Consider the following 70,990-nt stretch of genomic DNA (forward strand, 5'->3'; position numbering starts at 1 on the left):
CCTTTAGGAGCGAACCCTGAGCACAGAGTCTTGAAGAAGGCCTAAGCACAGCCAAGCATGTCACCCAAAACCAAAATATAAATTTTTAAAATTTAATAATAATAACAAACTGTGAGAATCTGCCTACTGGACAGAATTTGCCAAATGGGGTAGGGGTGCAGATGAGAAGGAACCTAGGAGAGTGGGAATACTGGTGCTCTGGTAATAGGTGTGGTACAATGACATTGTATCCCTAAAACATTCATATGATTAAAAATCACAATAGTATATAAAGCATGAGGTTTTAAAGAAGAGCTGCCTAAAACGCTAATTTGAGAATGATTTGAAATTCCTAGGATGATATACACAAAAGGCACGGAAGATTTTATTTTAAAATATGTAGCAGGGGCTGGAGTGATAGCACAGAGGGTAGGGCATTTGCCTTGCACGCAGCCAACCTGGGTTCAATTCTCAGCATCCCATATGGTTCCCAAGCACCGCCAGGAGTAATTCCTGAGTGCAGAGCCAGGAGTAACCCCTGAGCATTGCTGGGCATGACCCAAAAAAAGCAAAAAAAAAAAAAAGATAAATAAAATAAAATATGTCGCAGGCTACAAAGTCAGTACATAAGTCTGTTACACCTTTTTTTTTTTTTTTTACTCTTTGGGTCACACCTGGCGATGCACAGGGATTATTCCTGGCTCTGCACTCTGGAATTAACTACCCGTGTCCCCAGTATGTTACACTTTTGTCTGCAAACAGTGAAGTAGGAGAACAAGGGGGAAATTTTTTCCCATTTGTACTTGTACCTGGGACTGGAGTGATAGCACAGCGGGTAGAGCGTTTGCCTTGCATGCGGCCAACCTGGGTTCAATTCTGGGTTTGATTCCTCCAACCCTCTCGGAGAGCCCGGCAAGCTACCGAGAGTATCCTACCTGCACAGCAGAGCCTGGAAAGCTACCTGTGGTGTATTTGATACACCAAAAACAGTAACAAGAAGTCTCACAATGCAGACGGTTCTGGTGCCCACTCAAGCAAATCGATGAGCAACGGGATAACAATGATACAGTGATACAGTGTCGTTGTGCCACCCAAAAATCAATTATCTAAGAATTATCAGGAAAATGCAAATCAAAATGACAACGAGATATTGCCTTACACCAGTGATAATGGCTTATATTTAAATGACCAGGGACACAAAACACTGGTGGGTATGTGGAGAAAAAGGAACTGTCATTCACTGTTGGTGGGAATGTAAAGAAGTTTGTCTTCTATTAAAAATAGTATGGAGGGGCTGGAGCAATAGCACAGCGGGTAGGGCGTTTGCCTTGCACGCGGCCGACCCGGGTTCAATTCCCAGCATCCCATATGGTCCCCTGAGCACCGCCAGGAGTAATTCCTGAGTGCAGAGCCAGGAGTAACCCCTGTGCATCGCCAGGTGTGACCCAAAAAGCAAAAAAAAAAAAAATAGTATGGAGACTTTCCAAGATGTGATATAAGCAGCCACACATGTGCAGCTCCTCCACTGCTGAACGCCCCTGATCCCAGAGGCCATCTAACTACTCTCGGCACCAGCAGCTTCTTGCAGAAATGCCTCCAGTCTGTGAACTAAGCCACAGCCCCATGCCGCCCCAGGAGAGGAAAGGTTTTTATCTCTCAGCTTTTCCTTTCCGGGGGCGTGGCATGGCGACCGCCATCTTATAAGGCCCACTAAATAGAGGTATGAGCTTGCAATGATGCAATTTTTGGCAGAAATTTCCCTGGACTTAGTTACTAAAATACAGAAATCCAAAACCACGCAGCCACTATATCTCTTCATTCACAGCAAGGGAAAATAAATTATCAAATGCTGCCTTTTCAGCAGGTTCAATTTTGGGGGGAAAATTCCAAATAATAATAGTGAGTTTTATGTTGAAATATTGAATGTAATCAAAGTAAAGAGAAAGTAAAATGAAAATTATCAGCTACACAGGCAGGGGGTGGGGATGGGGTGGGAGATATACTGGGGTTCTTGGTGGTGGAACATGGGCACTAGTGAAGGGATGGGTGTTTGAGCATTGTATCACTGAGACTTAAGCCTAAAATCTTTGTAACTTTTCACATGGCGATTCAATAAAAAATTTTAAAATATAGTATGGAGACTTTCCAAAAAATGAAAATAGAAGTTACAGAAATTTCCTATCATTAGATTCAGCAATTCTACTTCTTTGTATCCACCCCAAGAACAAAAAAAAACACATTAATTTGAAAAAGATATATATACACCCATGTTCATTGCATCCATATACAATAACTAAGATCTGTTGTAACTCCAAATAGTGCTATTTACAATAGCCAAGATCTATTATGCCCCAAACTTGAAGCAACCTAAGTATCATAAGACAGATAAGTGGATAAAGAAATTGTAGAATATATATAAACATAGGAATATTACTCAGTTATAAGATGAAATTCTAACTTTTGCCATAACATGGGTGAAATTTAAGGAAGTGACAATAAACAAACTCAGTCAGAAAGACAAATATCAAATGATCTCACTCATGTGTAGTACATAAAGAAATAAGGCAAGAGAATAAAAGGTTTCTATCAAAAATAAACCCAACAATAGAACTGAGGGGCTGGAGCGATAGCACATGAGGTAGGGCGTTTGCCTTGCACGCGGCCAACCCAGGTTCGATTCCCAGCATCCCATATCCCCTGAGCACTGCCAGGAGTAATCCCTGAGTGCAAAGCCAGGAGTAACCCCTGTGCATCTCCAGGTGTGACCCAAAAATCCAAAAACAAAAACAATAGATCTGAGATTACCAAGCAGGGTGGAGAGGGATGGAGAGGGATGAGGATGACTAGAAGTGTCATAAGGACAGTGAGAGAGGTTTGGGGCACCTCAGTGGTGGCTGGGGTACAGTAATGCTATATGCAAAGAAAAGAACGAGAAGAAACAGAAAACATAAGCATGAACACTACTGCAAACCATGCTGCCTCAATAATAGTGAAATAAAATGGATGTTGTCCAGAAGGATCCTGTGCTCAAACCAAGTGAGAAATCATGCTCTGTGGCAGATTAGCCGTGTCAAGAACATGGAATAAGAAAGAGAGCATACAACATATCTTCACTCTTCATGCCCTACAACAGTCCTGAGCTATGCTTCACTTCCCATTAAGCATAGTTTCATACAATCACACATGAAAACAAACATTCCTTAGTTTTCTTACTTGATTGTATGTCTTTGCCCGTCTTCATTAAGCTCATGCCTAGTTGCTACCCCCTAGGGCCCTTTCTCTGAGCGTTACTCCTTATAGTTGCGTCCAAATAAGATTAAGAACTCTCTGCTGTACTTGTTTGTTTGATTGTTTGTTTGTTTGTGGGGTCCATACCCCGCTGTGCTCAGGACTTAATCCGGGCTCTGCACTTAGGACCACTCCTAGCAATATTCAAGGGACAATAAGGGGTGCCAGGTATCAAAACCCAGGTTGGCCACATGCCAGGTAAATGCCTTACCCACTCTATCCTTCTGACCGATGCACTTTACATTTTATTTAAAAATAATTTTTTTAGTTTTCTCTTTACACTGTCTTGATGGGCTGGAGCACAGCGGTTGGGCATTCGCCTTTCACGTGGCCGACCCGAGTTCGATTCCTCTGCCCCTCTTGGAGATCCTGGCAAGCTACCGAGAGTATCAAGCCCGCACGGCAGAGCCTAGCAAGCTACCTGTGCGTATTGGATATGCCAAAAACAGTAACAATAAGTATCTCCATGAGAGACGTTACTGGTGCCCGCTCGAACAAATCGATGAGCAACGGGATGACACTGACAGTGACTGTCTTTATAATTATGATGAACATCACTAGTGTTATATATTATCCAAACAAAAACATTTTTTAGAAGGCAGTAAATTTTATGTTAAATGATTGAAAATTTTCATTTCCTTAGCCAAGTTACAGTTCTTATTCAGTTTGGGGAAAATGATGGTAAGCTTGGATTTATAATACAAAATCACATCTTATATTTAAATATAAACCAGACAGTAAATTAACAGATGAGTAATTTAAAAGACATATCAACAGATGAGTAATTTAAATATAAAACCAGAACAGTAAATTAACAGATGAGTAATTTAAAGACATATCAACAGATGAGTAATTAAAAGACATTTATATGTTGGCTATACTGATAAATCTTTTTATCTATTGTCAGAGTCAAATTAAACATTTCTTTCTGTTTTAGTAGAAATAGCTTTTTTTATTCTTCTCTGGACATTTAGAAGTAAAATATTAACAATTACAAATTATTTTAGGTAAGATTTTTAAGTTAGTCTCCTTTTTCTTTCTAAATTTCCCCTTACTAATAGAAGATTTATAATAGAAATAATTATTATTTTGATATGAGCAGATATTTTTCTGGATTTTCTACAAATAATGTACATTGATTTTAATTTATAATTTATTTTTTCATGTATTTTACAATGCTTTCTTCCCTAATGAAGGGTTCTGAAAATACATAAATTCAATAGTTAAACACTGTATTTTCAAGGAAGTCTTTAAAAATAATAATAATGGTAATGCAACACTATTCACAATAACCAGAATCTGGAAACAACCCAAAGGCCCCAAGAGAGATGACTGATTAAAGAAACTATAGTACATGTACACAGTGGAATACTATGAAGCCACAAGGGAAAAATGAAATCACAAAATTTGCTTATAAATGAATGGGCATGGAGAGTAGCATGCTGAGTGACATGAGTCAGAAGGAGAGGGAAAGACATAGGATTACTTCACTCATTTGTGGGATTAAAAAAAAAAACATAGTATTTTATATCCAAGGACAGAAAAAACAGAGACCAGGAGGACTGGCCCATTTTTGGAAGTTTGTCACAAGTATGGGAGGGAGATTGCAGGGGAGGGTGGTGGAGGGCATTTAGGATAGAGTAGGAGCTACCATGACAATAATAGTTGGAAATGATCACTGGACAAGAACTGAGAGCTGAAAATAGAGAAAGGGATATGCATGATAATTTTTCAGCATCTACATTGCAAAGCAAACCATAATCCCAAAAGAAAAGAGAGGAGGAGGAAGAGGAAGAGGAGGAGGAGGTGGTGGAAGAAAGAAGAAGAAGAAGAAGAAGAAGAAGAAGAAGAAGAAGAAGAAGAAGAAGAAGAAGAAGAAGAAGAAGAAGAAGAAGAAGAAGAAGAAGAAGAAGAAGAAGAAGAAGAAGAAGAAGAAGGAGGAGGAGGAGGAGGAGGAGGAGGAGGAGGAGGAGGAGGAGGAGGAGGAGGAGGAGGAGGAGGAGGAGAAAAGTGCCTTCCATGGGGGCAGGGCGGGAGGAAAACTGGGGACAATGGTGATGGGAAATGTACACTGGTGGAGGGAAGGGTATTGGAACATTGTATGAATGAAACCCTGCCATGAATAACTTTGTAACTGTATATCTTACAGTTAATCAATTATTTAATTAATTTTTAAAACTTGAGTCTAATTTTTTAATACTGCGGTCCACTGTACTTTTAACATCAGTTTATCCTCGCAGTTGAGCTCAATTTGCTGACTCAGGTGCTACACAAGAATAATTTCTAGAGAGAAGTTCTTGGTGGATGGACTAAGAAGACTAGCTACAAAATTTATTGGTAATAATGCTCTGGAGGGAAAAGGAAAACAAAAAAGAGCAGAGCTGAATATATGGAGAATAAGAAGACAGAAAATTAGGGAGAATATCCAGCAGGGATGGAGAGATAGTACGGAGGGTAAGGCACTTTCCTGGCACGTGGCTGACATCAGTTCAAACCCGGCACCGCATCTGGTCCCTGGAACCATGCCAGGAGTGAACCCTGGATGCAGGTCCAGGAGTAAGCCCTGAGAACCACACAGTATAGCCCCTGAAAAAAAGAAAAAAGAAAAGAAAAGAAATATCCAACCTATATAGATGGTGGTGAAGGAATATTGGTTCCTAGTGATAGTTGTGGTATAGAAACCTGATGTTTGAAGAGGCATGAAATAGTACTCTAATGCATATATAGTTATGTAAAGTAATCTCAATTTGAAAGAAAAAAAAAGAACAATCAACACAAACAATTAAGAGACTCTCCCCTTTAAAAATACTAATGGCGACAGGCGGGGTGGGGGGCTGGGCGATTGGGGGGGTGGGCGGGAGGTACACTGTGATTCTTGGTGGTGGAATATGTGCACTGGTGAAGGGGACGCATTGTATAACTGAGACTTAAACCTGAAAGCTTTGTAACTTTCCACATGGTGATTCAATTTTTAAAAAATTAAATTAAATTAATTTTTTTTAAAAGGTACTAATGGCGGGGCTGGAGCAGTAGCACAGCGGGGAGGGAATTTGTCTTGCATATGGCCGACCCAGATTCAATTCCCAGCATCCCATATGGGCCCCCGAGCACCGCCAGGAGTAATTCCTGAGTGCAGAGCCAGGAGTAACCCTGTGCATCACCGGGTGTGGCCAAAAAAACAAAAAGGATTAATAATAATAGTAATAAATAAAATAAAAGTACTAATGGAAGGTAAACTACTAAATATTGTGATTGAAGCACTAGCCAGACAGTCACGAATCACGAATCACGAAATCTCGTTAATCACCGATTTCTCGGGTGGGTTCAGTAACCTCTCATTTCATCCTTTCCCTGAGATCTTAGAAGTCTATCTCGACTCGGCCCGCCCAATGATGTCACACTGGGGGCTCTTTCAGGGTCAGGGGAATGAGATCCAGCTTGTTACTGGATTTAGCAGATGAATACACCATGGGGAGCTTGCAAGGCTGTCCCATGTCAGGAGGAACTCTCAGAAGATTGTCAGTTTCTCCCAGAGGGAGAAGTAGCCAGACAGTATGGCGAGAAAAAGGCACAAGTATTGGAAAGGAAATTATTTTTGTTTTAAAGATAACTAGCAATACACAGACATAAGGAATCTGGAAAAGATAATCTCTAAAACCAGCATGTAAATGTATCAAGATTTTTATATATTTCAAGGTTAGCAAGGTGTACAGACTCCAGGCTAGCTCTGCAAGCCATGTTCTCCCTTGAATAAGTGTCTCGCATGAAATCTTTGTTTCCTTGCTTGCCTCGTTCCACCCTTAGAAAAGCCCAAGTTCTCTCTTGAACACACATTTCTCCCTTTCTCTCCCCTCACATCTTACTACATAAATTTCAACAATAACTTTTATGCGAAGAAAAAATTTACAGATTCCACAAATCAATTCTATTTCTAACCAAAGAAACAAAAAAATAAAATACAAAAAAATCAAGCCATGCTTATTCATTTTCCTTAATAGTGTCATTTGGTGGATATGTATTCTTTAAAAAAAAAAAAAGATAAGTGACTGGAGAGATAGTATAGCGGGTAGGGCATTTGCCTTGCATGCGGTCAACTGGGTTCAATCCCCAGCATCCCCTATGGTCCCGTGAGCACTGCCAGGAATGATTCCTGAGTGTAGAACCAGGAGTAACCCTTGAGCATCGCTAGTGTGACACCCCCCCAAAAAAAAAGTTAACTAGTTTTATTTGAAGAAATTTACTTAGAGATGGGTCTCATTCCCCTGACCCTGAAAGAGCCTCCAATGCGGCACCATTGTAAAGGACGAGTAAAGAGAGTCTTCTAAAATCTCAGGGCTAGGATGAATGTGTGAGAGGCAGATTCTTCAGTATGATCATAGTAAAGGGGGGATGTGAGAAGCTGCTAACTCGCCTCTTCTTATTCTGGCCATAAAGTTTGTAGGAGACAACTCAGGCCAGGAAGGATATACGGCTTAACTGAGCTAATTGGTTAACAGTACCACTTGGTGGGAAGCAGCTCTGGCCATGAAGGATGCATGACTGAGCTAACGGACTAAAGGTACTAACTGGTGTTTACACAGACACGGAGCTGGAAAGTCAGGAGTCCACGCACCCGTGTCTTGTATCCTGTGTCTAACTGACAAGTGTCTAACTGATAAGATGCTTTCATGATGTATGGGAATGCCTTGCTTTCTTGATGTATGGGAATTGGAAATGACTCCCTAATTGGGAATGTTTTCTTGATATACTATTCCTGTATGCTTTTGCTCATTCATGAAATGTTTGAAGTTATTTCTGCCTTTGGAAATGTTTATCTCTGTGCCTAGTCCTGCAGCCCGTGTGCCCAGGATGGCTGTATAAACCCTCTGCTGTAAGCCCTCGGGGTCGAGCTCTGACCTCCTGCTTCAGCAGGACAGCTCGGCCCCAGCTAGCTGGAATAATTAATTAATAATTAATTAATGATGATTAATAATCTCGGTGTGTGTTTTGCAGTCCCACTGGACTCTTTGTCTCTCTGAATACTGAGGGTGATCTCGGTCCTGACAGAATGGAGACATTATTGAGACCGCTCGAGAAAATCGACGATCAACGGGATGATGATTACTTAGAGAAATGTGGAGGGGTGAAAAACTGAAAAATATATGTACGTGTTCAAGAGAGAGCACGGGTTGTTCCAGCAGCAGCAGGCTGGAGCTGAAAGTATACATCTCAGCCGGAGACATGGCAAGGAGCCCAGCCTGCCTTTACATGCAAACTTATGCAGAAAAGTTTTTCTGGGTGTCGTCACAGGAAAAAACACTGGACTGTTGGTGGTGCTGCATTCATTTCCTTATCACAACCTTTTTGATTCTCTTGAAATTTCTTTTCTCTGGGTGGTGCCAGTTTCTGCACCTGGACCATAGCTCATTTTCCCATCTTCAAAGAACTATTTGCATCTCAAAGGAATGTGACCTCATGCCTCTGGGCTACTCCAGGGCTAAGCAATTTCCTCTTAGTTTTATTATTTCCCACCCAAAACAGAAAAAAAAAAAAACATTACCAGGGCCCTTCCATTTTAGTGCTGCCCATGCACAAATATTTGTGATTAATGCTTTCAATTGGCTGGAGTAATAGCACATCGGGTAGGGCGTTTGCTTTGCAAGCGGCCGATCCGGGTTCAATTCCTCTACCCCTCTCGGAAAGCCCGCAAGCTACCAGGAGCATCCCGCACGGCAGAGCCTGACAAGATACCCATGGCATATTTGATATGCCAGAAACAGTAACAAGAAGTCTCACAATAGAGACATTACTGGTGCCCGCTCAAGCAAATCGATGAGCAGATGAGCAACGGGATGACAGTGACAGTGTTACAGTGAATGCTTTCAATAATCTGATTAAGACCTGACCCTTATACAAAGCTGTATTGACTTATTCGTGCTTCTATCATCAATCTACCTGGTCTTGTAGCATCTACATAGTATAAATTGAAAGCAAAGTTGCATTTCCTCAACATGAGTAAATAACTACACTTGGCCCAATGCTGTGTATTCCAATTATTATCCCTTTAACACTATCACCTTTATCGCAGCTAAAAATTTCCATCTACGTATGGAAAAATAATACAAGTTAAATTACACTTTTTAAAAAATCTATTGAGCTCTCTCCACTGCTGCACGAGCACGACCCCGGAGGCCAACTGAACTACTTGGGACACGAGCAGCTCGTAAAAATGCCTCCAGACTGTGAACTGAGGCACTGCCCCATGCAGCGCCAGCGGGCAAGGGTTTCTCTCTCTCAGCACTTCCTTCCTGGACACAGCATGGCGATTGCTGCTTTTCGAGCACAAAATGGAGGCACCAGTCCGGCTGAGGTGGGACACACTCGAGATCCCACTGGTACCCCCACCCCGCCCTCTGCCAGTATTTAAGCGCAGCAGCCACACGTGTGCGGCCTCTCAGCTGCTGCACAAGCACGACCCTGGAGGCCAACTGAACTACTTTGGACACGAGCAGCTCTCAAAAATGCCTCCAGACTGTGAACTGAGCCACTGCCCCATGCGGCAACAGTGGGAAAGGGTTTCTCTCTTCAGGCTTTTCCATCTTATGAGCACCACAAAAGGGAAGTAAAAGCTTGCAGTGATGCAATTTCTGGCAGAATTTTCCCTGGACTTTATACAGAAATCCAAAATCTAATATCTCTTAATTGTCAGCAATGTGAAACGGTTCCTTTTTAGAAGGTCTGACTTTGGGGGGAAACTCCAAACAATAACAGTGAGTTTTTTGTTGAAATATTGAAGGTAATCAAAGTAGCAGCCATAGTTCAGCCCTTTTGGAAAACAATATAGACGATTCTCAAAAAATTAGAGGTTGAGCTCCCATTTGACCCAGCAATACCACTCCTGGGAATATATCCCAGAAAAGCCAAAAAGTATAGTCGAAATGACATCTGCACTTATATGTTCATCGCAGCACTGTTTACAATAGCCAGAATCTGGAAAAAACCCGAGTGCCCTAGAACAGATGACTGGTTGAAGAAACTCTGGTACATCTATACAATGGAATACTATGCAGCTGTTAGAAAGAATGAGGTCATGATGTTTGCATATAAGTGGATCAGCATGGAAAGTATTATGCTAAGTGAAATGAGTCAGAAAGAGAGAGACAGACATAGAAAGATTGCACTCATCTGTGGAATATAGAATAATAGACTATAAGACTAACACCCAAGAATAGTAGAAATAAGTACCAGGAGGCTGTCTCCATGGCTTGGAGGCTGGTCTCTCATTCTGGGCAACTCAGAGAAGGGAACACCAAGTAAAATGTGGTTGGAGGTCATGTGGGGGAAAGATGATGCGGGCTGAATATAGACTAGAGACTAAACACAATGGCCACTCAACACCTTTATTGCAAACCACAACACCTAATCAGAGAGAGCGAACAAAAGGGAATACCCTGCCATAGTGGCAGTGTGGGGTGGGGAGAGACAGGACTGGGGAGGGGGGGAGGGATGTTGGGTTTACTGGTGGTGGAGAATGGGCACTGGTGAAGGGATGGGTTATCAAACTTTGTAAGGGAGAAACATGAGCACAAAAAGGTATAAATCTGTAACTGTTAAAAAATAAATAAATAAAAAATAAATAAATAAATAAATGAAATAAAATAAAAAAGTAGCAGCCATTTCTCTAGACTGTGAACTAAGCCATAGCCCCACACCGGCTGAGGAGAGGAAATATCCTTCTTTCTCAGTTCTTTTCCCTTTTGGGGGAGAAACGTGGCATGGCGTCCACCATAGTATGAGGTCTATTAAGCAGGCATGAACTTGGTGGTGCGGGAAGGGGGAAAAAAAAGAAAAAAATTATGTACTTGGAACAGCGGGACACTTGGGCAGTCTCGGGCCGGGGCCGATACCAGCGCACGCTCCGCCTAGATTCAACCTGGGTGGCCACACTTTTGTGCAGTCGCTTTGCTGCTGATCAACCAGAATCTGGAGGCCAACTAGACTACTTTTGGTTCCAGAAACTGCTTGCAGCCATGTCTCTAGACTGTGAACTAAGCCATAGCCCCACACCAGCTGAGGACAGGAAATATCCTTCTTTCTCATTTTTTTTTCCCTTGTCGGGCAGCGTGGCGTCAGCCATATTATGAGGACTATTAAGCAGGCATGAACTTGGTGGCGCGGGAAGGAGGGGAAAAATAAAGAGTTATGTACTTGGAACAGCGGGACTTCATATCTCTTCATTCTCAGCAATGGAAAACTAATTATCAAATGCTTCCTTGGCAGTAGGGCTGTGTTTTTTGGTGGGAAACTCCAACAACAATAGTGAGTTTTGTATTGAAATATGGAATGTAATCAAGGTAAAGAGAAAATGAAGTGAAATTTATAAACTACGCAGGCAGGGGTGGGGGGGTGAGGGGTGGGAGGTATACTGGGGATTTTGATGGTGGAATATGGGCACTGGTGAAGGGATGGGTGTTTGAGTATTGTATAACTGAGACATAAGACATAAGACTTTGCAACTTTCCACATGGTGATTCAATTAAAAAGAATCTATTGATAATACTATTGCTCTAAAGAATGTTAATAAAATTATGCTATGTTAAGTGAAATGAGTCAGAAAGAGAGGGACTGACAGAGAAAGATTACACTCATTTGTGGAATATAAAGTATCACAATGAGAGACTAACAGCCAAGATTTTTAGAGATAAGTACTGGGAGGATTACTACACAGCTTAGAAGCCAGACTCATACTGGGGGGAAAGGCAGCTCAGTTAGAGAAGGGATCACCAAGTAAATGGTGCTAACAGGATCTGCTCTAGATGAGAGACACACCCTGAAAGTAGACTATAGACCAAACATGATGGCCACTTAATACCTCTATTGCAAACCACAACACCCAAAAGGAGAGAGAGAGCAAAAGGGAATGCCCTGCCACAGAGGCGGGGTGGGGGGAAGGAGGACTGGGTGGGAATGGTAGGAGGGATGCTGGGACCACTGGTGGTGGAAAATGGCACTGGTGGAGGGATGGATACTCAACCATTGTATGACCGAAATGCAAGCATGGAAATTTGTAAGTCTGTACCTGTACCTCACGGTGATTCACTAATAAAAATAAATTAATTGAATAAAATTATGCTATATATGTACGCTAACTACCATTTTAAAGTGTTAAGAAACGGGGCTGGAGCAATAGCACAGCGGGTAGGGCGTTTGCCTTGCTGACCCGGGTTCGATTCCCAGCATCCCATATGGTCCCCTGAGCACCGCCAGGGGTAATTCCTGAGTGCAGAGCCAGGAATAACCCCTGTGCATCGCTGGGTGTGACCCAAAAAGAAAAAAAAAGTTAAGAAACCCTAAAGACCTAAATAAAGAACTCCCATGTTCCTGAGTTGGAAGTCTCATTATTAAGTTAAAATTAAGTTAAAACCAAGCAAAATCTATAAAACAGTTTTTAAAAATAGATTTCTGAGTTTGCAAGGAAACAAAATTTCTTGAATGAGGGGAAAAAGTTAGCCATAGGGTAAAAAGTGGTTAAGTTGAACTTGATCAAAATGGTTTAAATTATGTTCTTCAAAATTATCTTAAGATGAAAGGACAAACCACAAACTAGGAGGAAATATTTACAATTCCTATAACTTTAAAGATAAGATCTTTTTAATTTCCATAAAAAGTAACCCAAAGATTAAACAAAGAAATATATCAACAAAGAAAATATGCAAATAACCAACAATCCTCATTATCAGTAGTCAAGGCAATTAGAATTAAAGCTACAGTGAGATATCATTTAATATCCAGGAGGAGAATGGCCAGAATTTAAGTCTTTTAACAACCAAGTATTTTCAAAGATGTGGAATGATCTGAACATTCAAGCATTGCTAATGAGAGTAAGATGGTGCAACCATTTTAGAAAAATAGTTAGTACTTTCTCCTATAAAATTAAATATACACTTCCCACATGATTCATAAATTTTACTACATATATATGCCCAAGAGAAATAAAGGCATTTATCTATAAACGATAGATAAATGCCTTTTGTATCAAATGTACATAAGCTATATTTATAATAACCCACATCAGATACCATCCAAATGTTCATCAACAAGGTAAGGAATAAACAAATTGCTCCCTACATAATGGAACATTCCCCTGGATTTCTAAAAAATATATTACTGATAAGCAGAACAAGATGACTAACCATACGAGACATTACTCAGTAAAGAAAACAAAAGGAAAAAGAGTAATTATGATAAGATGACATTTATTTGAAGTTCAAGAAATCAAACTTAAACAAGCTAAACTAATTTATGGTGCTAGAATTTAGTCATTATTCTGGACGTAAAAAGTTCATTGTATCCTTAAGATATGTGGAGGTCTTATCAGTTTTATTTTTGCTTTTGGGACCACACCAGCAGTGCTAGGGCTGACTCCTGGTTCTCTGCACTCTGGAGTGGCTTCTGATGGGACTTGTGGGACAATATGGGGTGCAGGGATTGAACCTGAGTTGGCCACATGCAATGCAAAAGCCCTACTCCTTTGTACTAGGTCTCTGGTCCCAATATTTGTCTTTTGAATGTTTGTAACTATGCCTCAGATATGCACTTCAACATAATCTTCAAACCACCTCATTAAAATAATCTTTAAAGGGTCTTTGCTAGATGCTGTAGGGATAGAATATAGCAGGTAAACTGTGGCTGACTTGGTTTTGATCTCCAGTATCCCATATCACCAGTCCTTTGACCCCCACAAAGAGTGATCCTTGAGCACAGAGCTAGGAGTAAAGTCTGAACAGAGCCTGGTGGGGCCCTCCCTCCAATAAAAGAAACAATAGAAAAAATTACTTGATTGTTTATCTTCTCCTGCGCTTCCACTGGCCTGCCATGCCCACAGGTTATATGCCCTGTTATACCTTAAACCCTTTAAACTGCTCAAAATCCATTCATTGTTGAGATTTTCTACTTGCTCCTGCTTTTGACAGCAAAGAGAAATGTCTGAATCGACTAATATATGATACATCTGCCATTTTGAATGGAAGCCACCAATTCAGCTGTATTTTTGAAAGCCTGCCATGTGAAAGACACTTTTTGGGGGGAATTTATGTCTCTATGGTTGCAAATCAACAAAGAACTCACCTCTGATCTCTTGGCTGGGTATAAAATAAGAAGGGTCAGATTCACTCCACTGAGATATTTTTCTTTTCAATTAATTACTTTAATTAATTATTAATTGAGAAGGATCAGACTCACTCCACTGAGATGTTTTTTCTTTTCAATTTCAATCTTTTCAAACTATTTTAATTGAGATAGCATTGTTAAAATGGTTTTGCAGTAGTCATTTTACAATTACAGCATGAGTACTACACCAATCCCCCACCAGTGTCTCAGAGTCCTCCACCATTGTGCCACAGTTCCTTCCTCAACCACCTGTTTGACTGATCGTGTCTCAGTATCCCTTTCCATTTCGAATTGTCTAATCCCATTTTTTGTTTCTTTATACTCTGCCTCTGAGCAAGATCATCCAGTATTTATCTTTGACTTTCTGACTCAATTCACTCAGCATGACATGCTCCAGTTTCATCTTAGTTTCAACAAACTGCAGTTTCATCTTTTCTTATACCTGAACAGTGTTCCAGAAGAACGCTTTCCAACTATCATTATGCAGGATTGTCCCAGAATTTCCACAGAATCAAGTTATTTGAGAAACCTGGGAGTCGATGATGAGTGACTTTTCAAGAGCTTACTGAATTACTTGAGAGTTGAAAGACTGGATTGCCCAAAACACTGAAATAGAGTAAGTCAAATGAGAAATGTTAAATTAAAAACCTACAAAATGTAATATGCCCTCTGTGAGATTTGCACTCTAAATGATATTAAACGTGCATTGCCAGCTATATTAAAGCCCAGAGGCAGTTTGATATGTTTGGTATATGTGTATGATGAGATGATCCAGATGATTTGCCTTAGAAGCACAGAGGTGGGGCTAGAGCAATAGCAGAGCAGGTAGGGTATTTGCCTTGCACGCAGCCAACCCGTGTTCAATTCCCAGCATCCCATATGATCCCCCAAGCACCACCAGGAGTAATACCTGAGTGCATGAGCCAGGAGTAACCCCTGTGCAACGCTAGGTGTGACTCAAAAAAAAAAAGAAAAAAAAGCACAGACGTGAGGACATTGCCTTGACCTCATGCTCTTTTTTTTTTATCTTTTTTTTTTTATCTTTTAAAAAAAAAATCCCCCGTTCCTTTTGTGGGAAAGGAATTGCAACCACCTCTTTTGTTTCTGGAACCACCAGGGAAGTCAGTCTACAGGTACAGGATTCTGGGACCCAGGACCCCCAGCTCTGACAAAAGGAAGTCTAAATTCCAGGAGGACAAGAACCTGGGACTATTAGAGACTTTTAGAGACCCTCCTCAGCCTGGTACACATTTTCAATCTCCCTAACTTTATTTTATTTTTTTTATTTTTTAATTGCTGTGAGACACACAGTTACAAAGTTGTTCGTGAATTTCAGTCATATAATGTTCCACACCCGTCCCTTCACCAGTGTACTTTTTCCACAACCAGTGTCCCCAGTTTCTCTCCTGTCCCTCAGCCCTTACCTATGTTCTCTCTCTCTCTCTCTCTCTCTCTCTCTCTCTCTCTCTCTCTCTCTCTCTCTCTCTCTCTCTCTCTCTCTCTCTCTCTCTCACCTGGTGGTGGGACACTGGTAGTGGGAAAAGTACACTGGTGAAGGGACGGATGTTGGAACATTACATGACTGAAATTCATGAACAACTTTATAATTGTGTGGCTCACAGCAATTAAAAAATACAAAAAAAATGTAAAAGGAAGCAAAGGGGATTGCAAATGTGTACCAGGCTGAGGAGGGTCTCTAAAAGTCTCCAACAGTCACAGGTTTTTGTCCTCCTGGAATTTAGGCTTCTTTCTGTCAGAGCTGGTGGTCTTGGTCCCCCAACCCTTACCTGTGTTCTCTCTCTCTCTCTCTCTCTCTCTCTCTCTCTCTCTCTCTCTCTCTCTCTCTCTCTCTCTCTCTCACCTCTTTATCCTTTCATTTTAGGCAATGTGGCATAATACTGTGACAATTATAGTTGGAAGTGATCACTCTAGACAAGAGCTGAGTGCTGAAAGGAGTACAGGGACATGCATGATACCCTTTCAGTATCTTATCCGAGCTTCTTATCCTGTGGCCCCACCGGCTTTCCCGTGATTTGTAAATGCAATCAACAGTGCCTTGAGTCACATCATCTGGGAACTTGCCATGGATCAACTGCCCTCAACCCAGGTCCTGGAAAATTCCAAAACTGCAAGTCATCTGAAAGTGTGTTATCTGTGTATTTTTTGTTATTGCTGACCTTTGGAATGGAAAGACTATGAGCTGAGAGAGACAGCACTCACCCCAAGCCATGTTTCTCACAGGAAATGTCTTTTAGATCTTAGTCAATCAGCTCGGACTCAACACAGCACTTAGGTGGGAATTTGAGTCCCGGTTCTTACATTCATAGGCCTAATGACCTCATAGAAACCTCTTTCTCTCTGATCCTGGGTCATCTTCTCGGGGAAAAGCAAGGGGAAAATACCAGATTCTCTACGTTTGTGGTCATGAGTAAGATACTGTACGTGACAGACTTGGCCTTTAATGAACCCTCTGAAACTGTCAGACAGATGCAGGCAACCAGCTGGAGAAGGGGTGCATGGAAACCGGCTGCTGTGTAAGTGTTGGGCTTCCTCTTGGAACTACGAAATGTCCTGAGACGAGACTGGTTGCACAACATTAAGAGTGCACTGAGTATCACTCAACAGTATGTTGAAAATAGTGTTCTTGAAAATATTAAAAATGGTCATCCTTATGTTGAATTGTGTGTGTGTGTTACACGCACACACTAAACAACCAGCCAGATCTCTTTCTGTACCCCCGGAGGTAGATGAAAGGAAGTAGAAATTCCAGTCTGCCTTTAATCCCACCCATAAAAGTAAGAACTAAGAAGACAAGAAGCTGCTCTGCACAAGCGTGAATCCAGACCCAGCAAAGCCTCTCTCAGCATGGGCAACTCTTCGCAGAATGTCTCCAGCCTGAGAACTAAGCCTCGGCCCCGTGCCCGCCCAGGAGGGGAAAGGTATTTCTCTCTCTCTCTCTCTCTCTCTCGCCTCTTTCTCTCCAGGGATGAAGGGCGCGGTGTCCGCCATATTAAGACGACCACAGATGGGATTTACGACAAAAACTGCAGCTAAAGGACACGAGGGTGCTCTTGGGAAGGTGGGAGGCACCGGCCCCTCCCACCGCCGAGATGTGATCCCGGGGGCCGCACGCATGTGCGGCCTCTCCACAGCTGCACGAGTGTGAATCCAGACCCAGCAAAACCTCTTTTGGCATGGGCAACTCTTCGCAGAATGTCTCCAGCCTGAGAACTAAGACTCGGCCCCGTGCCCGCCCTGGAGGGGAAAGGTATTTCTCTCTCTCTCTCTCTCTCTCTCTCTCTCTCTCTCTCTCTCTCTCTCTCTCTCTCTCTCTCTCTCTCTCTCTCTCTCTCTCTCTCACTCACTCTCTCTCTCTCTCTTCTCGCCTCTTTCTCTCTAGGAATGAAGGGCGCGGTGTTCGCCATATTATGAAGACCACAGATTGGATTTTCAAGCCTGCAATGATCCAATATCTGGAAGAAATCTCCCTGGACTTAGTTGTTAAAGTCCTGAAATTCAAAACCGCGTGGCCGCTAGTGCAGCCGCGCGACCTCATTTGTCTTCACAGTAGGTCTGAATCTAGTGGGGTACTCCTAACAACAATAGTGAGGTTTGTGTTGAAATATTGAATTTAACCAAAGTAAACAGAAAGTAAAATGAAACTTATCAGTTACAAGGCGGGGGGGTGGGGGGGCGGGATGGGAGGTGTGTGTGTGGGGTTTTTTTTTTTTTTGGTGGTGGTATATGGGTGCTGGTGAAGGGATGGTTGTTTCAGCATTGTATAACTGAGACCTAAGCCTTAAAGCATTGTAATCTTCCACATGGTGATTTAATAAAATAAAATTTTTATTTTAAAAAAAAAAGAAGACAAGAAGCTGCTAATAAATATACTTGAGTGTCCCCATAGAGGGGAGAGCTCAGAGCTTCACTGAGTGTAACTAGAAGGAGGGAGGGAGGGAAGGAAGGAGGAGGGGAAATGAGCCCCAGATGGACAATCAGTGAACACAATTTTTCAGACCTCAAGGAAGCAATTTTTCATGAACATCATTGTGATGTGCAAAGTGCAAGTCATAGATTAGAAAAGAAAAAGCCAGTCTGGAAAAAAAGTGAATCATGGAGAGAAAAAAGAAAGCGCCTCTCATTTAAATCTTGAGCACTGTAGCACCGTAGCACTGTCTTCCCATTGTTCATCAATGTGCTTGAGCAGGCACCAGTAACGTCTCTATTGTGAGAGTTGTTACTGTTTTTGGCATATCGAATACACCACGGGTAGCTTGCCAGGCTCTGCCGTGCAGGTGAGATACTCTTGGTAGCTTGCCAGGCTCTCCGAGAGAGATGGAGGAATAGAACCCAGGTTGGCTGCGTGCAAGGCAAATGCCCTACCCTCAAAGGAAAAGTGAGTGAGCGACTCCATCCCAGGTGGGTGCACAGAATCACCTGAAGTGTTTCGATACCAACAGGGCCAGCATGTCACGACATCCTGCAGCCTCCACTGCCTCCTTCCCCCAGTAGGATCCTGGCTCCGGAGGCCTTGAGCAAGGCCCACGGTGGAAACAAGACACATGTTGGCCCCTTACTGCTGCCTCCCAGCCCAGCAGCACTAAGACTCAGGCTAAGTTGTCTGATTTTCTGCATCTCAATTTCCTCCTTGGTAAAACAGGAAATCCCACTCATGAGAGTTGACAAGATCAGCAGATATGCTACATGCCCTAGCAATGGTTCTTAATATGTCCCTCTCTGATCTGCTCGTGCATGTCACACTCAAACTCATGCTCTTACTGTTGAGCCGGGCTTGAGCGACAGCACAGCAGTAGAGCATTTGCCTTGCACTTGGCCGACCCGGGTTCGATTCCTCCACCCCTCTCAGAGAGCCCAGCAAGCTACCAAGAGCATCTCGCCCCCATGGCAGGGCCTGGCAAGCTACCTGTGGCATATACAATATGCCAAAAACAGTAACAACAAGTCTCACGATAGAGACGTTACTGGTGTCAGCTCGAAAAAAATCGATGCGCAACAAGATGACAGTGACAGTGACTATTGAGCCACAGAGCAAGAAAAGACCCACCAGTGGAGGGCGAGGGGGTCTGGGTGGGTTATTACAGAACAGGAACTGTGTCACAGAATAAATGTGACGTAAAGAACGGCCGTGTTGTAAGAGCCAACTGCCCACAGAGGCAGTTTCCTTCCAAACGTTTCTTGGCTACCACCGTACCTGAGGCTACTCTTTCCAAAACATTACTCTGAGACCAAGAGTGCTGAGTACCTGCTTGACAAGCAGATGGCCCTGAGTTCAGATCCTGTGTCCCACATGCATAGATTCTTTTTTTTATTTTATTTTATTGAATCACCATGAGATAGTTACAAGCTTTCATGTTTGAATTACAATCTCACAATGATCAAACACCCATCCCTCCATCAGTATACATTCCCCACCACCAATATCCCGGGTGTACCCCCCCTTTCCCACCCTCCCCTTGCCTCTATGGCAGACAATATTCCCCAACTCTCAACTTTTGGGCATTATAGCTTGCAACACAGGCACTGAGAGGTCATCATGTTTGGTCCATTACCTACTTTCGGCATGCATCTCCCATTCCAACTGGTTCCTCCAGCCATCATTTCCTTAGTGATCCCTTCTCTATTCCATCTGCCTTCTCCCCTCTGCTCATGAAGTAGTTTTCCAGCTATGGGGCAATCCCCCTGGCCCTTGGATGTACTGTCCTTGGCTGTCAGCCTCATGTGATGTTATTTTATACTCCACAAATGAGTGCAGTCCCTCTATGTCTGTCCCTCTCTTTCTGATACTCTCCATGTTTATCCATTTATAAGCAAATTTCATGACTTCATCTCTCCCAACAGCACATGCATAGATTCTGATCCTGGCAGCTCTGCCATCTGCGATCTCCAATACCACAAGCCGTTTCCAGCTTGCACCATAGCCAGACACAGGTCAGCACCATAAGAGGTAGTTGTTATCCCACCCAACTGTGAGCACCACAGCTAAAGAAAGAATAGATGTGAGAGAGTCAAAGCCAGGAAGTGCTAGGGTCTCCAATGAGAAGATATGCAAGCACTGTCACAACCCCCACAGGCACCCCAGCCATAACCCGTGTGCCTCAATTTAGGGTACAAACCCATAAGAGCATGTGTGCAAACTTCAATAAATGCCGCAGTCAACTGTGCAAACAACGCAGCCTGATTTACAACCTCAGCAACATAGCCAAGCTAGTGTGCAAGCCTGCTCAGTGCAATATCAACAACAACAAAGATTGGGGAGGGGGGGTCTTATTTCATTAAATTTAATGTGATTGTGCCTCCCCAGATTGAAAGTTCTGCCAGAGGGGCTGGAGCAATAGCACAGCGGGTAGGGCATTTGCCTTGCAAACGTTTGCTTTGGCTGACCCGGGTTCGATTCCCAGCATCCCATATGGTCCCCTGAGCACCGCCAGGGGTGATTCCTGACTGCAGAGCCAGGAGTAACCCCTGTGCATCGCCAGGTGTGACCCCCCCAAAAAAAAAAGAAGAAAAGAAAGTTCTGCCAGAGTTCTCAAGCCAACACCTTGGGCCAACTGCCATGAAACTTTGCCTGCAAGCCATAAGCATCAACCCTGACTGCTTTGCTTTGAAGCAAGAGTTGCCACAGGCAAGAGGAAGGAAAAATCTCAGGACTGAAGAAGGTCAGAAATGCAGGCTGCCCCCATGAACTGGAAAACAGGAATCAATGGAGAGTCTTTTCAGAGCCCCACCATGGGAATCAATCAACCCATCTCGATCTCCATGAATTTTAACCAGGAGCCAATTTGTTTTTCAAATAAATTTTATTTTATTTAGGCACTGTGATTTACAAATGTGTCCATAACAGAGTTTCAGGCATACAATGTTCCAACACCAAACCCACCACCAGTGTGAACTTCCCTCACCCTGTGTCTCTAGGTTCCCTCCCCCACCCCATAACCTGCCTCCTTAACAGGCAAGTTTGAAGTTTAGTGATTGTGGTTGGGTCCCATGCTCACAGTATCAACGGCTGCGTGGTTGAGATACATACATATACCACACCTCCGTACCACTTGGCCCTGTAACCTTCCGTCCACTTCTTCTGACTTCCCCCCTCCATTTCTGTCTTTCTTTTTTTTTTTTTTATTTTACCGTAGAAAATCTAGGGCGAAGGGTTTGCCCACCTTTGATCTTTTGCATGTCCTTGTCATATTGTTCTATATACCACAGATAGTGAGATTAGGGGCCAGCTTCTAAGGAGACAGTGTCTGATTGACCAGGATTTGTACAGACGCCCCCTTTGGTTTGAAGAGTCCCCCCCCCCCCCCATGGAACCACCAAGACCACATTAACATGGGGAGGATTTTCAGACCAAGTAGGAGTAGCAGCAGAAAAGGGGAGATGTTTCGGAGTTAGGCCAGGGCAAAACATTCCCACTCCATTCCTACTTTGGCATGAGGCTGAAGGACCCTGCCACGTAGCATAATGGGGGCAGTGGAGGATTGCCTTTTCTCCAGGGCCAGGGGGAAGCAGTGAAAGCAGTGCCCAATCAACTGAGGGAAAACATGAGATTTCTCAACCAGAAGGCTAGAGACCCAGTCCTGGAAACCCTCGGCCTAGACCCCAACTTCCCCCATTGCCTCTGGGACATCGGTTTCCCCAAAGATTTCTAAGTCCCGTGTGTGCAGCTTAAAGAGCCTTCTCCCAACCGCTGGCCTTACTCCGCTAACCTCTCTGCTGCCTTTGCTGGTTCTATGGGTGTAGGCAGCTGAGGCTGAGGGTCTCAGTTCTTGAGACACAAGAAACCAGGGCCAACACAGCGCTAGAAGGAAGATCATATTCACCTTGTGTTTTATTTGGGTTTTGTTTTCATCTTGTCTATTTTATCTCTTCTCTGCCTCCTCAGAAATGTGGCTCCCTATGGGCAGAAGCCTTGTCTTTTGCCATCACTCCTTCCTGTTGCTTCATGCCTGGGGCAGTGACTTGCATGTACCGAGCACTTAGGAAAACAGTGGCGACAGGAGGAATAGCATGCAAGGAAGACAGGCTGCACCCCACCACCTTCGCCTTTGACCCTGAACCAGACAGACAAGATCAGGTCTGGAACAGGAAGCAGGAGGCAGGGAATGGGTCAGCTCTAGACAAAACCAGACCTGTGTCCCCTCTAGGCTCAGATATCCATTCCTGGATCACCTTCAGTCCCAGTTTTGAAACGAGGATGAATCCCCTGCTTCGTGTACCAACAAATGAGAATTGAATGTGTCCAATATGCACATGGTTAAGCGTTCCCTCTCCCCAGCGGGCCCCTATCTCTGTTGTTTGATCTGTCTCAAAGGAAGTCATTTCTAATCAGACGGTGGGATCTGAAGGCTATGTCGCCTAGGACTGGAGAGTCGTGTGTTTCAGGAAAACGCTGCGTGGCCAAGCCAATGCCTCACCCGTGGGGAGAACAGAAGCATCATGGGGGAAGATGTAAACAACGACAAAGCCTCAGAGGTCCCAAGCGAAAGTCTCGAGTTGCAACCTCTAGCACAAGTAGCCGGTGGCTAGGAGAAAGGTCACTGTCACATCACCTCTCCTTCTGGAGATGCGACCCAAAGTGACACAAAGCAAAAGTTGGAAAAGGAATTTTATTCACTTCATCAGAAACAGCTGGCGCGAGTCAAGATCCAGATGGGGACAGAGCTGGGGTGGCTTCCAACAAAGGGCCCAGCGAAAAGCTCACCTGTTCTCTTGCCTCCGACCAGTGCATACACTGGGACCCCAAGAACACCCCCACTTTTTTTGCCCCATTAGTGCAGGCACAGATTCAAATAACATGTTCTTGCCAGATATTAGATTCTCCTAACCAGGAATATGAAATCAAATCAACATCCCAGACATCCAGACATTCAGATCAAGACTGACTTGACATGCCCACTGTGATTCTGGATGAACAGTCAAGACCACAGGGCTCTGGAGTGCCCATCAGAATGTGTCCCCCACATTCTGGAGGGCCATGTGGAATTCTCGAATGCTGGCTTTTCCTCTCAGGAGCTCCACATTCTGGAAGGCCTAGGCCAGCTGAAAACTTCTTGTTCTGGTTCTGGGTAGTCAAAAGGAGCCCAAAGTGTGTGTGTGTGTGTGTGTGTGTGTGTGTCTGTCTGTCTGTCTGTCTGTCTGTCTGTCTGTCTGTCTGTCTCTCTCTCTCTCTCTCTCTCTCTCTCTCTCTCTCTTTGCTTTTTGGGTAATATCTGGCGATGCTCAGGAGTTACTCCTGTTTCTGCACTCAGGAATTGCTCCTGGCAGTGGTGCTCAGGGGACCAGGTGGGATGCCAGGGGTTGAACCCAGGTGGGCCACATGCAAGGCAAATGTCCTCCCTGCTGTACTATCACTCCGACCCCAGAAGAGCCCAAAGTTCTAACCTACCAAAAGTGAATCAAGCCATAACACTCTGATGGCTCGCCAAGAATCCAGCATTCTAGAATGACACACAGGATCCCAACATTCCAAAGAATAGGTGAAATGCCCAAACTTCTATAGGTCAACTTTGATGATCTCCATGCCAAACCAGTAACCCAATTTTTAGACTATCCAATACATCAGCACAAAGCTCTCCCCGCTAGGGCACTGCCCACTCAGAGCTCTGTGGAGGGCTGCTCTCTCCCAGGCCCCTTTTCCTGGTGGGGACCAGGTACTCGGAAGGAAACGTAGGGACATGTCTTGGTATTGAGGCAAACCAGCTTCTTCAGGGTGGCCGACTTGACGATGTTAAAGCCCGTCTCTCCACCAAATGTACTTGGCTTCCAGTACTCCGGAGAACAGATGGGATTCCCTAGGAGACCCTTGAGGGAAAAAGGAGCCCCAATTTCTATCATACTCTCCCCAAAAATGGAGTTTGGGTGGCACTTCTCCAGAAGCAGTCCCGGGTAGAACTCCAAGGCATCGATGTCTCCATACAATTCCTCCAACTCAGCAGCCAGCACGGTCTCCCCTACAACAGGGAAAAGTTAGAGTAAGAGCCAAGGGACCACTAAGTAGATCTAGGGAGAGACCTACTAGATCTCTAACTTCCAGACTTAGCCTTCTCCAGGGTTGGGAAGTGGGTCAGAGAAAGGATCTCATAAGAGATATCTGGGCTGGAGAGACAGTACAGTGTGGCAGGAGCTTGCCTTGCATGTGACCAGTTCATGTTCGATCCCTAACATCCTACATGGTCCCCTGAGCACCGCCAGGAGTGATTCCTGAGTGCAGAGCCAAGAGTTAGCTCTGAGCATCGCTGGGTGTGGCCCAGCAACTTCAAAAGATATCTGTAGACATGCGGGCACTTGGCCTCACTCACCCTCTTCCCGGTCTCACATGAGGAAAGAATCTACTGCTAAAGAAGGAATCCAGGAATGGCCTGGATGTGCCACCAAACAGCTGATGACCTCAAGCAAACCAGTTAGCTTCTCGACTACTAGCTGCCTGCAAGTTACAGCAAGGCCTGCCTGCACCTCCCGCTGCCTCCCTTCCCAGGCAGCTGTCGTGGCCTCATCCTGCTCCCAGCCCCTTCATCCTGGAATTCAAAGATGTCAGGACAGTGTCCACCAGAAAGTCACATTCTGGAGAGCCATGTGGTACCCAGGTGAGCAAAAGGAGCCCAGAGGTGGTGGCCTCTGCTCATAGACTTAGTAGTAAGTGCTCTCCGGATCTCTAGGCTGTGATGGGGGATTCAGAAGGAGCAAAGGTTGCTCTTCCAGAATTATAGGGAAGGGCCAGGAAGATGGTTCAAAGGACTGGAGTTTGCATGCAGGAGGCCCCTGCACCCCTGCATGAGCACTGAGCTGGATGGAAGTACCCCCAGAGCTGAGCTACATGGATGGACGCCCCTTCCCTAAATAAAAAGAAAATAAATAAATAAATAAAAAAGAAACTAGAATTGCAGGGAATTCCATGAGAGCTACATATTCACAGGAAGTGACCCTGCGGAGCAGATATTGGGCTTCCCTATCCATGGGTCAGGTTACACCCTGCTCAAACCCCTCCCATGTGTCACAAGGGTTCCTGGACACTCCCGGTTGCCCAGCAACTGGGGAACCTGAAAAACAACAACTCTCCAGAGACAGAGTCTTGGGTACACACCACCACTGAATGAGAATGTGGGATGCGGTGTGGGTAATTCACTTTCTAAATGATTCTTAGGCAATAGGTCAACCATGAGCATTTGGGATCCACGAGACAGAATAAACCCCAAAGTCTTCAGCCTAGAATCCCAAGATCCTGAACAACTGTCCCCTGACCCCCCAATATGAATCCACACTCACCCCCACAGAAGCCTTCTTGCTCCAGCCACACCTATGACTGTCCCCCCCGAGAAAGGCCCCTTCCCCAGGACACCTGTGCCTTTCTGCTCTCTGTTCCTCTACCTCGAAAGCACGCCCTTCTCATCTGCACTCAGAAGCTCCTTCCTCACCCCAGCTTCGAGCCCAGCAGAGAGCTGAGCACCAACTGCCTCTTCCTGCTCCCCCCATGCCACCCCCACTCTGCTGCTGCTCCCTTGAGGACCGCATCCCAGAGGCCGTGGCTCACCTGTGAGCTCCTGGAATGAGGTGTAGGGCTTCATGTTGAACCTCTTCCGGTACTCGTTGAAAGGCTGCAGCCTCAGCTCCCGGGACTCCTTGATGACCTCGACAGCGACGTGCAGGACGTGGTGGTCAATGTTCAGTCCCCCACCGATCTGCCAAGAGACAGACACAGCAGGGGTCTGAGAACAGCACCTGACCCGGGAAAAGCACTTCCGGTCAGCTGACCTAACTGAGCCAGGGGTGAGAGTCCGTGGCCTGCTGGGTCATGTTCCTGGGGACTCTGAGTCTCGGCTTCCTCCTCTTTCAAGTGCAGCGTGTGCTGGGAGGAGCCTCTCCAGGGACGCACCATGTCACACTCTCCCTAACCCATCGCACTGGGGTGAGGAGTCCCCAACTTCCTACTCAGGAAGGTTCTAGAGTCATTCCATTCAAGAACGAGAACTGTGAAGAAAGTCAGCACAGCCCTAGCATGAAGCTCAAGCAGAGAGACTGGGCAACCCGGGCTGGAAATGAAATCTGAGTGCTTCTGGGAGTGCAACAGTCAGAACAGACGGAGCGGACGTTGGTTTGGGGGCCGGAGCTCCGTGCCTCTCCCAAGATGTTTCTTGAACTATACCTGGCGTTGTGTGTTTGTATACCTTCTTGAACTATACCTGGTGTGTGTTTGTCTCTCTCCAGATCAGTTCCTTATCCAACACAGATGTTTCATCACTGAAGATGAACCTACCTGGGAATCCATTTGCATAGCTTTTTTTATCCCCTGCCTCAGAGTACGAGATCCAAAATAAATGTACTGAGCACCTGAGATGGAGTCGTAAACCCCAAATCCCAGCCACAACGAAGAGCAATTCAAAATTAGCAGGGAGGAACACAAATTCTGCGCTCTAGAGCCAGAGAGAGAGTCGACGGGCAGAGCACATACTTCCCATAACAGAAGCCTGACCTCAATTCCCAGGACCACGAGGTCTCCTAAGCATCGCCAGGAGCAACTCCCAAGCTCTGAGCCAGGAGTAGCCTCTGAACAACACTGGGTAGGCTGCCGCCATCAGCCCCCAAAAAACACCATAGGGGGCCAGAGTGATAGTACAGTGGGTAGGGCATTTGCCTGGCAAGCGGCCAACCTGGGGTCAATCCCCAGCACCCCATATGGTCCCCCAAGCACCACCAGGAGTAATTCCTGAGTGCAGAGCCAGGACTTAACCCCAAGCATCACCGGATGTGACCCAAAAAGAAAAAAAAAAGCATACTCTATTAAGATAAGGTAAAGTCACCGGTGGGAGCAGAGATAATCTCTGATCTTCCTCCTTAATTTATACACAACTTTAGCTTAACTACACTTGGAATTTAACCCTGAGGCCTCAGGGCGCTCCCTCTGAAAAGAGAGTGAATGAGGTTAAAAGCCCCAGGAAACCTGGAGAGACAGAGAAGTTTCCAGGGGGGGCAAAAACGATGTTTAACCAGGAAGGAACCTTATTTCCTAGAGAGGAGGAACTGAGCATGTCAGCGCTCAGGGAAGAATCGGGGTGGTAGGAAAAGAGGAAGGTTACAGCGAGGTGCACAGCCAAACACCTGCACACACAGGCAGGCAGAGGCTGGGAGCAATTCAGCTCTTGCCTTCTCTTGCTCTGGAGTTGGCTGCTGTGGATCAACTTGTGTCCCTCAAAAATTCCCTAACCTCAGCACCGTGAATGTGACTTTGATTGGAAAGGGCTGTAAGCAAACCAGGATGAGCTCAGGCTGCCCTAGGACACAGTGCCCGCCCAGTGACTGGCACCCTAATAAAGAAATTGGGGGACACTGTGTTGGTGCACTGCTGCACTACCAGCCCGGCAACACCATAGACGGGCGGCAACCCCCAGAGGCCGAGAGAAAGCCTGGGACAGACTCTCCCCAGGAGCCCTCTGAGAGCAGGTTCCAGCATGATCGTGGAATTCCGGCCTCCGGGGCTAGTCACTGAGTGTGTGACCCTTTGTTATGGCAACCCAGGAGAGCTACTGAAGCTACTGAAGCGAGATGTCCATTTTCTTACAGGCCAAAATGGGGAAGTTCAAAGCATCCACTTGATGACTGTGTGAAGGTTCTGAGATCATGTAAGCACGCGATGTTCACAGTGCCGGCGGCCCCCACGATCAGAGCCCTGTGCTGGGAAGCCCTGGGACCCCGTCTACACTTCCTCGAGGATTCTCAGCACCCACCACACACGTCTGCCAGCCTCCTGCCTTGGGCCGGCACAACCCCAAGGCTCCTCACATACCACCACGATGAAAATGCTTTGGAAACCAGCTGGGCCCCATGCAAGAAGCTGATGTGTGTGTGTGTGTGTGTGTGTGTGTGTGTGTGTGTGTGTGTGTGTTCATATCCCCCCCAAAAAGAATAGTCCTAAATAGCCTGCAGCTTCCCCCATGGGCTTCAGTATATGCTAACTCAAGCCAACAATGAGGAAACCTCAAACCCACAGCTCCAGCACTTTGCTTTTTTTTTTTTTTTTGGGGGGGGGGGTGTTGGCTGTAGGGGGTGTTCGCCCTGCCGTGCTCAGGGCTTCCTCCTGGCTCTGCACTTAAAGATCTCTCCTGGAGGGATAAAGGGGCCATATGAGGTGCTGGGGATCAAACCCAGGTGGACTATGTGCAAGGCAAGTGCCCTACTTGCTATATTATCTCTCCGGTCCCTCTGACCCCTTTGCCACTTCTTAATGAGGCAGGGACACGGATTAAAGAGAAGTAGCGGGGCTGGAGTGGTAGCACAGCGGGTAGGGCATTTGCCTTGCACGTGGCCGACCCAGGTTCGATTCCCAGCATCCCATATGGGCCCCAGAGCACCACCAGGAGTAATTCCTGAGTGCAGAGCCAGGAGTAACCCCTGTGCATCGCCGGGCGTGACCCAAAAAGAAAAAAAAAGGGGGGGACACAGGGACGAAGGGTCCCAGAGACCTGGAATGAGGAGCGAGTTGGCCAGGAATTCTCAAGAGAAGGGGTCTGTGTTTCTTTGCTGGGGCTTTGCTAAGAGTCCCCTGGCCGCTGGGGCCATGGACAGGACAGGAATGGGCCTCTTTGGTTCTGGAGGCTGGAAGTCCTAGATGAAGACATTGGCACGGCAGGCTTCCTCCAAAGGCCTCCGTCCTTGCCTTGTCACGGCCATCTTCTCTCTGGACCTTTCCTCTCCGCGTGTCTGCAGGCCTTTACGATAGAGAGTCCAGCAACGACCCCACTAACCTCAGCCACTTCCCTGGAGATGCTGTCTCCACAGTCACACTCTGAGGTCGACACTGATTATTTGAATGTGTCGATTTAGGAAGTGGCCAGTTTGGCTAGATCAGAAGCTGGTCACTTAGTCCAGATGAGATGCAACTGGACGCTTTCCCAAGTGTTACCTTGAAGGTTCCCCTGGCCCTGAAATCCCCACACAGGCCTTTATCTTCCCGTCCCCTCCATCTAGAACACAGGCACGCCCGCCACTGCCACTGCCTCATTCCCTCCGTCCTGTCCACCTCTGCCTAGGCATCACCCATAATCTCCCTGTCTGAATCAGAAGGTCTTTGCTTGGGGAGTGGTGTGGAGAAAGCCATATTTTCATTAATTTAACTATCAGTGGAACTGGTCATTTTCAGTTGTCTTAGAAAACAGAAAATCATTTCTCATGTTAAATATCAAGCAAAGCCATTACTTTTGTGGCAGATCTAAGTACAGTTACCATATGTTGTACGGTTTGAAAGTGGGTGTAGCTGCAAGCATTTGGCACTAGTCCTATCACCATTAAAATAAACTGTTTGAAAACCAGTGGGAAAAAAAAAAAAGAAGGTCTTTGCGAGTTCCCAGAACACCTTGACTTCCTGGGCTGTGGCTCTTTGTGGGGAGGGGAACCTTCTGGGCAATGCCCAAGAGGCGCAGGGGCCACTTCCTGCAAACCTCAGTCAACCAGGACACAAGGGTCCATGTCCAGGCCAGTGCCAGCAGCAATGAGGGGCCAACAAGACCACCAGAGCTACACCCAGCAGGGTTTGGGGGAGCAAACTCAAGACCTCGAGGTGCCAAGTGAGTTCTCCAACCTTGGAGCCGTCTCCCAGAACCCTGTATTGTGTTTCTGAGCATGTTCTGACAATTCTCTTAACAGCCAAAACGCCTTTCGCCCAGCTACCTAACACACATTAAGCGCTCGACTGATCTTAGTGGTCTAATGGCCGTGGTTGCCAGTCTAGGATGTCAGCACCAAAAAAACAGCCACAAAGAACCAAAATAAACATAGTGTTAAGTCTATCCCCGCCCCCTGGAAACCTACTTGGCCCTGCTGAGTGGACAGGACAAAAGAAATGAAAGAACAGTAACAGCAGTCCTGTAGGGGTGACACCTCACCCTCTATGGGTGACACCACACACCATGTTGTAGGAAAGAAAACTGGGACTCGGACCCAGGCCCGCGGGCTCTTACCCGCCCCTCCCACCTCCTCCGAGGCTCACCCTGCCTGCGACCTGGTGAGAGAAGGCGTCTACCAGGGCCTCGACCCCGTAGTCCACCAGCATGGAGGTGTTGAAGAGGAACTGCTCATAGCTGTACTCTTGGGGGCCCACCCGGAAGGCGTCGGGCATGAGCGGGTGCCAGTGGTACAGCTGGTTGAACTCCAGGGCGATGCGGTTCTGGTACTGGAACTGGGCGCTGAACAGCAGTTCCGGGTCGAACTTCAGCTGCAGGAAGTAGCCGCTCAGCTGCTGCACGTATTCCTCGATCACTATCTTGATGGTCTCCCCTAAAGACATCAGAAAAGCATCCGCCACCGGGGTTGAGGAAGTGGCGGCGGGTTCGGAGACAGTTACTGTCACCTGGTCTTTTTGTAACAGATAGGAATGTGGAGTTGACTGCTTCCCCGTGAGGCTCGTGATGTCCCCAGACAAACCACCAGCTATTCCCCCATCTCCCAAAGGAGGCTGGAGGCCCAGCTGGGCTCCAGGAGGGAAGCATCTGGTCATCAGTGTGTCAGCCTTGAGTGGCCACACTCTGGAGGTCCTCTGCCATGTTGCAGAGCCCCCAAGAGATGAGAAGCAGAGATTCTTTCAGAACGCTCGGTGTCCGGACATCCTCCAGGGATGGGAGTGTGTGTGTTGGGGGGACGGGGGCGTGCATCTTTCAACACACCACTGTAAGATCCACGACAGCCACAAAACGGGGCTGAGCACTGAGGACAGGGGGTGTCTCCCATCCCGTGTGAGTTCTTACTTAGCAGTGTTCAGATGAATGGATTTCTCCTCTGTCCCTTCAATCACCAGTTACCAAGCAAAGGCACCAGGAAAGAAAGTAACAAACCAGCCCATATCAAAATCACAGCTGGTCACAGGTCACGAGGGAAAGAAACCAGCGCGAGGGCCAGTTAGTGGACAGACGGGAAGCCACTGGCTCTGTGACGGACACACCTGGGTCGACACCAGATGCTTCCTTTTCCAGCCACCTGAGTTTGGACTGTGCCCAAACATCTCCCTGAACCTCGCTCTCCTTGCCCGTAAAGGGTACCCGGCAGTACTGTTGGTGTAACAGTCATCATCAGGCGCTAGGACTGCACCTCAGCTTGGCACGGGGTCTGGCGAGAAGAGGGGGAATGCACAGCAGTGACGGGGGAGAGTGGACACCCCGTATTCACGTGTCACCGGGGACCAGGCCAAGCTTGGAGCTCTCTCGAAAGCAGGTGGCAGTAGAGGGAAGCCAGGTGCTTCGGCCCTCTGCTGAACAGCCTTAAGAAATTCACTTTAATTTTATTAATAAATTAATTATTCATTTTATTAATTCATAAATCAATTCCTGGAAGCGCATAACTGCAAAGCAGCCTCGAGACATCTTATAGCCTAGTTCTCCCTCTTGAAGAACCTGGCAAGCTACTGAGAGTTTCCTGCCTGCATGGGAGAAGCTGACAAGCTCCCCGGGGAGTATTCATATGCCCAAACCAGTAACAATGATGGGCCTCATTCCCCTGACCCGATAGAGCCTCCAATGCGGCACCATTGGGAAGGACGAGTAAAGAGAGGCTGCTAACATCTCAGGCCTAGGACGAATGGAGACATTAGAGACTGCTCGAGAAAATCGACAATCAACAGGATGGTGATGATGATGATTAATAAATCAATTAATCATTAAGATAGTACTTTTCTCATGAGGGTCTCAGCTCTAGTTCCGATGCTCCCTTCCAGTTCCTGGCTGTGTCCTTCTTTGGCAAGAGCTTTCTGGCCAGAGTGAGCTGGGCAACCTCCCGCCCTACACTTACCTTCCCTGGTCAAAGTCTCCTTAGCCCCTTCTCCTTTCCTGTGTACTTTGTTTACGTCTGGGGGCCAGACCCAGCAGTACTCAGGGGCCACTCCCAGCCAAAGAGTGGCGTGTAGCAGTGCCTGGGAGACCATACGGTGCCGGGGACAAACCAAGGTCTCCCACATGTGAAATATGTACTCGGACTGCTGCACCATCCTGGCCCTTCCCCTCCTTCAGGCCAGCTCTCCCAGGCCCAGTGAATCAGGCTCTGTAATTGGAACCAGGTCTGCAGAGCGATGCCCAGAGGTGGGAGAAGAGATGACCAAGTGACTCAGAGTCTGCACAGGAGTGCAGGGGCGGGGGACAAGCTCCCAGGCAGGAAACCATCTGACATTTTAGGCTGCAGACTCGCCCTCAGAGGGGACACAAAAATATCTCTGAATCACTCGGAAGCTTCCAAACTCCAGGGTGGTAGACAGAAGGCAGCAGGGAGTAGAGGTGGCCAGGAGTCCAGGCGAGCTGCCGCGGGACTGGCACCCGCAACGCTGTGTGCATCTGGGAGCAACCCCATGGCAAAAAGTGCTGGGCGTCACCCTGCTTACTAACCAAGCATCTCACACTTCCATTTCCCGGAGGGCTGCTGGGTTCAAAAGGAGTTCTCATCCCCAGCTCAACCTCAGTGCATCCTGATAACCAGCATTCGCCCCAGGCTCCAGATTTGGAAACTGAGGCTCACCTGGAGGGAAGGGCAGGGTGGGGGTCCCAGAGCTCATCATCCGAAGAGCTGGAACTCAGCCAGAGAGTCAACTCAAAGAGGTAGAGCATGTGACACGGATCCAAGGTCCAAGCTCTGGTTCCGGACACCGTATGGGCCCCCACACATGCCAGAGGGTCTCTGGGGTGAGGGCTGGGGTTCGAGCAGCTCCAGATATCAGAGCTACTGGAGCTGCATGGCTGATATTTCTAGGAGTGACCCCGGCTCCCTGAGCATGGCTTAGGTGACACACGTCCTAGGACTCGGCTTCCCCCCGCCCCCGGCTGCTCGGGACAGAGAAGGGGTGTGGGCGTCCTCACCGATGAGGATGAGGCGGGTGGTCTGGAAGAGCTGCTCGTCGTCCCAGGTGGGGTGCTCGGCCTTCAGCAGGTCACACACGCGGTTGTGCTCCCGCAGCCAGATGGTGGCGTACAGCATGAGCCCCGGGAGCAGCCCGAACACCTCCTGGCCCACGGCCATCTGGTCCCGGGGCGCCACGGTCCGGGGGTAGTGCATGAGCACCGGCGCCTCCTCCACGGAGGGTGGGTACATCTCTCCATCCAGCACCTGTGAGACAGGACCACCTGGCAAGCTGGGCACGGGGCCGAGTGCCCACAGCTGCCACCCTCGGGCTCCGACCCCTCGTGTCGCACAGGGCCATGGCCTGTTCTGCCAGGTTCTGCTCCCTCCATCTCTCTTGAGATCCCATTACCCAGTTCCAGCCCACCGCCGCTGTCCCCTGCTCATACCACCACCCCACCCCCAACCCACCACACACACAGACACACAGACACACATACACAGACACACACACAGACCCATACACATACAGACACACACAGACATAGACATACATACACACACACAGACCCGTACACATACAGACACACACAGACACAGACACATAGACACACACAGACCCATACACATACAGACACACACACACAGGCACAGACACACACGTGCATACACACAGACACACACAGACACAGACCCACACACACAGACACACAGACCCACACACACACAGACACAGACCCACACACATACAGACACACAGACTCACACACATACAGACACACACACATACACAGACACACACACGTGCATACACACAGACACACACAGACACAGACCCACACACACAGACACACAGACCCACACACACACACAGACACACAGACCCACACACATACAGACACACACACATACACAGACACACACACGTACATACACACAGATACACACAGACACATAGACCCACACACACACAGACACACAGATCCACACACATACAGACACACACACATACACAGACACATATACGTGCATACACACAGACACACAGACACACAGACAGACACAGACACACATACATGCATACACACAGACACGCAGACACACACACAGACGCACAGACACACACACCCCTCTCCTGCATCAGAGAAACCCTTTTCACTCTTCTCAACTTCAAACCCCCCCAAATCCTTCCTCTCTCTCTCTCTCTCTCTCTCTCTCTCTCTCTCTCTCTCTCTCTCTCTCTCTCTATCTATCTATCTATCTATCTCTATCTGTATCTCTATCTCTCTCTCTCCTCTCCTCTCCTCTCTCTGGATGTTAGGAAGGCCCAGTGAGCTGACCAGAGTCAACTGTCTCCTACACCCGCTATCTGCCCACCTGCGTTGGCACTGGTGCCCCTTTTCCTGCCTGCCTCCCTCTCTCCTCTTCGTTCACTCACACTTGCCAGGGGAGCTCGCTCGGGGCTCTCGGCCCCTTCCTGGCTTCTCCCAGGAGGACTTATCACAAGCACAGTAACTCATGCTGCAGGTACTCCACTCGTTCACAAGCACACCAAGGGCCTGCGATGGCCTAGCACTATTCTTAGCCCGACAGAGCAGTGAACATTCTGGCTTTCGTTTTTGTTTAGATTCCTATGGCCTGTGACAGCTGCCACTAGCCCTGGTAGACAGTTGAGTCCTCGAAATGTGGTCTGTGTGGACGCAGACCTGGGCTTTAATTTTATTTCATCAAGATTTAATTAAGTGCTCATGAAATCAGATTTCTGGCTATTAGGAAATCTGCAGGGTGCTTAGAATCACTGGGCATGTGAATCTTTTCAACTATGAATTCTATAAACTCAAAATACAGACCAGATATCTCACCCAAAGTGAGATATGCTATGTAAAATGGAGATCTCTGCAGCGCTGGAGCACTGTCGTCCCGTTGTTCATCGATTTGCTCGAGCAAGCACCAGTAATGTCTCTATTGTGAGACTTGTTGTTACTGTTTTTAGCATATTGAATACGCCACGGGTAGCTTGCCAGGCTCTGCTGTGCGGGCGAGATACTCTCAGTAGCTTGCCAGGCTCTCAGAGAGGGACAGAGGAATCAAACCCAGGTTGGGTGCATGCAAGGAAAACGCCCTACCCATTGTCCTATAGCTCCAGTCAAAAAAAAATGGAGATCATGTCTCAGAATTTTTAAATAAAACATTTTTTAATTAAAAAAATGCAAAGGGCCCGTGTTCCAGAATCTGAACCTGGACAGTATATAAAGCATAAAAACCTGGAATTTGATTTTAGTTCACCACGTTCAAGGATCCAGGATACCAAAAATATGTGTGAACATTTGAAACATTTTTCATTTGCTGCTTTTTTCCCTTTGATCTAGTTAAAAGAATGTATTGTCAATTGGCATACAGTACTGCCTTTAATAGAAAATATAAATACTGGGACACATTTCACATATTGACTACCTGAGAAATTGTTTTGTGTCCCACTGTTATTAAAGCAAAAAGTATAATGTTCTTCACTTGAACTAATCAAATACAATAGATTATAAATTGTGTATTGTAAATAAAAGTTCACTCTGTGAGTGCACATTTTGGTAAATATTTATTTATGTTAGCATTTAAAAGTTTAAAAAATATGCATTTGACCAGGATAAATGAGGTATGTTGATCATGGCTTTGCTTTATACCTTGATATTAAAGCTGGTTTTTCTTCCTGGGATTTTAAAAGCTGCTTTGAGTTTTTTTTTTCCTTTCTTTCTTTTCTCTCTCTTTTTTTTTTAAATGTAAACTAACCTCCTGCATGACAGAGGTTAAAATTTTGTCTGCACTTGAGTTCACTTGAGTTTACATTTGAAATGTGTATGTTTATTTATACAGATTTCAATAAAGCTATTCAAGGCCTTAAAAAAAATGCAAAGGGCCGTAGAGATAGTACAGCAAGTAAGATTCTTGCCTTGCATGTGGTCAACCCAGATTCAGTCCTTGGTATCCCATATGGTACCTTATACCAAGAGTAAGCTCTTGGAACCACCAGGTATGTCCCAAGAACGTCATCATCATCATCATCATCATCATCATCATCATCAATAATAATGTGAGACATTTTATTATAATGTTCTTATTGATTTCAGGTTGAAATTATAATATCCTGAAATTTGGAGTTAAACAAAATTTATTATTAAAATCCATTTCCTGGGCTGGAGAAATTGTACAAGGCTAAGGCACTTGCCTTGCACATGGCCAACTCGAGTTTGACCCCCTGCACTTCATATGTTCCCCTCAAACACCACCATAAGTCTTTCTATTTTTTGGCTTTTTTGGCGATGCTCAGCGGTTACTCCTGGCTCTGCACTCAGATATCACTCCTGGCGGTGCTCGGGAGACCAAATGGGATGCCGGGAATTGAACCTGGGGTCGGCCGCGTGCAAGGCAAATGCCCTACTCTGGTTCCATGAGTGATTCTTGAGCCCAGTGATAGGAGTAAACCCCGAGCACTGTCAAGTATGGCCCAAAAGCCAAAAATAATAAAAATAAAGAAACAAAATCCATTTCTGCAATTTCGCTTCACATCCCCTACGCCCTCTAGAAAAGTGCTCATTATCCACGTGACACATTACATTTCTACCGGCCAATGCTGAGTCACACAAGACGCTCTTGTGGAGCCAGAACCCAGGGTCCTGTTCTGTGTCTCTAATGATCTGTGAGTTCTAGAGCAGGTCCCATAAGGGCCCCGGTCTCAGCTGAGTCACTTGTCAAGGCACATGGTGGAGTCCCATGTCGTGAAAAAATCACGTGACTCAATAGAGTCTGCAGGTATCCATGAGCAATGAACCCCAAACCCACCCCCCAGGAGGACTCCAGGGGCCACATCTGCTCCTCAGCTGCTTCTCCTGCCTGGAGCCTTCCCCAAGCCCACTGTCCCCGCTCCCGTCTGGGCCTCCCAGGAAGACCGTGGACAGCCCTTCCCATGGCGCCCGCACCAGGCCCAGCCCTACCTGGTACTTGAGTTTCCCATCCCGAAAGAGCCGCAGCTGATACTGGCGCTCCAGATTGTCTCCATAAATGTGGCCGAGGTCTACCTGGGGACAGAGCAAGGGTCCATTCAGACCAGTGGGTCTAACAGTGCCCCATGCCTGCCACGTCAGGGCCAGAGCGGTCCCGAGGTCCGTACTCACCCCGTGCCCCAGGGCCTTGGTGAAGCCAGGCCCCATCTTGCCAGAAGTTTTGAAGAACTGGTGGGTGAAGTGTTGGGCGAAGAAGGCAAACATGAGGTTGGTGCCTTGGGGGTCAGGGATGAACTTTCTCCTCAGCAAGAAGCGCTCGCCCAGGAGCTTCGCGTCTGGCAACTGCTTCTTCCCTGGTTGGGGACATGGGGACAGTCTGTTGCTCTCACCTATCTGGGTCTCTGCGCTCACCAGACCGAATGGGTGCCAGTGAGGAGCCCAGAGCGGCCTGGCAGAGCCTCTCTGCCACCACGGAGTCCCTGAGACCTTCAATAATGAAAACAGTGTGCGCCCTCATGGGTGATGGGGTGAGGTGTTTGGAATTTGTTTCTAAGTAACTGACCTCATTTAAGTATTAGATGAGAGACGATTGGTAAGATTGGAAACCCGCGAACAGGTCTTAAAAGTGGGAGATGATAATACCAGGAGGTTGGCTCCATGGCTTGGAGGCTGGCCTCACATGCTGGGGGAAAGTCATCCCAGATAGAGAAGGGGACACCAACTAAAATGTGATTGGAAATCCCAAGCAGGGTGGGAGATAGATGCTGAAAGTAGACTAGAGACTGACCACGATGGCCACTCAATACCCCTATTGCAAACCACAACATCCAAAAGGAGAGAGAGAGAGAGAGAGAGAGAGAGAGAGAGAGAGAGAGAGAGAACAAATTGGAATGCTCTGCCACAGAGGCGGAGTGGAGTGGGGGAGATGGGATAGAGGGGTGGGAAAGATACTGGGTTCATTAGTGGTGGAGAATGGACACTGGTGGAGGGATGGACTCTCGAACATTGCATGAGGGAAAAACAAGCACAAAAATGTGTGAATCTGTAACTGTACCCTCACTGTGACTCACTAATTAAAAAATAAATTATAAAAAAAAGTGGGAGATGAGACTTGAAAATGAATATATGTAAATGAGAATAGACGTTTATCTTGCATTAAATGGTTTTAATGTTCATGCTTGCATAGGTCAGAATTATATAGTATTCACGAACAGGTCCATCCTAATTTATTTTCCAATCATTCTAGTTGCCAATTCTCAAAGTTTTGTGGAAATAAGAAATATCGAGTAAATTTGTTATGGGATAAAGGGGGCAGGCTGGGACCGGGATGGAAACTGAAGACAGTGGTGGAGGGAAGGTCACACTGGTGGTGCTGGAACACTAAACGCTTGAAACAGCTGCCTAAGGAACAACTTTGCAAGTCACGGGGCTTTTAATAAAAATCAGTTTTTTAAAAACTGGGAGATGGATACATGTTACACTCTCAGCTTTGGGGTCAATTCGGAACGTTGAACACTAACTATTTGGAACAGCGGCTAGGGGAGATGGAAGATAGGGAAGGTGAAGGAGAAAGAAGAGAAGAAAGAGAAGGAGGAGAAAGAGGAAGGGAAGGAAGAAGAGGAGAAGAGGAAGAAAAGGATGATAAGAAGGAGGAGGAAGGGGCTGGAGCAATAGCACAGCGGGTAGGGCGTTTGCCTTGCACATGGCCAACCCGGGTTCAGTTCCCAGCATCCCATATGGTCCCCTAAGAACCGCCAGGGGTAATTCCTGAGTGCAGAGCCAGGAGTAACCCCTGTGCATCCCCGGGTGTAATCCAAAAAGGCAAAAAAAAAAAGGGGGAGGAGGAAGAGGATGACGGAAGGGAGACAGAGGAGGAGGAGGAGGAGGAGGAGGAGGAGGAGGAGAAGGAAGACAGAGACAGAGATTGAGGAGGAGGAGAAATCCTTGGACTCCTTGGCTCATAGTGATGTAGCCTGTGTTGGGGTTACTTATGCCATTTCACTAACTGTGTGTGCAAAGAGACGTTGTTTCCTCTCTCCAGCTCTTAGTTTCTTCATCTGTCAAATAGGACATGACACCTATTCTGAGCATTTGAGAAGTGCCTGCACTAACATTAAAAAGGCAGGAAAATGGCATGGAAGAACATTTTCATTCAAGGATCTGTGAATTTCTTCTGTAAACAGCCAGACACACCATTGCTTTAAAGACCGTATTTTCAGTTTGCTGCCAAAATATTGTCCCACGGTACACAACTTTTCTGTTGTAGCAAGAATGGAGCCAGAGATTAATTCCACCAGGAGTGATTCCTGAGTGCAGAGCCAGGAGTAACCCCTGAGCATCGTTGGGTGTGACCCAAAAAGAAAAAAAAAAAACTGCACAGCCGTGGGGCTGCACCGGACCAGAGTTTCAGTGACACTGCGTGGTAGGAACTGGAGTGACAATGATGGCGGCTGGCAGCACCTGGATGAAGGAGTCAGAACTGAGGAATCCCTGGCCCCAGGCTTCTGCGTGATCCAAAGGAGAATGGGAAGAAGGCCCTTGGGGGAAGACCCCTGCCAGTGGGAGCAAGTGATGCTGTAGGCAACCACAGAAAAGCTATCTCCCAAAAGAGAAACAGAGAGACAGAGCGAGACAGAGAGACACAGGAAAGAAAAGCACTTGCCACCGAGGCAGGCTGGAGGGGGGTGGGGTGATGGGAGGGTAACTGGGGGCACTGGTGCTGGGAAATGTACACTGGTGGAGGGACGGGTGTTGGAACACTGTATGACTGAAACCCAATCATGAACAGCTTTGTAAGGGTCTAGCTCACAACAGTAATTCCATTTTTTAAAATCTTTTTTTTTTTTTTTTTTTTTGCTTTTTTGGGTCACACCCAGCGATGCTCAGGGGTTACTCCTGGCTTTGCACTCAGGAATTACTCCTGGCAGTGCTTGGAGGACCATATGGGATGCCGGGGATCGAACCCGGGTCGGCCGCGTGCAAGGCAAACGCCCTACCCGCTGTGCTATCGCTCCGGCCCCCATTTTTTAAAATCTTAAAAAAAATAAAATGAAGAAAAAGAGGGGCCGGAGCGATAGCACAGTGGGTAGGGTGTTTGCCTTGCACGCGGCCGACCCGGGTTCAATCCCCGGCATCCCATATGGTCCCCCCAGCACTGCCAGGAGTAATTCCTGAGTGTAAAGCCAGGAGTAACCCCTGGGCATTGCTAGGTGTGACCCAAAAAGAAAAAAAAAAAAAAGAAGAAGAAAAAGAAAAAGAAAAAATATTGGCTTTGTAGATAGCCAGCGCTAATGGAGCATAAATGGTTCACACTATAAAACCCAACCAGGGCCCAGAGCAATAGCACAGTGGGGAGGGCATTTGCCTTGCACACACGGCTGACCTGGGTTCGATTCCCAGCATCCCATATGGTTTTCCAAGCACCACCCATAGTAATTTCTGAGCCAGGAGTAACCCCTGGACATCGCTGGGTATGACCCCATGACACCCAAAAACTAAATAAATATAAAGGCCCAACCAGAGCTGGTGGTTGATAAACAGCCAGCTATTCCTTCCTTCCTTCATTTCAACTTTTCAAGTCTCCCGCCTCTCGGCAGGATTTACCTCCCATTCAGCAGACACAGACCAGGCAAAGAGGCACTTGGAAATAGGGAAAAGATGAGGCAGACTCCGCTGCTGGTGGTCTAGGAGACCTCGGGCAGGCTCGGGGTCTCCCCCACGCCTTCTTGTCCTCCTTCCCTGCCCGGGTTCACCCCTGGCTCCTGATACAGGAGAGGTCCTGCCTCACCCACCAGTCTGGGAAAAGCACAGGTAGTGATTCTTCTCCTGGGATTCCCCAGGCCTAACCCCGCCGCCCCCCAGCCCATCCACATTACCTTTGGTGCCCATGGGCGTGGGGCAGTCCTGGGGCACAGAGGGCAGGATGCGGGTGTAATAGCTCACGTTGGAGAAGGACTCCCAGCTGATGTAGTCGTGCGCTGAGTTGTAGGTGGGGGGGCTGGGGATGAGGTTGGAGCGCGCTGCAGAGGGCAAAGAGAAGAAGGATGGCATCAGGCTGCCGCCCGCTCCCCGTTCCTGCCTCCCTGACCTGCCATCACTGTCTTCCCCACCCGCCGGGCGCCCTTCTCCGATGCCACACAGGCACTGCAAACACCCCTCGGGATTTCTGGCTCCTCCCCGGGCTGGAAGGTGCACCCCCCTCCCCCCTGAACCCACCTGTCAGGACCAGGCGCATGAGCAAGTCCCGGATGAAGGTGGCGTTGACCAACTCCCAGAACCAGCGCCCATGGGTCAGCAGGAAGTGGACGAAAGAAGGGCCAGGCCGCAGTGCTTCCCGAAACCAGGTCCAGAGCTCGGCTGCAGGCAACGGGGAGACACCCAAGTCACCAGCACCCCCCCAAAGAGGGGCAAAGGGGACGAGGGCCGGGGCGAGCATGAAGACGGAAGGATGGCATGTGGCCAAATCAGTGGGAGTGGGCTGGCATTGGGGGCAGGGTGGGGGTGAAAACGGATGCTGGGCCAGGCTATGGGGTCCAGGCCAGGGAGGTGATAGGTGTGGACGTCAGGGGGGCTGAGGGGGCAACTCACGGACGGTGCAGTTGGGGCCCGAGAAGCCCGTGCGGGTGCAGTCACACTGGTAGCCGTCCTGGCCCACTCGCACGCAGACCCCCTGGTGCTGGCAGGGGTAGTAACAGCAGGGGTTCACTGTGGGCGAGAGGGGGCACTGTGAGGCCCGGGCTCCTTCCCGCTGCCTCCAGCTGGGGGAGAACCCGCAGAGCCCACTCTCTGCACCCCATGGGAAGGCCCCCTCCCTCGACGCCCCCACCAGAGGGACTGGGGGGAGGACCAGCCCGAGCCCTGACCTCGAAGCCGGGCGAGGCAGTGGCTGGCAAGATGCTGCAGCCACGCACGGCTCCTGGGCTCCCCGCCTGCCAAGCCAGAGGCCAGCACGGGGTTTGGGGGTTCAGGACAGGGTCAGGGCCGCAGAGGGTGAGGGTCCTTCAGACCCCCAAGCTCCAAGTAGGAAGCTGAGACTGCCACCACCCCTCTCTGCAGAGGTGGAAGGAGCTCCACTCGTGCCTATTTGCAGGTGGGAAAACTGAGGCCCCGATTTAGGAAATGGCAAGGCCCACCCAACCACTTCCTCTTCCATTCACATCCTCCCCATTCCCACAGACCCAGCAGTCACACCCAGGAGAGAACCTTCCAGAACCTTCTAGAACCCTGGGGACCATGTGTGATTTGGGGCAGGGCGGGGAGGGCAGGAGAGGGCATCGCTGTTGCCACGCCTGGTTCCCAGTGGGCCCAGTGTCAGGAAGGGGTCCCGGCTCTGGGCTCCTGAGGAAGGTCACGGACCCCGGGAACTGGAAAGAGGGGGTCGGAGAACCCTGTGCACGGAAATTGCCTCCTGGGCTCCGAGCCCAAGGACCACCGACCCCCTCCGACTGCTCCCAGCCTCGGGGTTCTCCTGCAGGCCCCGGGGAGGGAAACTGAGAGCGCAGGGGCCTAGCGGCTTGGCCAAGAACACAACACAGAGCCGGGGGGCCCCTTCAGACCAGCCCCGGGGCCGCCTCCCACAGGATGCACAGGCGCCGCTCTGCAAAGCCGGCTCTGGGCTCGGGGCCAGCGCCACGGGTGCTTCTCGGCTTTGTGAAGCTGGTCGGCGGGGCCAAGAGGCCACCTTGGCAGGAGAGCCGGGCCATCACTCAGGGCGCTCAGAGGGCGTGACCCTCTCAGGTCGCCTGCTCCAGCTCTCAGCGTGGGTGGGTCGCCTGCTCCAGCTCTCACACACGCACACACACACACACACACACACACACACACACACACTCAAAAGAATCATGCAAACAGGTTTTTTTTAAGCTCTGGCCACCCTGCCTGGCTCACAATGGCCTCTTTGTGGTCCTGGAGGAACTCGGCAGACTGGGGCTGAGGGGAAGAAGGCCGGGCTCAAAGGTCTTATCAGGCTGACCCAGGCGGGCTGGCAGCAGGACCCAGGCTAGGGAGCTGGGCAGGCCTCCCCCTCCCCCAGACACAGGCCCAGAAATACCACGGGGGGGGGTAGGGGTGAGGGGGGTAGGTCGGGAAGAGGGGGCAGGACCCAGAAATACCATGGGGGTAGGGGTGGGGGTGGGGGGGGGGGGCTGGGGTAGGGCGGGAAGAGGGGGCAGGAACCTCCCTCCCACCCTCCCCACGGCTGACTCAGGCCTCTGGAACTCTCCCCCCTCAGCCCCCCTGCTCAGAATTCACCTGCCCCTGCACCCTGGCACACAGAGCCCTGCCCTGCCCTGCCCACAGGCCCGGCCAGGCCCTCTGCAGGCACCGGCGCCAGGCCCAGCCCTGCCCTGGGCCCCGTTCCCTTCTCCAACCTCAGGAGACTCTCCCCGGGGGTTCTTATGCTGCTGCCGAAGCATCCCTCAGCCCTAACGCTGGAAGTTCTCCCTCCCTTCCCCGGGTAGCTGGTGCCCCCCCCGAAATTCCCCTGATCCCCCCTGACTCCCCATCCCCCCCGCCCCGCTCATCACACATGCCTGTACCAAAAAGCCTCCTCCAGGCTCTGACAATTGCAACTGCTCCTCTCCCCCAGAACCCCAGTGAGGGACCACACTGTCGCTCCTTCTACACAGAGAGAGAGAGAGAGAGAGAGAGAGAGAGAGAGAGAGAGAGAGAGAGAGAGAGGCACACACGTGTGCATGGCACCCCAGAATGAAACACACCCTTGTGGAGTTCATCAAATGAACCCGGGGAACGAGGCGGCCCCAGCTTGGCCACAGAGAACCTCACCTTCCTGGAGTGGCTCCCATGTTTCCTTTTGGGGTCCCAGAAGGCGCCCCCGGGGACACAGACCCCACTTCTGCCCCCACCCCTCTCCTGTCCAGGGCCTGTTTGCAGAGGGAGAGACAGACACACCCCACCCTTCCAGCCCGCGGTCCAACTCTCTCCCTCCTCCGTGATCTTTCCATAAACACCGGCTGCCCCTGGGCAGGAAAGTTCTCCCCAACCAGCAAGGCAGGGTGGCAGCACGCAGGGGGAGAAGAGCCAACAAGCACGGCTCGGGGAGCTGGGGGCCGAGAGGACCCCTCGCCGGCGGCCCTGGGGCTCCTTCACCTGCTCGGCCCACCCTTGGCAGACTCCCCGGGGACAGAGGGGGTGCTCCAGCCAGCGGGCGCCCTGACAGGCAGCGGACGTGTCAGGGCTCACGGCTCGGGAGTTGCAAAGCCAACGCTGGCTGCACCCTCTCCCGCCAGTTCCGTGCCCGGCCGAGCACTCCCCTGGAGGAAGCCATCAGAAAGGAAGCTGGGAGATGCTGGGCCTGCCCCCCTCGAGCACAGGGGGGTGCGGGAGAGAAGCAGAGAGAGGGGAGAGGCCGCTCCTCCCTGGCCCCGTGTCCGTGGGCTCTGCCCTCGCCCTCTCTGGCCTCATGCTTCTGCATTTCCCAGGAAGTTCCCAGCCAAGGGCTCCCTCTCTGCCTCCCTCTCTCTCTCTCTCTCTCTCTCTCTCTCTCTCTCTCTCTCTCTCTCTCTCTCTCTCTCTCTCTCTCTCTCTCTCTCTCTCTCTCTTCTCAGCCCCGGGTGGAGCCCATCTGTCGCTCTCCAACTTGGGTGCCCGGCAAGAGAACTTGGGCACTGGCCCTCAAAGGGTGCAGGGGCCGGCCTGCGGGACCGAGTGCTCCCAGCGTGTCCTAGGACCCAGGCGCAGACGCTGCTGGTGCAGGAGTGAGAACCGCAGGTAGCGCGGGGTGGAGGGGGCTGGGGGGTGTTGGGGGGGGGACATGTTCCGTCCCTCTGGGACATGAGCGCCCTCAAGGAGCTGAGCCGAAATCCCATAAGAATAATATTTACAGAAGTTCCTGGGGCTTGGCAGCCCATGAGGGAAAAAAACAACAAGGTCCCAACCAGCCAGGCCTGGGCCAGGGCCCGACACCCACAGCTCAGCGGCAGAGCAGGCACCATCCAGCCCAGACGCCCGACAGCGACAGCGGGGACCGGGGGGAGCCCAGCGGGAGGAAGCCTCCTCCCCACCCTTAGTGCTGGGCAGGGCGTGGCGGCCCCAGGAGAGGCGGCCCCTGAGCCCTCTGCCTGTCAAGGGACTCACTCCCTCCTCGACCCAGGCCAGGGGCTGGAGGAACACTTGGCCACAAGCCTTGCCCTCCACACAGATCCCCCCTGTGACGTCCCTCGGGGGAGGGGGGCCTCCATCCTGCTCCCCAGACTAAGGACATGGCCACTGCTTTCTGGGGCACATGCTCAGCCCCTGTGGACCCCAGTTTGTTCAGAGATGAGTCTGGGAAACACAAGGACATCTGCCCTGCTGTGTCACCCCAAGTCATTCCACGATACCTCCCCCCCTTCCTGTGGGCTCCATTCCCCTCAGGCCCTAATCTGGCTCCTCCCCGGCCTTCAGATGCCCAGCCTGCCTCTCTGCTGCAGCTTCGGCTCCTGCCCCCCTGTTTCTCGCAGAGGACCCCGACATCCCGTCGAGACGGGGCTCAGAGAAACTCCCCGTCACCTCCTCCAAGAAGGCCCCCCTCTCTTCCTCCCCCCTGAGCAGGTCCACTCTGGGCAGGCCTGCACACTGAGCCTCTGTCTGCCCTGCACTCTCGTGTCCGTGGGGGACCGTGTACTGGTATACCCTCATGCCTGTGGCATGTCTGTCTCCCCTTCCGCCCTGGCGCGTCCCCCAGTTCTGTCAAAGATCAGCCTTGGGCATGTTTGCGGCTCCATTGAAACAATTTAGCCAGCAAGATATGTGGACAGGGACAACACACACACACACACACACACACACACACACACACACACACACACACACACACACACACACAGAGATCGCAGTCATCTGGGCACTAAGGAACAGACAGGAAGCTCAGCAGCTCTGGACCTGCCAGCCTGGATACCCGCTCGGAGGAAGTGCTGGACTGATCCCGGGGCTGACAAGGCGGGCGGGAAGCGGGGAGGGGTACAGCCTGCTGTGCGCTGCGGAACTGAGCCTCAGGCACGGTCTCACCCTCACCCCAGAGGGGCTGCTGACAGCACCCAGGAAGGGGGGTGTCCACAGAGGGCTCTGCACACCGTAGAGCGCTGGCCACGGTCTTCCTGCCCATAAACCAGGTCCCGGTTCTTACCTAGAGCCCCGCCATACTCCCTCTTGCGTCTCTAAATGTCACTCCAAAATCCGTTATTGCAGCGAAATGAGAACTAACCTGACCTGCAGTGAGCGGTGTGCTCTCTCTCTGTCTCTGTCTATCTCTGTCTCTGTCTGTCTCTGTCTGTCTCTTTCTGTCTCTGTCTCTCTGTGTCTCTGTCTCTCTGTCTCTGTGTCTCTCTGTGTCTCTGTCTCTGTCTCTGTCTCTGTCTCTGTCTCTGTCTCCCTCCCTCTCTCTCTCTCTCTCTCTCTCTCTCTCTCTCTCTCTCTCTCTCTCTCTCTCTCTCTCTCTCTCCCTCTCTCTCCCTCCCTCTCCCTCTCTCTTTCTCAGGTGGGACACCCAGCAGTGTGCTATACTATTAATCCAGCCCCTACCTGGCCATCCACACCCTCAATTTACTTCCTCCCACTCCTTTCCCCTCCAGTTAACAGATGGAGCCTCAGAGAGGGGTGGCCCATAGGGCAGGGGGCCGGGACACCCCCACATACACGCTCGGAAGCACTAACCTGGGGGAGAAGGAGCTGAATTCCTCCTCCCAGAGACTTGCCCTGTGCTGGGGTCAGTGCAAGGGGAGGTGATGGATCTGCCTCTCCCTGTCATCCCAGGGGTATCTGCAAGGTGCAGGCACCCTGTGAGCAGGCCCTTGGGTTTGTCTTCCCGCGCACAGGGACAGGACAGTGGGGAGCAGCGCAGCTCTGAGCCTGAGGGGGTCTTTCCACCCGCATGCCTGGGCGCTCATTTCCACTCCCATCTCTGAGCGCGCGTTTCCACCCGCGTCTCTGAGCTTGATTACCCGCGTCTCTAAGCGCGTTTCCACCCGCATCTCTAAGCGCATTTCCACCCGCGTCTCTAACCACGTTTCCACCCGCGGCTCTGAGCGCGTTTCCACCCGCGTCTCTAAGCGCGTTTCCACCCGCGGCTCTGAGCGCGTTTCCACCCGCGTCTCTAAGCGCATTTCCACCCGCAGCTCTGACCGCGCGGTTCCACCTCCCGGGGACAGTGTCCTTCCCGGGGAGCGCTCCCCCCGGCTGGGAGTATCCAGAAAGTTCGAGCCTGGATAAAGTTTGCCCATTCCCCAGGCGGCTCTCCGGGGGTCCTGCAGCTCCCCCCTAAAGAGGCCCCCAGAGGAAACAGCCGGAGACACCCAGTGTCCTGGCCGGGATCTCAGGGGGCCCAGAGAGCGGGGTTTCCCTCCCCCTCGCGCCCCCTACAACCCCTCCTCTGTGCCAGCTGCTACAGCGCGGGGCGGGGGGTCTCCGAGAGCCCCCAGCGTCTCACACACAGTCCCCCGACCCCCCCCCCCCCGGCTTCGCTTCGGAGCGGAAGGGGGCAACCCGTGAGGGGAGAGGCGGTCGCGGGGGGCGGGGGGTTGGGGGAGGGCGAGGCGGCGGGCAGCGCGGGGTGGGCGGCGCGGGTTGGTGCGTACCAGGCGCCCCGAGACTCGCAGGCAGGACCCGGGTGGGCAGCAGCAGCAGCAGCAGCAGCGGAACGCGGAGCAGGAGGCTCCTCCCTGCAGAGACAGAATCGGAGGTGAGCCCGGTCCGGTCCGTCCCGGGAGGCCGGCGAGCCGCGGGGCGGCCCCGGGACCCCAACTCACCGCGGTTCATGGTGCGGGGCGCCGGATCGTGGCGCGCGGCGCTCGTTCTGCCGGCCCGGCCCGCCCCTCCGCACCCCGCCCGGCTCCACCCCGCCCGCGCGCGCGGGCCGCCGCCGCCCCCACTCACTTCCTCCCGGGGGGCCCCCGGGAGACGGTCACGGTGGCGGGGGGGCGGCCACCAGGGGAGTGAGCCCTTCTGCCTTCCCCGCACCCCAGGACCACGACGCTGGAGGCGCCTGCCCCAGCTGGGGCCTCCCGGGGTGATGTGCCCATCTGAGGTGGTCCCGGGCTGGGGGCAGAACCGAGGCCCCGCCCCTCCCACCCCCGGTCCCCGCCCCTGCCTCAGGCTGCAGCCCCGGGAGGAGAGGGGGCCTGGAAGGGAGCCGATGCCGCCCCTGGCCAGGCCCTGATTGCGTAGCTGGGGACGCCACCAGCCTCTGTTCCGCCTTGCAGAGCCCAAATAGCATCCAGGAGGCCCAGGTTCAAACCTGGATTGCGTGGCCTGCGTGCTGGGCTGCCGTGGGCCAAGCACTCATCCCCTCTGGTCTTCTGTCTCCTTGTCTATAAATTGGGGGCCGAATCCCAGCCCGGAGGGATCCATTCAGCAGAGGCCCACTACAAAGACTGCTTAATCTCCTAGTGGGGAGCGGGGCCAGCCTCAGGCCCCCCAAGGCGGACCTTATAGCATCGGGCTCTTCATTTTTATAACCCAGAAGGGGCCCAGATGAGCTGCGGGTTTCCTGAGTGTCCTGAAACCCACCCCCACAGGTTTTCTCCCTCGGGGAGCCCCGGGACCCCCACCCCAGTGGGCTGAGGTGAAAGACATTCTAGGTCGGTCGCCAGCTTCTGCAGCCAGGCCCGGGGTGGGCCCCTTCCCTTCCGCTGTTGCAATGCTCTTCTGGTGCCAGAGATGGTGCAGTTCCTGGTGGCGCCACCGAGGCCCCAAGGCAGTGACCCCGCACCCAGTGGTACTGGGCCTGTGGGATGGGCCTCCCCGAGCCCTCCAGAAATATCTGGAGCGTGGGAACAGGTGGGAGCAGCCGGGTGCCCTTCCTCCGTCCCCACCCCAGCTGCTCCCATTCGGGCTGGGACGGGTCCAGCTGCCCCGGGGACAGAGCAAGCCGGGGCAGACCCGCGGAGGGAGGGAGTGGGGCCCTGCAGAGAGATGAGAACCGGGTCAGGGTTCAGTGCCCCTCGGACCCCCCCCCCACCCAGACTCTTGTGTAGAGCTAGAGAGGACGTAAGCCCGGGGGAGTGCCAGCTCAAGGCGGAGGTCAGGTGCAGTTTTGGGGGTCCTGTTCCCCAAGAAACAGGGAGCCTCCTGTAGGGAGGGGGGATGGCAGCAGGCTCTGGGAGGAGACCCTGGGCCCCGATAGCCCCTTGGCCTGTGCCTCACTCCCGCTACTCTCTCTCAGCCCTGGGAGGGGGCCAGGCTGAGAGGCGGGAGTAGGGTCTCAGCTCTCCCTGGGGAGCAGAGCCAAGTCTGCACCCCTGCGCAGGAGCCTCCCTGCCCCTTGGAAACTCAGCGCCTCAAATCGCCAGGTTCTGCAGGGGAACATCCCCGGCCCACTCCCACGGGGGCTGAGACCAGCCCACCCTGAGCTCAGAGATGGGTGTCAGGAAGAGCCAGCAGCAGGATGGCAGATGGGGAGCCTGGGGCAGGAGGGAGCCCCAAGAAGGCGGCGGGGTGGGGGGAGAAGGAAGGACGAGTGATTCGAGTGATTCGGTGGCAGGGCGGCAGGGCAGGGGACCCACTTCACAGAGGCTCCAGGAAAGCCACAATTCACACTGCTGGCGAGAATGCAGAGGGGACGGGCAGGGCAGAGTATAAATTGGCATTCTGCCCCCCTCACCCTCCCAGGGAGAGAGATTGGGGCTAGCTCTCGCCCCAGCCTTGGGACAGGGTCACAGGGCATGGTCCAAGGGCACCTTCCCATCCCCTGACCCCTTGACTCCAAAGCTCGGTACCTGGGCCATTGCCTAGGCCCCTGGCCCGTGAACTTCACCGTGGAGCGAGCCTAGCACTTGCTCGAGTGCCCCCTGGAAGCGCCACTGACCAACTTCCTCCCTCCTCTATCTCGTGGCCCCTGTGAGGGACAAATTCAGACACTGCCCTGGACATGGCAGGTGGAAGGCCCCGGGACCGCTCCTCTGGCCACCTTTCTGGGTCACAAGCATCCCTGCAGACTCTCACTTTCCGTGTCCTCTCCCCGGGACAGCCAGCAAAGGGTTACTAGGTTGGACAAGCAGGAGCCGAGGGAGCTAAGGTCCAGAGCCAACCTCAGTGGGGCGACAAACACCCCAAGTGACAGGGCCGTGCCTCAGTTTACCCTCTCAGAGGTCAAGTTGCAGCCCAGGCCCTGAGCCAGCCCTTGCTGAGATCCCCGCTGCAGACATGGAGGAGGAGGCGTTCGCTCCCTGCTCCCCCTCCCAGCTCCACGCCCACCCGAGCCCAGGCAGCGGAGGGCCAGGCTGCACTGCCTCGGGGGAGGTCCTACTCCGGGCCTCACCCACGATTTGGAAATCAGAGCTGACTCTTACCTGAATCACTCCGGACCCACCCAGCCCCACCTCCTGAGGCGGCCTCGCAGCCAGAGAAAGAGTGCGGAGTCAGCCCGTCAGCCCAGCCAGATCCCATATGGACCCTCGAGCAGCCTCTGGCCTCCGTGTCACCTATCTGTGAGGTGGAGGGAGGAGCTGCGTCCTTGCAGGAGTGAGGGGGGCGGAATAAGATGGCCCGAGTGCGCAGGTAGCCCTGCTCTCAGCTCTGCAAGCCCATTCGTCCTCTCTCCTCTGTGTCCGACCTGAGAAGGGGGTTTTGTGCAACATCTTCTGCCTCCTCCTTAGCTACACTGTGCCAGGTGAGGGACGGGCGCTGGTGGCAATAATAAAAATAATATGGGGGCAGCGCAGGGATAGAGGTTTGCTGTGCAGGCAGGAAGCGCAATGTGGCCCTTAGCAACATCCCACACGCCAAGTGCAACAGCAACAAAGTGAAGGGGTAGGCCAAATCATCATTATTATTAACAATAATTATTATTATTAATAATAATAAGGGCCAGAGCGATAGTACAGCGTTTGCCTTGCATGCAGCACTCAGGTTCAATCCCCAGCAGCCCATATGGTCCCCTGAGCATCCCCAAGAGTGATCCCTGAGTGCAGAGTCAGGAATAAGCCATGAGCATCGCCGAGTGTGGACCAAAAAAGAAATCATCGGGGGGCCGGATCGATAGCACAGCGGGGAGGGCGTTTGCCTTGCACGCGGCTGACCCAGGTTCGATCCCCGGCATCCCATATGGTCCCCTGAGCACCGCCAGGAGTAATTCCTGAGTGCAAAGCCAGGAGTAACCCCTGAGCATCGCTGGGTGTGACCCAAAAAGAAAAAAAAAAAAGAAATCATCGGGCCAGAGCAATAGCACAGCGGGTAGGGCGTTTGCCTTGCATGCGGCCGACCCGGGTTCTATCCCCGGCATCCCATATGGTCCCCCAAGCACTGCCAGGAGTAATTCCTGAGTGCAAAGCCAAGAGTAACCCCTGAGCATCGCTGGGTGTGACCCAAAAAAAAAAAGAAATCATCATCGTCGTCGTCGTGGTCATCGTCATCATCATCATCATCACCATCATTTTTTTTTTTTGCTTTTTGGGTCACACCCAGTGATGCTCAGGGGTTACTCCTGGCTCTGCACTCAGGAATTACTCCTGGCAGTGCTTGGGGGACCATATGGGATGCCAGGGATTGAACCCAGGTCAGCCGCGTGCAAGGCAAACGCCCTACCCGCTGTGCTATCACTCTGGCCCCTCATCACCATCATTGTCATCTAACATTTCCCCAGTATCTACCACATGCCAGGCAGGGTGCTATGCATTTTCCATTCATGCAATTTTCTCAATTGCTCAATCAAAAAGTATCACAGGAAAAGAAACTGAGACCCCGAGTGCTTAAACCACTCACCTCACTTGCACAGCCAATGGTCCGTGAGGGTTTCCATGCCCAGTGCTTTGTTCTGGGGTCCCAGCTAAGACACACCTAAGCTCCAGCAAAGCCCACCGGCGCTGGAGGAGGCAGAAACTCACTATCAGGGGACCCAGTTGGCTGGCCTGGAGCAGGGGGATGGGGAGGAGAGTCCGACTTAGACTTATGCACCCTTCTTCAGCTAAGAATCACCAAGTGTTTTTTTAATATTGTTTTTTAATTTGTTTTCTTATTTTTTTAATTGAATCACAGTGAGATACACAATTACAAAGATTTTCATGATTGGGTTTCAGTCACAGGATGTTCCAGTGTCCATCCCTTCACCATACGTTTCCCACCACCAGTGTCCCCAGTTTCTCCCACCCCGCCCCCCAGCCCCCAGTCTGTCTCTCTGGCAGGCACTTTTCTTCTCTGTCTCTCTGTCTCTGTCTCTGTCTGTCTCTCTGTCTGTCTCTGTCTCTCTTTCTCTCTCTTTCTCTGTCTCCCCCCCACCCCCACTATAGTTTGCAGTACAGGCACTGGCAGGTTACCATGTATCCATAATATCCAAGGTCCAGGGGGACTGGGTCACTGCGGGAAGTTTGCCCTGAGTAGAGGCGGGTAAGTAGGCTAGAGAAGGGACCACTGTGACAGTGAGAAATGGAAATGATCACACCAGACAAAAACTGAGCACTTTTTGGGATATGCATGACAACAAGTCAACAAATGTGGTTTATTTTGGAGGGGGGGTCACACCCCAGCGAAGCACAGAGGTTACTCCTGGCTCAGGCACTCAGGAACTGCTCCTGGTGGTGCTCAGGGGACCCTATAGGATGCTGAGAATCGAACCCAGGTCGGTCTCGTGCAAGGCAAACGCCCTGCCCGCTGTGCTATCGCTCCAGCCCCTCAACAAATGTTTTTATCTCTTCCTCCCTGCGATCCCCGCGTCAGCTGCCAGAGGAAGGCGCCAATATCCCCCGCTCTGCGAAAGAGAAAATGAAGGCAGATTCCTGAGGAGGAGAGGAGGCGTCCAGGTCTCGGGGGACCCCGGGGCGTGGCAGGTGCTTGGCTGGGGCTCGGGTTCCCTGATGTCTCTATGCGTGTAATGTCCCGTTCCGTTCTGCTCTTCTTCGCATCGTCCAAGCCGGAGCTGGGGTCTGGGCCCTGGTCTGGCTGATGTCAACATCTCCGGGCTCAGCTCGCGGGCTCGCTTGGCTTCCTCGGATCCCAAACCAAGGGATCTCGAAAACAAACACCGCGACGGAGACGGAGCAGGCCGAGGAGCAGATAAACAAGGAGGGGACTGGCAAGTGGAGAGTCCCCAAGATCATCTGGGGAGTTTCCACTGCGGGGCCCCCTGTCACACAGACCTCCCGACGGGCAGGCGGGCAGGCGGGCAGGAGGGCACGTCATCCTCCTCCCCGCCCCCACCCCACCCCACGCCTGCGTCCTATCTGCAGAGCATCAGACATCAGAGCCTGGAATCTGGAGTCCGGCCGCCTGTGACGAAGCAGGGCCCCGGGACATCCTCCTGCGAAGGACACTTGGCTGCCTTGCCCCCCTCCTCCTCCCCCGCAAGCTGACGGGCGATTTCCATGTACCCCCACCTAATTCTGCTCAGGACCTCCAGAAGGTCCCTCAGCAACCCCCCCCCCCGACCTTGGCCGCTCTCTCGCCCCGCCGAGCAGCGGGGTGTCACAGACAGAGCACTGGCAAGCAGGCGCAGCTCTGATTTCTAGGGAGGGACAAGAGTCCTGCTCACTGTGTGTGGACAAGTCGTTCTCCCTCTGGGACCACCAGCCTCCACTTGTTCCACAAGCCTGTGTAGTTTGCAGATAGGGAGCCGGGACCCCAGGGGGACGGGGGAGGGGGGGGAGGGGGGCGGGTTGGTGGCGGGGGTAGCCTGCTGGGTTTGGAGCCCAGCTGGAACCTTCTGGTCGCATGTCTGCTCAATGGCCATTTGCAGTCCTGAAAAGAAAGACAAGAATCCGTCAGTCAGCCAGGAGGGGGATTGCTCAAAGAGCGCCCGCCTGGCTCGAGGGAGGCTGAGAGTTTTGCTCTCCGGGTGCAAGCACTGAGCGTGGTTCGAGCAGCCTGGGAAACCCTGAGCAATCTCCAGCACACTGCAGCCGGGTGTGTGTGTGTGTGTGTGTGTGTGTGTGTGTGTGTGTGTGTGTGTGTGTGTGTGTGTGTGTGTGTGTGTGTGTGTGTGTGTGAGCTCACGTGTGTGTGTGCGCGCGCACGCATGAGAGCGCATGTGTGATATGTGTGTGTGTGTGTGTGTGAGAGAGAGAGAGAGAGAGAGGGAGAGAGAGAGAGAGAGAGAGAGAGAGAGAGGGAGGGAGAGAGAGGGAGAGAGAGAGAGGGAGAGAGAGAGAGAGAGAGAGAGAGAGGAGAGAGAGAGAGGGAGGGAGAGAGAGAGAGAGAGAGAGGAGGGAGGGAGAGAGAGCGAGCTCCATGGCTCCATGGTCAGGGTTGCAAGTGTGTGTGGGAGACTCGGTGTGGGGAGAAGGGGGACACCAGGGTCATTGCAAGCCCCTCCCCCCATTGCCATAGCCACAGGCACAGACGGGGCAGGGGAGGGGAGGGAAGTATGAAGTGGACCCTCAGGCTGACGATAGCATCTTGGTCCCGGAAGCCGCTGTGAGGCTCATGCCTGGGCTTTCCGGATGGCCCGGTCAGTGGGCAGGGACCAGGGACATGTATGGGCCGCCGAGATAGCACAGCGATAGGGCTCTGGGCTATGTGTCCACTGGCCTGGATCCAATCCCGGGCTCCCCACAGTGCCCCCCCCCCCACTCCAACCCTTCCAGGAGTGGTCCCCGAGCACAGAACCAGGAGCAAGCCCCAAGCACTGCTGGGCGTGGCCCAAACTCCCCCCCCCCCACACACACACACCCAAAATTGTTGACATGTACAAAATTAATCCAGGTCTGTAAGGGTCATCCCCGATGTGGGGGTTAAAAAAGAAAAAAGGTGCCAGGCACCAAAATGAATGAAGGGAGAAGGGGTGCCAGGGAGAGCGAGGCTCGGAGACCAGAGATGCACGAGGCCACAGGAGGCAGCTCAGACTGGCGAGGGAGGGGGTCCTGCCCCCCCTCAGATCCGACGCCCAGAGGCACCGTGAGGCCGGCAGAGTGCAGCCTCCTTCCATCTCCCTGCTCCCACCCCCTGCAATAATCCACCTCATTCCCGGCAGGAAGGGTGGGCGGGGGCCGGGCCCAGGCCCCCTTTCACGGGAACTGGGTGTGGAGGGGCCTCACTTGGCAGCAGCCAACAGAGAATTGAGCTGGGTGGGCCGGAAGGTGGTCAGATGAAAGTGAGCCGGGCCACCCCCTGCGGCCACGGGAGAATGTTCTAGGTAGGTCCTGGGTGCTGCCAAGCCTTGTCCCCAGGGGGTCACTATGACCAGGAGCTGCCGCCTTGAGAGGCAGATTCAGACTCGGAGCCAGAAGCCAGGCGGAGGGGACGCGCCCCAACAAGCCAGGTCTGCTTCTGCCTCTGTGTGCAGGGGCCCCCCGCAGAAGGACCACGTCCAGGAGTGCCAGGGCGCCCAGTGCTGCGTCTGTCCCGACACTCTCCCGAGTCCTGCGCCCAAAGGACTAAACTACGAAGGCGCAACTGGGAGTCCACCCTCCGGCCTTCAGCAGAGCCTTAAAAGTCCGTTCTCCTGCGCCCCACACGTAACCCTCCTGGAATGCGCTCCCCTGCCTTAGCACCTCGTTAATAACTCACCGGCCTTCAGCCACATGCAGCCAGATGGGAAAACAGCCTCACTCAGCGCTGGCCTCACCTCGCCGGCTCCTCGGGTCCCCGCGGCAGACTCTGATGTGGGCGCGTTAGTCTCTAATAAGTCACGGTCATTTCTGTTATAAGTACTGGCACCCCATGGTATAGACACAGGGAGAAGGTTGGTCTCAAGCTGGAAACTGGGAACAGGTATGGCTGTATCCAGGTGACAGACTCGCTCTTGCTCTCTCTCCCCCCCCCCAACTCCTTCCTTCCCTCCCTCCCTTCTTCCCTCCCTTCCAGGCTTGCTTCTTCCCTCCCTTCCAGGCTTGGGCTGAATGCTACAGGAAAGGCGATCCCCTGCGTCCCCCTCCTGCCACCCCTTCTGCTGGCCCCGCCTCTGCTTAGGGGCCGTTCTGGAAGATGGATTCCTTTCATTCTCCCCGGCCCAGTCCTGGACAAGTGTCCTCGTGAATTCAGAGTGGGAGGGCGGTGCCTCCCCACAAAGAAACCTGGGTGCCGTCATCCAAAGATCGGGGCAGGGAGGAAGGGCCAGCAAAGCTACGTGAGGCCGGCAGTGTGCCCGTGTCTCAACACCAAGGCTCCAAGGCCTGGGGTGTGGCCTGGGATACACTTGGGGGAGGGCCTGCAGTGTAGCCTGGGGCACAGTCTGGATGTGGCTTGGGGTGCAGCATGGGGTATGTCCTGGGGTAAGGCCTGGGGTAAGGCCTGGGGTATGGTCTGGGGTAAGGCCTGGGGTATGGTCTGAGGTACATCCTGGGGTATGACCTGGGGTGCAGCCTGGGGTATGGTCTGGGGTACATCCTAGGGTATGACCTGGGGTGCAGCCTGGGGTAGAGCTTGGGGTAAGGCCTGGGGTATGCCCTGAGGTACATCCTGGGGTATGACCTGAGGTACATCCTGGGGTATGACCTGGGGTGCAGCCTGGGGTAAGGCCTGGGGTATGGTCTGGGGTACATCCTAGGGTATGACCTGGGGTGCAGCCTGGGGTACAGCTTGGGGTAAGGCCTGAGGTATGCCCTGAGGTACATCCTGGGGTATGACCTGAGGTACATCCTGGGGTATGACCTGAGGTACATCCTGGGGTATGACCTGGGGTGCAGCCTGGGGTATGACCTGAGGTACATCCTGGGGTATGACCTGGGGTGCAGCCAAGGGCATGGCCTGGGGTGTGACCTGGGGTATGGCCTGAGGTGGGGCCAAGGGTGTGGCCAGGGGTGTGGCGGGGGTGTGGGCGGGGGTGTGGCGGGAGTGAAGGACCCTTAAGCCCTGGCCCGCTGGTTCCCCCTCAGTTTCTCAATGGGCACTTGAGTTGACACTTGTGTGACTTGCCCCACACAGGGCAGGAAGTTTAGCGGGTGCCCGCCCGCTTCTAGCCCTCCCTGCAGGGAAACCGCTCACCGCGCTGACCGTGTCTGCTTCCCGTCAGTGGGCCCAGGGTCTGGGGTGCCTTGGGGAGGAGGGAGCGGAGAGGGAGGGCAGAGGCCCGGAGTGAAGCAGGACTCTGTGTCTGGGGGCACAGATGCAGATGGGGGGAGACCCCGTCTCCACCACATGTGACTTGGGGTGTGGGTTGGGGCGGTGGGGATGGGGGGTGGGAGTTCAGGGGCTATTCCTGGCTCTTATGCTCTGTGCTCAGGAGCGCCCCCTGGTGGTGCTCAGGGACCATCCGCAGGGCATAGAAACCCGGTTGCTTTCTGCCCTTTGCAGGGCAGGCTGAGCTAGTACCGAAGCCCCCTGTGCCCCCTCCTCCCCGGGCTGTGCTGAGAAGCACCTGGAGGCCAGAGGCTCCTCAGGGGAGAGGTAGTTCATGCGAACACTTTGGGCTTCGCCTGACGCTTGGCGAGCCTGAAGCCACCTTGTTTAGACCGTGCCAGGAGCCTGGAACGCGTGGGCACGTGTGGCTCAGGCAGACACTGGAGGCCACCGCGCAGCACCACGCCCCACCCTGTGACACCAGGCCCACCCTGTGACAGCCCCTGGCCCCAAAGGGAGCCAGGCGTCAGCACAGCCTCCCGAGCCCAGCAAAGCTCCACAAGCACCGACTGGCTCTCTGCCTCCTCGCACCCCGCACGGGTATGATGGGGCCTCCTGGACAGTGCTCAGAGGATGGGGGCAACTCGAGACAATACCCCACCAACGAGCTGCACGCTCTGACGCACACGCCCAGCGGGGCTGGGGGCTGCCAGGAACCGGGAGGGCAACCCCACACGGGCCTTGCTCATGGAGACGCAAATTCCCATCCTTGGGGCTCCATCCGAGAATGGGTGCGTGGGCGACCATTCCGTCTTCCCAGACAGAAGGACTGACGCGTGGGTGTGTTTGTGTGCACGCGTATGTGAGCATGTGTGTGTATACATGTGTGCATGTTATGCATATGTGTGCATATGTGTGCATGCGTGTGTGTGCATGTGTGTTGAGAGCTCGGGAGGGAGGCGGCTGGCGCACGGAACCAGGACCACGAGGAAGCCCTGCGTGGTGAGAGAGGACTGGCCGTGCCTGCCCGGCGTCCAGTGGCGGTCAGCTCCACCCTGCAGAGAGAAGAACCGCTTGGTGGGTGCCCCCAGCCCCCAAGCCTCGGCCCCTCCCCCAGGGGCCTCCAAGACAGGACCCGGGTCCCTCCTGGGGGTGCCAGTTCCAGGACTCAGGAGAAGCCCCCTTGCTCTGGCGCCCCCTTTCATCCCACCAGCCTATTCTTCAGAGACTCCCGTTGGCCAAGCTAGACAGGGCAGAGGGAGCCCCAAGACTCAGAAGACAAGAGTGGGAGAGGGGCGGGGGCAACTCCTCAGAGCCCCGGCAGCCCCCAGAGTCCCCCGGCTGAGGGCCCAGGCTGTGAAGGCCCAGCACTCCATGAGCTCATTGCCATTGCCTCCCCTCCTGGCCCCACCCAGCCACCCCTCCCCCCTCTGTCCCCCGAGGGCCCACCCTCAGCTCCTCCTTGGCTGCCCATTCACACTCCTGCTCTCTCTGAGCATCAGGGAAAACTGTGCCCCTTGACCCGGATGTACCTGGGAGCCAGGGAAAAGGCCACCAGCAGGCCACCCTCAATTTGACCTCGCTATTCAATTCTTCAGGTCACAGTTTCTCCATCATGATCCGGACGGGTTTTATGAGGATTTAATGGGCTGATAGGTGCCAAAAATCTTAATTAGTACAGCTGTTCTCTTCCCTCAAAGGCTGCCCCCAGAAGTTGGGTTAAGAGGACCAGAAAGAGGGGCTGGAGCAATAGCACAGCGGGGAGGGCGTTTGCCTTGCACGCGGCCGACCTGGGTTCGATTCCCAGCATCCCATAGGGTCCCCTGAGCACTGCCAGGGGGTAATTCCTGAGTGCAGAGCCAGGAGTAACCCCTGTGCATCGCTGGGTGTGACCCCCCAAAAAAATGAGGACCAGAAAGATAGTGCGGCGAGTAGGGCGCTCACCTTGCACACGGCTGACCTGGGTTCGATCTCCGGCATCTCCTATGGTACCCCGAGCACTGCCAGGAGTGATTCCTGAGTGCAGAGCCAGGGGCGACGCTGGGTATAGCCCTAAGACAAAACAAACCCACAAATGTTAGGTTAAGAAACTTAGACAGAGGGGCTGGAGTGATAGCACAGCGGGCCTTGCACGCAGCCGACCCGGGTTTGATTCCCAGCATCCCATATGGTCCCCTGAGCATGGCCAGGGGTAATTCCTGAGTGCAGATCCAGGAGTGACCCCTGAGCATCGCTGGGTGTGACCCCCCCAAAAAAAAAAGAAAAAGAAAGAAACTTAGAGAGAAAACCTTTTTTAAAAATAAATAAATATATATATATTTAATTTTAATTTTCCCCTCCCTTTGCTGTAGTTTGGGATGACCCAGGATCTCACACACACACACACACACACACACACACACACACACACACACACTGGGTCACAGTGCCCAGGAGGGTCCCCACACTTAGTTGTGGCGCCCAGGATGCCAATGGCAGTACAGCCAGATTGCACTTCGCCTGTGGGGTGATGCTGGGGATCGAACTCGAAGCTTCGTGCCTTTGAGGCCAGGGCTGCACCCCTGAGCCACAGCTGCGGGAGAGAAACCTACTGTGTTCTCCTCTTAAAACTCTTTGTGCCAGCATTAGGCACCGAGCAGCCCTCCTCTCCAGGGTCTGATTGACAGATCTGATCTGACCTGTCCGGGAGAACAGTCTCTGGCCTCGAAAAGAAGACCTTGCTTAACACGGAATAGCACGGAGGCCCTTGGAGGTGTCATGCCGTGAACTGAGTCAGGCAGAGGAAGTCCAGTGCTGTCCAATCTCACTCGTACGCGGGACCTAAGTGTGTATTTACTAAAAGGCCGAGGCGCTCTATCTCTCGCACCGCTTGTGTTCGGTGGTCTCACGCCGCTTCCCCCACCCCGGGGAGGTCGATGGCGAAGGGTGGACGAAGGAGGAAACGAGGGCCAGGCTGGTTGGTCTCCGTTGCAGTTTATTCCATTCCCATCTCCGTTCTCCTCTGGTTCTCCTCCTGCTTCTCCCTCCCCCATGCTACTTCATTCTCCTCCTCCTCTGGATTATATCCCCCAGCCCCCTCCTTACAGCCTAGTTAAGTCCCCAAAGCCTGAGGGGTCGGGGCTTACACAGAGATGTGGTCACAATCAATAGGGGTAAAGTCCTTCCCTCAAGGGAAGCTTCTTTTTTTTTTTTTTTTTTTTTTGCTTTTTGGGTCACACCCGGCAATGCACAGGGGTTACTCCTGGCTCTGCACTCAGGAATTACCCCTGGCGGTGCTCAGGGGACCATATGGGATGCTGGGACTTGAACCCTGGTCGGCCGCGTGCAAGGCAAACGCCCTACCCGCTGTGCTATCGCTCCAGCCCCTCAAGGGAAGCTTCTTCTAGGACAGATTCTCACCCAGCAAGACGACTCTCCCAAGACTGAAATTCCAATTATGGGTGTGTTTCTCCTCTCCTTACTCCAACAAACATACATTCATAATATTAGTCATTTTGTATGGACACAATGAGAGATACAATAAGCTTATAGAATTGCTCTCCTGGGGCCATCTCGATCTCAGACTACAGTGCTCAGGCCAGATTTAGTCTTTCCTATCCCTAGCAGGGTCCTAATCTCGTCGTTACTTTTTGGATCAGGACAGCATTTGTCCATGACCAAGCTCTTAACTTATAACTAAGTATCGTGGTGCTTTGGCCTGGCCCATTTTGATGCCAGGGAGGCTCACAGTTTGCCCTAGGTCCATTCAGTCCCTCATTGGGACCCTATTTTGGGGGTGCTAGGAACTAAGGGCAACTGAGGCTTAAGTCGAGGAAGCAGATGCCCTGGAGTACGCATTGTTTGGAGTCAAATAACTCCCAAGTTACAAAAGCATAATATTAACTGTCTTCCTGTCTTCCTTCCATACAAAAAGGACATTGCTTTAAACTAAACTATTCAAAAGATATAAGGAGAGGAGAAAGGCAATATGAATTTACAATACAAGTTCAGTGTTCTTAGAAGGATCTGACCTTATGAGTTAACAGAATCTGATTAGGGAAAAAAGGTGATAGACCAGTTGGGGGAAGAGAGCACAGAGAAGTTACAGATAAGCACGAAGGAATGGAAGTGACTCGGGAGCACTGTGATAAATGTAACCCGATAACCCTAAGCTCCCTGTAGCAAGGGAGAAAGGACACACCAAGGTTATCCTACACCTAAGAACAAAAAATGAGCTCACGGAAATAGCAAGTAAGGCTGCCCGGGGTTAGTGGGGAGGAGAAAGGACAATGATGGTCAATGTATAGAAACTTCCAGTGATGAGGCCAACACGTTCGAAGGATGAAAGAACTGCATGGAGACTAGAGTCTTAACTTTCCTGCCCAGACTGATCCGACCTAATTCAAGTCACTCATTCCATGTCTCCTAGATTCACCTCGGGTCAACCCATCTTCCTGTATCACACACGAGCCACCCAAATCCAGTCTGAGTCACTCGATTAGACTCAACCTTCACTCGTCCCAATCGCCTGCCGTCAACCCAGCGCTGCTCTACCTACTGCACCGAGTTCAATCCAAGACGAGCCAGCTCAGTCCTGCCCACACAGCCGGTATCCGGCCCAACTCCGTCCACTCAGTCAAGCCCAAAGAAACGTGAGGCAACTCAGCTCTCCCCAGCACAAACCAAACTAGACGTGCTCAACCCAGCAGAAGATGACAGGATTGAACTCAGCTGAAGCCGTCCCACCCACCCACACTCTCTTCCTTTCGACGGTAAATAAATACCAACCTCCCGCTGTTCCCCAACCACCAGAGCCCCACCCCGCCCAAAGAGTGAGATGGAAAGGAAAGATGGCGGGACCCATCACTGGCTCAGTGACAAGAGGTCCTACCTTCCAAGCGTGAGGTCTAGAGCTCGATCCCCTGCTCCAGCCCACGTGCCTGTGTAGGATCTCAGCAGCTTCGCTGTTCGGGAATCCCAGAGGCACAACCACGTGACTCCTGGCCACCACCTCTACAAGGTAGAAACGCTTCTCTGCCTTTGACCTCCTTGTTCCCCCGCAGTCTTACTACACCCTTTAGCAGGTAACTGTCATTCTCTCGACTCCCTCCCTCATGCCCAGCCTTTGATGACGACACTCCTGGGCCAGCAAGGCTCAGAGTGCCAGGTAATAGACTCTCATCTCCACACACACACAGCACCTCAGGAAGAGGAGAGTCTCAGCTCCTCCTCTCTCTCTCTCTCTCTCTCTCTCTCTCTCTCTCTCTCTCTCTCTCCTCTCCTCCCTCTATCTGCACTCCTCTCCTTTCTCGTGCCTCTCTCCACATTCTCCTCTACCCAATCTCTCATCTCTTTTTCTCCTCTCCTCTGCCTCTCTCCTCTGTCTGTTTCTGTCTGTCTGTCTCTGTCTCTGTCTCTGTCTCTCTTTCTCTCTGTCTCTCTATCTCTCCCCTTTCCTCACTTCCTCGCTGTGCTCTCACTCTCTCATTATCTCAGCTTATCTGTGGGTGGCTCCATCGCTTCCTCTTTCAGTGTCTCTGCATTATGTTCTCCCTCTCACTGTCTCTGTCAGTCTCCATCTCTGTCTCTAGTTCTGGTGCTGTCCCTTCCCAGCTTGACACGATTTCTCCTGACACAGCCAGCCATGCCTCCTCCCTGCATCCCTCATCTCTCTCCACCACTGGGGAACAACAGCCAGGCAGCCTGGGAACCCCTCATGGTGCCTCTGAGAGGTGCCCTTCAGACGGGTGTCCCCTGAGAGAGATGCCCCTCAGACAGGTGTCCCCTAAGAGATATTCCCTTGAGAGAGATGCCCCTCAGACAGGTGCCCCCTCAGACAGGTGCCCCTGAGAGAGATGCCCTTGAGAGAGATGCCCCTCAGACGAGTGTCCCCTGAGAGAGATGCTCCTGAGAGAGATGCCCCTCAGACAGGTGCCCCCTCAGACAGGTGCCCCTGAGAGAGATGCCCCTCACACAGGTGTCCCCTGAGAGAGATGCCCCTCACACAGGTACCCCTGAGAGAGATGCCCCTCACACAGGTGCCCCCTCACACAGGTGTCCCCTGAGAGAGATGCCCCTCACACAGGTGTCCCCTGAGAGAGATGCCCCTCACACAGGTGCCCCCTCACACAGGTGTCCCCTGAGAGAGACGCCCCTCACACAGGTACCCCTGGGAGAGATGCCCCTCAGGCAGGTGTCCCCTGAGAGAGATGCCCCTCACACAGGTGTCCCCTGAGAGAGATGCCCCTCACACAGGCACCCTGAGCCAGGCCCCTTGCCCAGCCCAGCCCTCTCGCAGGCAGGCAGCCTCCTCTGGCAGCTCTGGCCAATCCTCTTCTCTCACGAGGGGCCTGAGCCCGGGGCGGAAGGTCCTGAACAGATGCTCTCCAGGACGCAGTGCAGGCAGGAGGCTCTCCGCGGTGGGAGCCCAGAACCTTCCATACCTCCTACATACCCTCAGCCACCGCCTCAGCACAGGGCCTCCCAGTGTGTCTGTCTATCTGTCTGTCCCAGTGGCCCGTATTCTCGGGGGCACGGAGGCGGGGAGACAAGAAGCCCGGGTGCCCGTTCGGTGAGGGTCATTCACCAGTGACCTTGCCCCCTGTAGCCTCTGGGCCGGGAACCAGTGTGTGCCAGCGTAGTTCCAGCGCCCAGGGAGAGGGGAGCCAGCCGTCAGCGGTCAGCCACCAAACACAGGCTCCAACCACTGGGCCGCCGGGCTGGCAGGAGTGGGCCGGGGAACGGGGCGCTCCGGGCCTGCCCCCTCCCTGGGCCCACTGGCCACCGCCTCCTGGTCAGCGAGTCCTCCTGGGGGCAGCAGGAGGGCAGGGCCCTCCCTCCGGACTTCCTCCACACTCACTCCAGGAAGCCTGAAATAGAAAAGGAGAAGGCGAGGCTGCGGTCTGCGGGGGCGCACAGGAAGGCGGCATTTCGGGGCCCGGGCGCAGAGGTCACCCCGACCGACCGCCGGGCACCCCCAGCCCGCTGTCCCCACGTTCCCCCTCTCCCCGGGACACCGCAGCAGAACCCAGAGCTGCTGACCCATCCGCAGCCACCCTGGTGGTGGTGGGGGCGGGGGGCTGTCAATCAACACGGGTGCCCAGTCTGCCCCAGGCCACCCGCTCCCCGCGTGAACTGGCCCGGCCCCAGGGTGGGGGCCTGAGCCCCAGAAGCCGCAGCTGGGCAGGAGGCCAGTCCCCGTCCTCTCCGCCCCTCCCGCAGGCCTCCGCTGACCTCCTGCTCTTCCTTCCCTTTCCCTGCACCCCAGAGACGCCGGTGGGGGGGTGAGCCCCAGCCTCGCTCAGCCCTGCAGACCGCGCAGGAAGGAGCCCCCGACCCCCACACTGGGCCCGCAGCCCTGGCCCTGCTGACCTCGCGGGAGTTGGGAGACTCCGCCCCTTCCCAGTGCACCCTCCCCAAGCAGTGAGTGACCCTGCAGCCGGGGCCCAGACCCCTCCCTTCCTCCCCTAACTGCTCCGCCCCCTCCCCCCACACAGAGCCAGGCTCCCCTGATCAGCCAACTGGGCACCCTACGGGGCGTCTCTGCCCTTGGCCCTGCACTCACACTCTGATGGGGTGGGGTGCTAAGCTACAACTACAGTGAGGTTTCCTCAGGGGAGGGGCACACCCAACGGTGAAGGTGACAGGGTGCTTGGGGCAGGGGGCAGTGCTGGGGATCAAACCCCAGGGCTTCCACACGAAAGGCAGATACTACCACCCCTTGAGCTATTTCCCAGGCCCCAAAAGGGCATTTTAGCAGAGAGAAGAGCAAGTGCAAAGGCCCAGGGGCAGAGAAACACCCCCCACACACACACTAGGGAGAAGCCTAAAAGGGAGAGTCCTTAATGCACACCCTTGGCACCCGCGTCCCTGCAGGCCTGGGAGTTCTGCCTGGCTCACACTGGGCACCTGATAGTGGGGTGCAAGGACTGGCCACCCCTACTGGGTCTTAGAGTGGAAACTGGCCATGCCAGAAAGGTCAAGAATGCGCCCCCTCCGGGGTGTGGGGGCTCACTGGTGGCCTTGGGGGTTGAGATCAGCCTATGGGGGGCACTCCAGGGTGCCAAGCATGGGGAGGGCTCTAGCCGCACGCGCATGGCTGACCCAGCTTCAATCTGAGCCCCACAGAAGTTTCCTCAGAGCCCCTCCAAGAGTGAGCCCCGAGCACAGAGCCAGGAGTCAGCCCTGAGCACAGAGTCAGGAATTAGCCCGAGCACAGAGCCAGGAGTCAGCCCTGAGCACTGCCCAGTGGGGCCCAAATGAAGAAAAAGAGAAAGAGAGAGAGGAGGAGAGGAGAGTGGGTTGGTTTGAGTTGCCCCCACCCACCACCCACGTGTGACTTATTCTGGTTCATCTCCCTCTGAATCCCTTTTTTGGAGGGTGGGCCTGAGAAGGTTCAGGGGGGAGGGGGGACTGAGTCACACCCAGCAGTGCTCAGGGCTTACTCCAGCTCTGCGCTCAGAATCACTGGCAGTGTTCAGAGGGACCATGTGAGATGCCAGGGGTCAAACCCTGGTCGGCCACATGCAAGAAATGTGCTCCCTCTAGCCCCTCCTCTGGATCCTCTTTTGTTTTTAATTTGTATTGAATGGCAAAGTTCACTGTCACTGTATCACTGTCATCCCGTTGGTCATCAATTTGCTCGAGCGGGCACCAGTAACGTCTCCATTCATCCTGGCCCTGAGATTTTAGCAGCCTCTCTTTACTCGTCCTTCCCAATGGTGCCGCATTGGAGACTCTTCAGGGTCAGGGGAACGAGACCCATCATTGTCACTGTATTTGGCCTATGAATACGCCACGGGGAGCTTGCCAGGCTCTCCCCCGTGCAGGCAGGAAACTCTCGGTAGCTTGCCAGGTTCTCCAAGAGGAAGAAGTAGGCTATCAGATGTCATGTGACCACGTGCACTTCTGGGCACTTAGTTTTATAGTCTCTGGCCATTGGCCATTGATGGGATTACGGGGGGCGGGCGCCAGTTTCTGGGTATGACTGCCTAGCTACTGGAAAATGGGGAATCTGGGTGGAAGATCCAGTTCCGATCTGAGCAGCCTTAGAGGTCTCGGCCCGGGTCCTGCACACCTGGGTTCCTCTGCCAGTTCCTTCATGCGTGAGGCTCATCTGAACGTGTGGCGAGGGGCCTTAAGCATGGCTGTGGGTGGGTTCCAGAGGACTTCAACTGCCGGGGCTCTGCTCAGGGCAGGGAGGGAAACTTAACCTGCCCCCTCCGAGAGACCCCGGTGAAGACAGACAGGCGCGGGGCCAAGAGACTCTGCCATGACAAAGTTATTCATGATCAAATTCCCAGGCACACAGTGTTCCAACGCCATCCTTCACCAGGGGCCACTTCCCTCCACCATTGTCCCCACTTTCCCTCCGGACCCCAGCCTGGGGTCCGCGCCAGCATTTCAGCCAAGTGTCTCTGTGGTTTTTGACTCTGTTAAGTCTCCAGGTGAGGGGCTGGATCGAGAGCACAGCGGGGAGGGCACTTGCCTTGCACACGGCTGACCCAGGTTCCATCTCCGGCATCCCGTGTGGTCCTCTGAGCCCTCCAGGAATGATCCCTGAGCACCGAGCCAGGAGTCAGCCCCGGACACAATGTGGCCCCCAAACAAACCAACCTGTGGGTGAGCAGATGTGGGGCAGAGACAGCCTGGAGACAGCGAGAGGCTCCGAGTCCCCAGCGAAAGCCTGAAGCCCGTCCCTGCCCCAAGACATCACCTCACAGTTCATCCGGATCCTTCTTCTGCAGTAAAGGTGGCCACGCGCAGATGCGCTGCCATTGCGTGAGTCTCGGGAGGATGCTCAGCGGCCCTGTCCTCTGTCATCTGCGTCACAGACAGAAGCACTGAACTCTGGGAACTGGCTGAGGTCACACTGTTGGCCGATGACAAAAGTCAACAAATGAAAGCAGGCAGCAGGGATGAAAGTGGGCGGCGGGAATGAAAGCAGACAGCGGGAATGAAAGTGGGCAGCGGGAATGAAAGCAGACAGTGGAAATGAAAAGCAGGCCTCGGGCAGCAGAGTTCCTCTGCGCTACCCTGCCCTATGAGCTCCCCCTTTCCCTGGGGTCCGTGAGGGTCTCTGCATGGTTCTCTGCATGGAGTGCGGCAAGCAGCTGTGGCTTCTAGCAAGTTCCATCTGAGCCAGGGCTGCAGACAGGTTGGGCAGGGAGAACTGCAGGGAGGAGGCTGCCATCTAGGGGTGAGACCTGGCCTCGGAGAAGGATGAAGGACACGCAGGTTCCAGGCCTGAGGGGGCTGGGGGCTAGGCGGGGGGGGGGGGGGGGGCGCTGAGCGTTCCAGCCAAGCTTCCAGGTCAGACATTTAGAAAGCCACGTCCTGGAGAAGACAGGAGGAAGGACAGTCTCTGGGTGGACCAGCATCATCGATCCCAGAGCCGCTGGAGCTGTCTGCACCCCAGGACAGAGCTGCCCCCTCCCAGGACACAAGACCCCTTGCCTGGACCAGGAGGGCCACTGACGCCTGCATCTTCTATAAATTGCCACCAGGTGGCAGCACAGGCCACGTTTGGTTGGTTGTTGGGTTGTTTTTTCCCCCAGGAAGGCAGGCATGGGGAGGAAGCAAGGAGAAAGGGACCCTCTGCTGGGGAGAGTCCTGGGAGGGGGGCCCCACGAGCCGGCCTGCCTGAGAGGGTGCAGTGTCCTGCAGCTACAATAGGGAAAGGAGATGCTCCCAGATGCTGCCCGTGGCCCAAGCTGAGATTCCCCTGCAAAAAGTGCGAGGCTGGGGCTGCAGCAATAGCACAGCAGGAAGGTGCCCACCCTCCACGCACAAGCTCCACCCCCAGCTTCAGACAGGTCCTCCCCAGCCCCACCAGGAGCCACCCGTGAGCACAGAACCAGGAGTCAGCCCTGAGCACAGAACCAGGAGTCAACCCTGAGCACAGAACCAGGAGTCAGCCCTGAGCACCACGAGGAGTAGTTCAAAAACCAACAGCAATTTAAGAAGCAAAGAGCAAAGCAGACAGAACGGCCCTCCCCACTCTGCCCAGCCCCCGGGGTCACTGAGGCTCTCGGCACGTCAGCTCCTCCTTAGGCACACGGGGGAAGGCACCGAGGGGCAGGTTACCCTTCCGTCCAAGCCCCCAGGAGGATAAAACACCCCCCACTCAAGGCCCTTCTCGCCTCGCCTCCCCAGTTCCTCCCAGCTGCAGGACCCCTGTTCCCAGGCAGACCACCGTCTTCCACCCCCTAACTGGGCAATGCCCTTCCTCTCCTGAACTCAGCCTTCTTCACCCTTCACGTCACCTCCTCCTGGAAGCCCTCTGCAAGGCCCCCAGTGGAAAGAGGCTCCCCCGCCCCCTGTGCTGTCTCACTGAGCACCACCGACGCCCTTCAAGGAAGCACACAGCGCGTCCTCTGACAGCAGGTTCTGCAGATGCCCGTGGGCCGCCAGAGTTCGCTGGGCAGAGCGCAGGCTTCGCACAGAGGCCAGGGTTCACTTCCCAGCACTGTATGATCCCCAAGCACCACAGGGAGGGACCCCTCCAGCAATGACCCGGGAGTGGCTCCAGGGGCCAGAGAGATGTAGCACAGCGGGTAGGGCACCTGCCTTGCACACAGGTGGCCTGGGCGCTACCCCCAACACCACATATGGTTCCCTGAACCCTACCAAGAGAGATCCCTGAGTCCAGGGCCAGGAGGAAGCCCCGAGCACTGTCAGGTGTGCCCCAAAAAAGAAGAAGGAGAAGGGAGAAGAGGAGGAGGAGATGAAAGAGGAGGAGGAAGAGGAGGAGGAGATGAAAGAGGAGGAGGAAGAGGAGGAGGAGATGAAGGAGGAGAAGGAGGAGGAGGAGGAGATGAAGGAGGAGAAGGAGGAGGAGGAGGAGGAGAAGAAGAAGAAGAAGAAGAAGAAGAGAAGAAGAAGAGAAGAAGAAGAAGAAGAAGAAGAAGAAGAAGAAGAAGAAGAAGAAGAAGAAGAAGAAGAAGGAGGAGGAGGAGGAGGAGGAGAAGGAGGAGGAGGAGGAGGAAGAGGAGGAGGAGGAGGAGGAAGAGGAGGAGGAGGAGGAGGAGGAGGAAGGAGAAAGAGGAGGAGGAAGGAGAAAGAGGAGGAGGAGGAGGAAGGAGAAAGAGGAGGAGGAGGAGCACCTGCACCTGAGCACCTCCATGGGGGCGGCGCTCTAACTCCCCTGAATGAGGTATGGAAGCCTCACCAGAAGTCTGCCCCAGACTTCGCTGACCCGGCCCTCTCCTGGCCTCAGTTTCCCTCCTGTGTAATGGGTCTGTTCTCAGCCAGAGCTGTGAGGAGCAGCAGCTGTTACTTGTGGGGCTCCTGCAGAATAAAATGGGGCAGCCCCTTATTCCAGGCCTTCCTCTAAGTCCAGCCAATGGCGCGAGGCCCGTCCCCAGGGAGCCCTGCGGAGCTGGCCCAGACCAGGACCTTGTTGCCAGGAAGGCAAAGGACTGGCCTTTCCTCCGCCAAGTGCGGGCCAAGGCCAGGGTCTGCAAAGGGGCGTTTGCCCAGCAGGGGGCGCCTGGTCCCGAGTCCACAGAGACGTGGCCCCTCCCACCTTCTCAGGGTTCCACTTGTTACAGGGGGCCAGGGGGCTCCTAAAATCACGTGCAAGAAATTGGAGGGCAGGGGTGACAGCTGGCCCGGCACACGACTGCAGCCCGGGAACTAACCTCTTTGACGAATGGAGGAGGTTCAGGGGTGCGGGAAGGGTCCACGGTTCAAAGGTGGAGGGACCTTGGAGCCGAAGAGACAGTGCCGGGAGGACGCTGGCCTTGCGTGCGTCCACTGCCCGCGCCCCATAAGCCCCGAGCCCCACCAGGAGGATACCTGAGCACAGCCGAGTGTGCCCCCCCCAAAAAAAAACAAGCAAGTGGACAGGAACAAAGGTGGGGGGGTGCAGGAGCAACCTGCCAGAATGAAAAGTGGCGTCTGTGCCGTGTGCACACGCAGCCTCGGAGAAGAGACGGAGTAAAGTTAAAACCAAGCCAGCGCTTGATGAAGAGTCCGTAAGTGGTGGTGAGGGCTTGGACCCGGGCATCTGCGTTAAAGCACGGGATCTGGACGCTCAGGAAGATCCAGGGGGTGGGGTGTGGGGGGAAGAGCACTGCCACTGCGAGGGTTCCCGTGCAGGCTGGGGGTCCAACCCCCCCCGGGGTGCGGGCACCAGGCGTGCCCTGAAGCTCTGCTGTCTGCGTCCCCAGAGCTCTGCCTTCTGCCACCCTCACCGCCTAGTTCCAGCCACGCCACAGCGAGGCGTGTGTCCACCCAAAGGAAGGGGGTGTAGCACCTGACCCGACACCCCCAAGCCCACCAAGAGTGACCCCCGAGCACGGCCACGGGTAACTTACCCCTGAGCATTGCAGGGTGTGACCCAAGAAACAAAAAAGAGAAAAAAATAAAAGGGAGGAAAGAGGAAGAGAGAAGGAAGGAGAAGGGAGGAGAGGGGAGGAGAGGGGAGGAGAGGGGAGGAGAGGGGAGCTGGCTGGAGCTATAGTACCCGGGGAGGGCGCTTTCCTTGCACGCAGCTGACCCAGGCGCTATCCCCGGCACCCGAGTCCCACCAGGAAGGACCCCTGAGCACAGAGCCAGGAGTATTCGCCGAGCACTGCCAGGGGTGGGCGAGACAGAGACGGGTGGGGTGGGGCAGGTGGGGCCTGAATTTCACACTGGAGGGACGGATGGATCCAAACGAGTGGACAGAGATCAGGCACGGCCACGCCCAGCTGGGAGCAGAGTTAGAGCTTCAGATACTCAGGCCCCAGGACAACGCACTGGACACAACCAAAGCCCCTGCCCTCAAGGGGGTTCACATTCTTGGGAGTGGGGGTGGGGTACAGGAAATAAATATTATTCTAAGAAAACCAACCAACCCACTGACAGGAAGAATCAGA

The 70,990-nt window shown here is 52.6% G+C and overlaps 1 protein-coding gene across 1 annotated transcript; it reads right to left on the bottom strand.

The window, feature by feature from the left end:
* Window positions 1–21,284: 21,284 nt before the first annotated feature.
* Window positions 21,285–48,031, bottom strand: PTGS1 (prostaglandin-endoperoxide synthase 1). Its single transcript, XM_055135199.1, has 11 exons — window positions 47,972–48,031; window positions 47,801–47,884; window positions 41,817–41,933; window positions 41,445–41,585; window positions 41,105–41,248; window positions 37,401–37,582; window positions 37,221–37,304; window positions 33,255–33,501; window positions 30,410–30,696; window positions 25,961–26,108; window positions 21,285–24,383 (listed from the first exon to the last, which is right to left on the bottom strand). Exons 1-11 carry the CDS (start codon window positions 47,979–47,981, stop codon window positions 24,028–24,030), a joined length of 1,800 nt encoding a protein of 599 aa, XP_054991174.1. The 5' UTR covers window positions 47,982–48,031; the 3' UTR covers window positions 21,285–24,027.
* Between the last annotated feature and the right edge of the window lie 22,959 nt (window positions 48,032–70,990).

This window comes from Sorex araneus, chromosome 1 (genome assembly GCF_027595985.1).
Source record: "Sorex araneus isolate mSorAra2 chromosome 1, mSorAra2.pri, whole genome shotgun sequence".
Classification (NCBI taxonomy): Eukaryota; Metazoa; Chordata; class Mammalia; order Eulipotyphla; family Soricidae; genus Sorex; species Sorex araneus.

Bases quoted from the DNA above. Each gene is read 5' to 3' on its own strand.
- PTGS1 (XM_055135199.1), bottom strand. The intron at 37,583-41,104 runs GTAATGTGGATG...GTCCCCAACCAG, and splicing joins CACGCCCATGGGCACCAAAG to GGAAGAAGCAGTTGCCAGAC. The intron at 37,305-37,400 runs GTGAGTACGGAC...CTCTGTCCCCAG, and splicing joins CCAAGGCCCTGGGGCACGGG to GTAGACCTCGGCCACATTTA.